The sequence below is a fragment of the Quercus robur genome, chromosome 10 (genome assembly GCF_932294415.1).
Source record: "Quercus robur chromosome 10, dhQueRobu3.1, whole genome shotgun sequence".
Taxonomy (NCBI): domain Eukaryota; kingdom Viridiplantae; phylum Streptophyta; class Magnoliopsida; order Fagales; family Fagaceae; genus Quercus; species Quercus robur.
This window is the reverse complement of record NC_065543.1, coordinates 37,987,670-38,047,340: the sequence shown is the minus strand read 5'-3', so window position 1 is coordinate 38,047,340 and position 59,671 is coordinate 37,987,670. Positions and strand designations below refer to the sequence as shown.

The window sequence follows — 59,671 nt, the reverse complement described above, 5'->3', positions numbered from 1 at the left end:
GCTCAATTGGTAAAGTCTCTGATAGTTGAATAAGAGATCTAGAGTTCAATCCCAACCTACACTAAAAACTGATTGGTGTCTTAGTTTGATAATAAAGAATTATCAACAAGAGCGAATGATAGAGGTTGAAACTCTCTCAAAAAAAGAAAAAAACCCATAAGTAATTATTTAAATGCTCAATTTGGAAGTATTTATTCAATGATTAGAATTTTATGCTCCTCCCAATTAGCTCTAACAAAAGTGGGGTTTTTATGTATTATAATTTACAAGCATGTAACTCATGCAAACGCATGGATGCATTTAAAATTAAACATATTTTTTATTATAAAAATATAAATAATTAGTGAAATTATAAATAAAAAAAAATAGCATGTAACACATTATGGATACATTTAAAATTAAACACAAATTTTATCATAAAAATATGAATAAGTAGTCAAATTATTTATAAAAAAAAAATGTAAACGTAATTAATCACATATCAAAATTCTTACCTAAATTTAATACATTATGATCATTTTTTTTTCTAATATTTAATAAGATAAAACGTGTGATGATCTTTGTTATGTGATGATTTTTATTGAGTATATGTGATTGGTTTTTTTTTTTTTTTTTTTTTTTATATTTTTTTAATATTAGATTCTTGGTATTTTGCACTTATTGACTCACTTGGCACAAAAATTAAAAAAATTAAGTGGACATATGGCACAAACTTAAGTGGATAATTATGGCGTGTCCCCATATAAATTTAGACACATGGCGCAAAATTGGATTCTAATTTCAAATTCTAATTGAACTTTCTCTGAATTATGCCTATTAATATATATATATATATATGTGTGTGTGTGTGTGTGTAGGGATAAGGGGTCCAAGAATATATGTTAGGCCTTGGGCCTTGTCTGAAGACATTTAGTGGTTCGAGGACAGATAAACAATAATGAAGATGTGAGACTCAAAACTCCATGAGCAAGCTACGAATGAGAAGGCTGGGGAAGGTCAGACGAGGAGGAGTATCTCCTTAGCTAAGCGAAGTAGAGATCAAAAAGTGTGTTCTGTCATCCAGAGTGACATTCTAGGAAATTCTATTGATAAGGATATGCATTATGAACGTACATGATAATGAGAGCTGAGAAATATCTGAGAGAAAGTTGCTACCACCGCATTGAATGCTCTGTAGCTAACTCTCTGGCTGCATTAATGAGGAAGTGATATTTGAACAATACTTTTCAGCCTTACAGCTACTCCCAAAAACTTCAGGAAGGAGCTAATGGGACAAGGATCAACACTAGCAATCTAATGTACACGTGGAAGGTGGAGATGAAAGAAGGGGGAGAATATAAAACAAAGGGAAAATCCTAAGAAGGGGGGATCGGAGAATTGAGTGAGAAATACTGTAGCAATAAGAACTGTACTTGTAATCAATTTCAAGAACTATATACAAGAACTGATCTCCTCAAACTGTGCCAAGGACAATTTTCTTTAGATAATACCAGTCTATTTTTACTTTATTGTGTATTGGGCTTTTTGGGCCTAGATCTTTTTAACTTTTGGGCTTACGACTCAAATTACGTCCATACAATATATATATATATATATATATATATATATATATATATTTATTTATATATTAGTAAAATTAATGCCTTTTCAATCTAATAATGGTTTAACCAAATTCACTGCTCATACCAAAAAAAAAAAAAAAAAAAATCCAAATTCACTAGGATATTATGGAATCGGGAAATATAATTAGAGTTTTGTAAGTTCAATTTAGTGAAATGATGGTATATTTGAGAGTAATCAAAGAATTGAAATCATTTAGATTAGGACTTAAGACCAAATTTAGGGTTTTTGATGATCTAAGTCCTTTGAACTAAGAGGTTCCTATATGAAATTAAGGTACACAATTTCAGCTTTAAATCTTTTATTTGGCTAGATGGACAAATGATTATGTTTAGGTTTTTTTTTTTTTTTACAAGATAGAAATTCTACTCTATCCTAATCTAAGTGTATATATATGTGTCAAGCTCCCTCTTGGAGACTTGAACCTCAACCCTTACCCCCCACACCCCACAAGCACTTATACTTGTGAAGTAACCATCACACTAAGGATGTGCGGTGGTATGTTTAGTTTTATTATCAAAGGCATTTCTTTTAATTATGGATATTTATGGTCTGTTTGGTAAGAGGATTTAAATATAGTTTTTTGTTTTGCAAACCATAAAATTGTGGGTCTCACACTTATATATTGTTTGATTGATGTTCTCTAAAATCTAAATACAGTTTTCAAAAAATCGTATCTTATTTTTCTTGTTCAAACCTAGATTTTGAAAACAGCTAAGAGGATGTTTTCGAGATACAGAAAACATTTTTAATGGTATAGTTGTAAATAAAATGAAAACAGTGGACCCCATAGTTATGTTAGAACCCCTTTCCCTCTCCCTTGTGTGTGTATGTGTGTTTGTTTCTCAAAAAAAGAATGGGTAATTGTCCCACATTACTTAAGAGAGTGTGTTGTGTGTAGTATAACTTGCCCCACCCTCCCTTAAAAGTTACCATGGCTTTTGAATGAAGTTGTGGTGTGCCTTTGTGTTAGAACCCCTTTCCCTCTCCCTTGTGTGTGTGTGTGTTTGTTTCTCAAAAAAAAAAAAGGGTAATTATCCCACATTGCTTAAGAGAGTGTGTTGTGTGTAGTATAACTTATCCCACCCTCCCTTAAAAGTTACCATGGTTTTTGAATGGAGTTGTAGTGTGCCTTTGTGTTAAAACCCCTTTCCCTCTCCCTTGTGTGTGTGTGTGTGTGTGTTTGTTTCTCAAAAAAAAAAAAAATCTTTATCGTTAAAAAAAATAAAAAATAAATCTCATGCTTCAAATTTGAAACTTATCATTATCCAAAAATAAAAAAAATAAATAAATGAGCTCTATCCTTATCATTATCAACAAATATATATATATATATATATAGATATATATCAAAAATAGAAATGGTCTTCCAAACATCATTTTTTTGTTTTTAGTATTTTGAAAATTGTTTTTAAAAGTGGGCACCAAATAAATATAATCTAAAAATAATTATCTAAAAACTATTTTCAATTTCAATTTTTTGAAAATTTTTTTTATATTGTTTTGAAAACAAAAACAAGAATAGTCCTATCAAACAGGCCTAAAGTTTTAAATTTAAGAACTTACCATTTACTAATAAATGGGGGATTTTGGAGAAAGAGGTATTTTCGTGTGAAGTGATAGACTTAAGTGTAAGATTAAACCTTTTTTTTTTTTTTTTTTTTTTTTGAGAGTAAACGGCAGCAGTGTAAGATTAAACTTATTCTTATTAAGATGCTAGTTATGAATGGCTTTGATGAAAATTGGTTGGTTGTGTGCTCAAGGTAGGTAAGACTTTGCACATATCATGCTTTCCGTTTTGAAATATCACATTTTAATAAATTCTCTATAAACTTGTGGTCCTATTACTTGTTACTTCCCAGTTGTTGGTTTCCCAATATTTGTGAATGCCTTAATAAGATGTTTCCTATAGTTCACGTCATTGAAATCTACAACGTAACACTTATCCTTATTCCTGATACTTTCATATTCGAACAATTGTTATAGGACCTATGTAATATTCTTATATCTTGTGAAAAATAAATATTATATATAAAAAATTATTGTGGTTCTTCTTAAGTACATTCAATCCTATACGACAGAGAACAAACAGAATGAAAAAAGGAGTGAGAGTGAAAGTGGAAAATGTATATAAACACAGGAAATAACTACGATTCTAGGCCCAGTCACAAAAATTAGCCGTGAATAATATCTCTATTGTTATATTCCTCCACCGCTGAGGCATGCAGCCCAAATCAATCATCTTGATTGGGTTCGATTAGGTCAAGATTGTGTTTGTGTTTGTGTCTTGCGTTGATTTTCAATTTATTTTCACACTTTTTTTTTTTTATTGATTCATAGTTATAGGATCATTTGTGTCTTGATTGGATTGTGTGTGAAGGAGCAAATGGGGGTTAGGTGCGAATAGCAAATGGGTCTAGGTGAGAGAGAGAGAGAGAGGAGTAATTGAATATTTTGATTCAGTAAGTCAATATTTCAGTCTAAAAAATTCCTCTACAGGGAACAAACAAACAAACAAACATCCCAATAGAGAGTCTATTCCAGTTTTATGAGCGCTTTCCAAAACTTGGAAAATTTCGGTTGAAGAGTCTGATGGGAATGCTCAAATTCAGTTTATTCAGATTGTACCTGATGACATTTTACAGGTGATATGATCCCCGCTCCGATAACCGTTGCATTTTCTCGGTGCTGCTTATACAACTCAAACACTTACACCATTTCTCAGCCAAAAAAAAAAAAAAAAAACCATTTTCACTGCAACATTTAAGAGAGTAATATAATTTGACAGCGCAAACTTCAAGATAACTGAAAAATTCCATGATATGGATGCTGAAATCATATATTTGAACTGAGATTTCCATGGGTGAACATGACTAACAGATATAAATAGTACGCCACAAGGAGGAGCAGGAAAAAGTGTTAGAATAGACATAATTTTCGGAAATTAGAGAACTTTTTCTTCATTTCTCAAAATACGTTTCCACATCAAAACTTTTTTGCTAATTATTATATAATTGAAAATGAAAGATATTTACTGAGAAATAATTTTATGGATGGGATCATTTACAGAGGGTGTAGAACATTGAATAGACAACAGATGAAGAGAAAACACAATAATTGTATTCCAAGAAACGAAATACATACACCTTTTGCAGCCGCCTCAGGACTCTACTGAGGTTGGAATCCTAATAACCTCTGTCATTAAGTTCATGTCTCCAAAAGCTGCAATGTTTTCCTTGCACTAGCAATGGCAAACTTCACAAAGTACTGACCTAAAAGATGCCAGCAGAAAACTCCCCATCTAAACCCTGGAACTCTTAACAAAACTATCATAATGCTGCGTTGCAAGTCTAACCAAGATCTTCTACCATAGCAAGCTGGAATCACGGCTCACATGAACTTCTACACCTTGACATACTTATCAACATAGCCCTGCAAGACATGTTTAGAGATTCGTTGATAAGTATGAAATTTTTGATTGAAGTATCATAGAAGCACATAATTATACATCAATGCTTTTTGATAATTATACATAAATCAATATTTCAATCAGAACAAAAAAGTAGAGAATAAAATTCATTTTCTACATAGAACCTTCAATTTTATAGATACAATCATCAAAGCCTACCTTCTTGGCCCCCAAAAAAAGATGTGTGTGTTTGTGTGTGTGTGAGAGAGAGAGAGAGAGAGAGAGAGCACATGCGCATAACTTGGAGCTCCATAAGCACCTCGCTTGAGTGCACTCATGAGTGGAACCTAACAAGTCCTTGTTCTAAATAAAGGTAATGCCATGCCACACTTCATAATATCTAAGAACATAAGAATTCAGTTAAAGTTCATAAAGACTCTATTTTCTGAGTCTATTTTCTGTTTCACAACACATACTTCATACATCTATAGGGCAAGAATGCAGATGAAAATAAAAGTTTGGATGGGCATGAATATATCTATCAGAATCTAAGTCTACAAATAGAAGCCAGAAAAGAGGAATTACCATCACAAGTTTCGTCAGTTTCCTCTGTGATGAGTCAATATATTGATCTATCTTTGTCTGAGACTTGGGTATCTGGTGGCTCTTCATGGCTCCAGAAACCTTATCAACAGTCTTCTTCACAATGGTCTTAAATGCCTCCTTGCTCATATTACCTTGTCGCCATGACGGCTTAAGAACCTCTTTTACGAAATCTGCAACGGCAATCTTGAAAAGTTTCATTGATCTGGAATCCTTGCTCTTCTTGCTCTTCCCCGAGGACTTAATTTGGTCAATCTCAATTTCACCCTGAGTCATGTTTGGTAAATTAAGAGGATCACTTGGGCTATCATTTTCAACAGCACCCACTTCTGCATCTGCTGTCTCACCATATTCATCATTATCGAGGGATGTAGTTGAAGCAACAGCCCCAACCTCTTTGTGCTTCTCTTCCACATCCAGTGGCTTGCGGGTACCACTGAGCCTTAATATGGTGTCAGAGTCACCAGTAAGTTCCTGCTTTTGACCATGATCATATTTCCTCTGAGATTTTGATGATGGCTCAATGCTGTCAAAAAGTGGATCATACTGGTCACCACCTGACCTAGGCAAAATCTGCCTAACTGCTTTGGTGGAACTTGGGGAGGAAGTTGTCTGTCTTGATGTGACACTGCCTAAACCTACCCCATCAACTGGCAGATGGCTCAAATTTAATGAACTATCATATTTACTAGAATAGGGTGTGTCCTTTTCTTGCTTAAATACATCAGAACTGAATTTGGTGCTCAGTGGCTGCTCAAAAGTAGATGCATAGGGATTATAATGAGCAGAAATTCTTGAACCACCAAAATCAGGAAGTTGAGATGACTTCCCATCCGCAAGATCTGGGGTGTATCTGGACGCAGAACCAGTCGTTCCAGGCACACCCAAAATGCTATCAGTTGCGGGGTATTGCAAACCATATGGTGGCTGTTGCTGCTGTGAATAAGGATGAATCTGGGAAGATGACTTCATATGTTCACCAGGAAGCAAATTGTCACCAGAAAAAGGTTGCATTTGGTTTGTAAATAATTTATGTGAGGAGGGCATAGGTTGAGAGTGCATATTGCCAGGAGCAAAGGAGCTTGAAGAAATTAAATCCGGGTTGCCCATAGGTGGTGGGTTTGATCTAAAATCTTCCGCATACAAGAGAGGTCGCTGAGGCTCCTGCCCTGGAGGATGGGTTTGATAAGGAAATTCGCCAACCTGCACATAATAGGGCATATTGCTAGGGTAGTGCCTTACTGAAGTCTGAGAACCAAAGGCGAGCACATGACTCTCCTGAAATTGTGAAGAAACACCCGTTGTGGCAGTTCCTGCATTAGAAGTTGAATCATACATTGGTCGTGGAGGCGGTGGTGGCAAGGAAGTCCAAGAAGACATTGGCGGTACAGAATATTGAGAATGTTGGCTGGGTAATGGAGCTTGATAAGGATGAAAACTTTCCCCAGGAGCAGATTGAAATGGAAAGGGTGCACTCTGTGGTATCAAATAGTTCGGCGGCTGTGGCATATGCACAGAATTTACACCTTGTGAGACTGGAGGAGGATGTGACTCAGAAGGATGATGTGGTAAACCCATAGCAGAAATACTAGGAGACGACTCTTTAGGGGCCAGCGGTTGCGATGGGAACTGTTCAGATGAAAGCGGTAGGCTGATAGAACTTGTCTCAGGGCCTGGCTGAGTTGATGTTTTCATATTCGGAAAAGGTTCCCTGGTTGAAAACTTATTAGAGGAAGTCATGGATGTAAGATCTGGTGGTGAATCAGATAACGAAGAGTCATCCATCAATTGTGATGGGCAATCAGCATTTTGAAGCCCTGGAACAGAAAGATTGAATTGAGATTGCTGAGTCACTAAATTTTCCATAGATGAATGTACATAATGAGAGGTATTACCTTGTGACTTCAGGGCTTCAGCATCGCTTACAGACTGAGAGGGAAAACCATCTACTGACAATGGTTGACAAGAGTCCACTGCTCCCTGATGATTCTCACCATCAGGAATGTCAGTTGTAGGCTGCTCGGGCTTTTCTTGAACAAAATGCATTTCCTGCACCTTAGCAGAGACCTCTGCAGAACTCTCAGAGTTAATGGCATCAGAATTGAATATTCGGCCATCATTATCCAAAATACCAGATTGCTTAGCACCCCTAATAGTTTCTTCACAGGGCTGCATCTCCTGGCTCTTGAATGCTTCATGCTCAGGATTAGATACTTCTACTGAGATAATATTGTTATCTTCTCGAAACTTAGAATTCTTTGCACTAGGAGGACCATCCGGATACTGTTGTTTGCTTTTTTGGTGCCTTGATCCACTGGTCCTCTCAGATTCATTGTGCATAAATCGACAGGAGGCTCCACGATAACACCTTCCTCGGCGGAAGTCAAAGCATTCTGGAATCTGACCCTTGCCTCGTCTAAGATTTTCAGCACTGTTCTCACCTGCACGCCTAGATAGGGGAGACCTGCTCCTACTTCTTCGCTTCCTAGGAGACCAGCTGAAATACAGCCAAAAGTAAAATCAAAATTTCCACAGTTCATGGCCTGTAGAAGATTATGACATAATTACAAATTAAGAGCCAACAAGCAAAGTAAATATCCTATAGCCTAATATTCTAAACCACAAACAGTAAGTATTCAGCCAATTGCTTTAATCATTATGCACACAAAATGCACCAAATACCTGCGAGATCGGCTTCGCCTCTCCCTTCTCCTACGTGGACTCCTCCTCCTCCTCCTATCTACAGGAGATTGGCTCCGGCTCCGGCTCCGGCTCCTGCTTCTACCTCTCTTATTATGCCTCCGAGTGTAGCGGGAATCCTCATTGTCACTGTCAGTACCACCTTCCTTGATCAATCTCCCAAATTCATCTACTTTTAAAGGAGCAGATTCAAGCTTTTCTTTTTTCTCTTTATTTTTCTTTTTAGACATAGCACCCTTAGAAACATCATTACCAGCACTGCCTGGGTCATCTTTTTCCCGGACAGCCTCAAGAGAAACAGCATGGCTAATAGACACTTTATTTTTATGGTTATAGTCAACATGTTCATCAGTTGTCCCACTTGAGATAGATGCTGCACCAGTATCCTTAACCTCTTTTTGCAAATATGGTAATATTTCAGGAGCCTTGTAGGGCATGTTGGATTTAGAAAGCAATCCAGAACCCTTTTTAATTCTGGAGGAACTCTTGGACTCATCTGTCCCCAGATTACAACCAGCATCTCTATGGGAATTTGCAGCACCATCTGTAACTGATGATGAGAGCATCAAAGGACTACCAACTTCACGCCGGGGCTCACCATCATTTTCTGAGCTGTCATCAGAAGCATAGTCTTGTAGAAGTCTGAATGGGCTACCACCTTTGATTACTTCACTAGAACACTTGTCAGAATTTATAGCTACGGCAGCTGCAGAAGCCTTGGATGACCTCATATCATCTAAAGACCCAGAGCGAGTCACCTTTACAGAAGAGGCATCCGTCATTGGGCTGCCTTCGGCTATACTATGTAGCACATGTAATTGCTCTTTCACATCAAGCTTCTTGTGGATCAGATCATACTCATTGTTCAATCCTTCAATTGAGTGATTAACTCCCTGGTCTTTGTCAGCCTGGGTGAAATCATCTTAAACCACCCATAAAAAGATTACCAAAAGAATCAGCTGGTACTGCTCACGGATCCTCAATCACAGACTCAATAGACTCAAAAAAATTAAGTAACAAGTTTGACAGACTATTGTTTTCTCCTAATCAACAAAATTTTTAACCCAAATGCCGTCATCAAAAGCAACACAATTATCAATTCAAATAAAAACATAATATGGAGATCGGAGAGTCAGAACCCGATCAATATGGAACAGCCAAAAAGAACACAATCCATTGAGATAAAACAACTTAAGTATTATGAGTATAACTAATTTGAAAAGGATAAAGCTGAAGAAAATAAAAAACCAAACAAACAAAAAATGCTAAACATTAGATAGGTATGATAACCTATGTCTTATTACAAGAAAGCCAGAATCCAGACAAGGATCCTTGGTCTAAACTCTTCTGGAAAAGAACCTTACAACAACCATGTGCCTACAAGCAAACCTGTATATTAAAGGCCTTTACAAATGATACTTTTCCAATAAGTGAACCAAATACCCAATATAGAAAGAGGTGCAGAATTGAGTTACAGTTCATCCAACCCATTCATCAAATGGAGGACATACTTCTCATTAAGTATTACTATCTTCTGGTTTGTTGGGATAATTGATCACTGGTCTCTTTGGAGGTGAGTACCAAAAAGTTTCTTATAATGATTTCAAGCAGCTAAGATTTCTATGTCGATGTGCAGGTTTTCTACAATGGCATAATTCTATTCTATTTTTTTCTTTTTCTTTTTTAATAATTCAATAGTTGGGGGTGGGGGGGATTTGAACCCTAGATGTCTCGTTTAGAAACACCAGGAGGTGCCACCAGGAGCTACAAGGACCTTGACATAATTCTATTCTTATATTTCAGTATGAGTGCACTCCTGTATATCATATGTCCATTTTACACAACCAAAATCTAGAAACTTGAAAATTATGTTAATGAAATTAATTATCAGAAATAATGTATTGCAGAAGCCCAGCCAGCCCACTGCACAAAATTTGATGCATCACACATTCACACTGCAGAATAAAATGCATATTGTAAACAATTCAGTTATAGTTTTTTTTTTTTTTTAAACAGTGTTGGGAAACTGAAAGAAACTTTCATATCCAATGTCTAAAAAGATTGGGAGACTCCGAGATAGAAAATGAATGAGAATAAAATAGACATTTAACTCAGATGAAGAGGCAAAAACTTATTCCTATTTATTCAATGTCATCTCCCATTCAATCACCCAATTCACTTAAGAAGTTGCTTTCCTTGTGGGAGGAGGAAGTGCCACTAGAGCCAAAGCCCATTGGCTGAAGACAATGACCAGTACTTTTGGCATTAAGATCCTCTAGAGTTCTTAGCATAGAGTTTCTGAAATCATATCCATCCATTTTAAAATGAGTGGATTGGATTTTGCCACACCATCAACATTTAAATGAAAATTTACTATCATCATTTGGGTATCTATTTAAATTATTGAGGATGTGGCCAAATCCAATCCACTCATTTCAAAATTGATGGATAGGATTTTAGGAAATTCCCGGTGGAGTTGCCCTAAAAACTCTTGAAGATCTTAATCCACATTTATGACACATGACACGATAGACAATCATGTCAAACGTTAAAGTTAAGCAAGGGGAGTTATGATGCATATAATACACACATCATGCAATCACATGCTAATAGACATACAAATCTTGTAATAATACTGGGAAGCAGAATCATGATCAGTCACACCTACCTTCCATCTCCATGTCAGAATCAGAAGGTGAATCACATCCAGCACCAACCTTCAGATGTTCAGATTGCATTGAAGACTCGATTTTTAAAGTACTCGATGATGAGACACCTTGCCCTTCAGGAATTTTATATTCCAAGACGCATTTCTTCTTCATCCACAGGAAATACTCGTGAGCGATTGCAGCTTCACTTCCTGACTCACCACCAAATAAAAATGCAAACTCTGGATTCCTAGCTTCTTTATGACGGGTCAAATCTTCAATACCATTACCATTTTTAGCAATAAGCTGGCACAAACCTTCAATATTTTGAACAACTTTTTCTTCTGTTGGCTTAGGCGGAGGTGAAGGAAGATCCAATATGGCACTTCCAGTTGATGACACACCATCTCTTGCTAGAAGGCCCACCTCACATCCACTTCCACCTTCATGATTTCGATAGCCATCCTGGGCAGATGTATCATGTCTAACCTTATTGGGAATAGAAGATGAAGTAAGGGAAGAGGTTAGCGGTGGTGGAGAAGGTGGAATAGGTGGTGGAGAAGATGGTGGGGGTGGGGGAACCATGGAAGATGCATAACTGGAAAAACCAGAAGTAGAAGGAGGAGGTGGAGGTGACGACATTTGCTGAAGACCCTGCACAGCACTAGGCTGCCGTGGTGGTGGATGAAGAGGAGCTCTATACAATGTCTGTCCATGTGGAGGAGGAGGAGGAGGAGGAGGAGGTAATACTCTAGGAGGAGGCGGGGCCTGTAAGATTTCTGAGCGAGGAGGACCAGGAGGAGGAGGGGGAGGGGGAGGAGGTACTGTTGGTGGAGCATGATGCACATTCTGTGTCCCTAAATGCAATTGATGTTGTGAAGTCTGTTGAGTACTTGAGTATGTAACAGGCAATGGGGCGCTTCCTTGAATTTGTAAATAAGGTTGACCTGTGTTCAGCATCCCACCAGGTGGACCTTGATGCATTGCGGAAAGTGGGGCAGGAGGACCATGCTGATGATATATATGGGGGCCTGGGTTACCTACATGAGGTCGGACGGTAGGAGGAGCTTGTTGATTTATAGGAGGGGGTGGAGCAGGCGGCCCTTGTTGGAAATGGGGGGGAGGTGGAGGCGGAGCCAATGGGCGCTGTGAGTATGCAGGTGGCATGGGTGTGTTAGGACCTTGCCCAAACTGAGGACCATAATTCCCTTGTCCATACATCTCATATATCACAACTTAAAAATGACAATCCAAGGAGCACTTAGATTACTGAGACTTTCTCAGACAAAAACCCAATTTTTGCCCAGGTCAAATCCTCAACCCATCCATTTGCACAATATCCTGTAGAACAATATAAAAAAAAAAAAACTCAATAAAATCATATTGAGAACCAATCAGTACCTACTACAATGCTAGCATATAATAATGCAAACTACACTCACAAACTTATTCAAATTGTAATTAAAATCCAATGCATCAATTTACAAAAGCAATATAACTTTTTAAAAACCATATATCAAAATTTAAAAAAAAAAAATTCCCATCTTTCACTCTCAGCTCTCAAACATCCTTGAATAACCAAACTCCAATCAAACAAAAATTCATTTCTCGAGTCGAAATTATCCTAAATGAAAACCCCATTACTCAAAATGTATCATTCCTATAATAAACTAATACAAAACATTCAAATAAATAAATAAAAACAATGAATAACTCCTAATGCTCAGTTTCAATTATTACTCCATAAAAAAGCGTCAAACTGTGTTAATTCCAATACAAAAAATTGAAGTACCAATTGGCATAAACCATAGTTAAAAAAATACATTCAGTAAATTTCAAAATTCTCACTTTCCCACTTCTTCCTAAACTTTTCCCATCAACCAAACAGAATAACAAGCAAAAAAGAAAAAAAAAATCATTGAAAATTTGTTTCAAAAAAATCTTACCTTAAAAGGAACAAAAAAAAAAATCAAAATTAGGCAAGAACTAGGTTGTGCGGTAATAAGAAAGAGATGAATTTGAGAAAGACGTCGCTTAGCGAAGCTTGGAGGGCCTGAGAGTAAACCCTAGAATTTGGGAAATTGAAAATCTCTGTGTGGGGTTTGGTTTTTTTTTCTGAGAGTCAAGAGTGAGAGTGAGGATGAGGCCTTCTTATTTTATAAACCCTAAAAAACAAAGTTTTTTTTTTTTTTTTTGTTTGTGTGTGTTTGTGAGAACGTTTGTATTATTTTGATTCCGAGGTTTCTAAACTCTGCGTAAGAATAAAGAAAACTGAACATAACTAAAAAAGAACTTTCTCAACCAAAAAAAAAAATTAAAAATAAAAAGATAATTAGATATAATTTTTTTTTTTTTTTTTTTACTTTTTACTTTTTGGAATCCAAAAATACAACACAAATGAATTTTACAAATATTTTTCGACTTCGCCAATAATTGTATGTAGGACATACGTCACTTCAATTAGTTGGATGAGTGGTCTTGTGCAATTGCTCAATTTTCTATCATTAAAATTTTACCATCTTCATTTTATAACTTTTTTTTTTTTTTTTTTATCCAATGGTTGGGATTGAAAGTTTATTTTTTCAACTATTAATTTCAGTTATTGAGAGCAATTGCACCAAGTGCACATGATCTTGGTGATGGTTTTATTACCTTGTAAATTGACATGGAATGAATGATTTCCTACACGATGATGATAATGTCATTGATTTTTCTTCTCTGGACAGAGCTAGTTCTACAAACTAAGATCTTGGTGATGGTTTTGTTACCTTAAACACACTATTCAAAGTTGTTAGTGTAGGTGTGTGTTCAAAACACTTTGTTCATTGTTGAGAGTCCCACTTTGGTTAGGAGTGAGCATTGTTTTGTGTTTTCGGACAATTTTTAACTTGAAAGATATCTTAAGATAGTGGACCTAGTATTGGACTTGAGCTTATTCATATCACACGTGTTTGTAAGGTCCATTAGTTTGCCTGTTGGGTTTAGCTTACTTATTAAGCTAACCCATTATTCTAGTAATTTCAGTTGGCTTATTTAACACACCTCATAGCATATTTTATTACTCTCATGTTCTATTATGCTCTTTCCTTCTTCTCTCAACATTTTTTTTTTGTGTGATCTACACTCTTGGGTCTGGGCAATCTTTAATTGCAAGTAAGGAAAGACATATTAGGTGTTGTTCTTAAATCTTCATGATTGGAAGTGCGTCCATCTCGAAAAATGATGCTATAGTTTAATTTTGAGGGGTTGTTTGGCCGAGAGTCATTCATACCGAGTTCTACTTCAAGTGGCACAGATCAATTTTTAAGAACAATGCTTTCACGTGATTCTATAGTTTTGTAAGATATTTTTAAACTCTATTTTAAACTATATTATTGCTATATTTAGGGGTTCCATTATTGAATCAAAATTTGTTTTCTCTATAACATTTCCAACAAAAGTTTCATTATTATTATTATCTCATTGCCCTTAGAATATAAAAGATAAAATAATGCAAAACATGAAAGCTACATATTTTTATTTATTTATTTGATAGCTAACGAAATTTTATTGATCAAAAAAAAGAGGAAGCACTCATATTATACATTGGGGGTGTACTTGGGGAGCAATATAATCAAACTTTTAAATTACAATACCAAAAATATCTAATAAATTAGGATAGGAAGGAGGTTTAAAAGTAATACTCCAATATAGTAAAGAATGAAAAAAAAATAAATAGAGATTTAATCTCAATAATAGACCGTTTGCATCCTTAAAAGTATCTTGCATTTCATTTCCACCAAGACATCACATAATACAATGCGGCACAACTCTCCCAAAAAACTATATTATGGTGCCTACCAAAGGTATCTTAATAAGCTGCTAACAAGTCAAGGACCCTCTATGGCATAACCCAAAGAAGACCAAACAAACTCCAAGTCATTGTCCATAACTCATACGCTAAGGGACAATGAAGAAGAAGATGGGATACTAACTCCCCACTCCATATAAACATATAATACCAATCTACAACAATAACAACCATCTTCCGTAGATTATTAGAAGACAAAAACCTCCATAAGGCTCTATGAAAAGAAAGCTATTCTAGGAGGAACCTTCGATCACATCAAATTTCAGGGAAATGGTGTGTCAATAGTCAAGGAAAGGGCAATATATTATTCACACACCTCAAAATGCTCTTGGCTGGCCTTCAATAGAATTTATCAAGACCCCCCCCCCCCCCCCCTCATTGAGATTAAAGGTACTGATATTAAAGAAATCTGTTATTATTATTATTATGAGATGGATTCCTACCAAAAATTGTAAAATATGAAATATGAGTTCCTACCAAAAATATAAGTACCAAGTGCTACAAACTTGTATTTAACAAAAAAGCCTAGGGAGACAATATTTTTCATTTTTTTTTACAACTATCAACATGATCCGTTAAGATTTTATTTTAATTAAGAGATAAGAAATAAAAAAATTGTCAATAAGGTAGAAAGGGACAAAGACATATCTTCAAGCTAAACAACATTATCAACACATTTTCTTTCTCTAGCATATTTTGCTAAAGCAGCACCTATTTTAATTAAGAGATTTATAAAAATAAAAATAAAAATAAAAATTAAAAAAAATAAAAATAAAAACCCTTTCGTGCTTGACTTATAAGTGAAGTTCATCAATTGTCAATAAGGTAGAAAGGGACAAAGGCATATCTTCAAGCTAAACAACATTATCAACACCTTTTCTTTCTCTAGCATATTTTGCTAAAGCAGCACCGACTTGATTCCCTTTTGAACAAAGGACCATTAGTATAAAAAGCTATATAAAATCTTTAAGAGTTGATCAAGCAAATGTCCATCTTTAAAATTTTTATAAAAATGAAAAAGAAAAAGAAGCCAAACCGCCACTAAAACCAATCCTATGGACAATGATGGTGTGAGATCTTTCTCATTCTATGAAGTAAGGAGATCTCAAAAGGTGATCTATTGAGATTGATATATAATAAAAAAAATTAGTTTAATAATTAGAAAAATATTAATTTCAGTATTATTATTTTTAACAAATTGACAATAAAAAATCACAATAATTAAATCATTGTAAGGGGGTGGGCTGTGCTAGTGGTGTTGGGCTGCCTCCTGCTGCACTAAGCCTAAGTTTTCTGGATAAGAGAGTTGGGACCGGCCCAGTTTCAGCTAAAGTTGGTCCGGCTTGTGCGCAAACTAGGCCAAGTCTGCCAGGGATGTGTTCACGGTAGGCGAAACTGTTTCAGACAAATCGTGGCAGGCAAACTTAATAACAATAAAATAAACAGAAAATATCTAGCCACTTAATGGGGGAATTGACCAAACAGCCCTTAAAATCAATTACAACAGCAATACCAATTGTTTTCTTTTTTGCATAAGAGAAAAAGAAATAACAGAGGATATCAAATGTTAATACGCATGGGTTAGTTGGAATATTAGAGAAAATCGACTAGAAATCCAATCCACAGGAGCAAAGCCACAAAGGGAAGAACGTTCCTCCTCAAAGCAGTCAATTTCTCAAGAAAGAGTCCTGTCGTAGAGGTTAACCGCCCTGAGGGAAACAGGTCTAAGTGGTTTTTCTGCGTAGATACTCTCGAGTTCTTTACAGAGGGTCGGATTTCATGAGGGAGAGAAATGATCAATCTATCAGTGCATGCCTACCATTCTAATTCTCACTGTTTCTTTCTTTCACTTGTTTTCTTTGCTATTTCTTTTAAGTTTTCTATTTCTTAGTCAAAGTTTTCGTTGTTCCTCCTCCTCCTCTGTTCACGGCAAGACCCCCCTTTTATAGTGCCTACCATGACCAGATTTTACTATTTTAGCCCTTAACTCCCTTTGTCTGGTTTGGGTGTACTAGCCGACCATCACTGTTCCGTCTGTGTGTCGCCCTTCCATCGCTAGACAAGGAAGAGTATTTTGTTTGCTAGTCTACCGTGACACCCTTTCCTGCTACAGTCTGGGTTATTTCTCTCTTCCTATCCCTCATGGCATGCACCTAATGGTTCCAACTCAGCTTGCCTCTTTTGGGTAGTAAGCCATCCCAGCAGGACACCTCCCCAAAAGAGCCTGAGTTGGAACCTTTAAAATAGATTTTTCCCCTCTCCCTACCACCAAACCATGCCCTCTGATTCTCTGACTCCCCGACCTCACCATGCTCTGTATTGGCTGGGTACAGGCTGGTGGTGCTTGGGCCTTGCGCGTGCCTTCATTTCATATGTGTCCAAAACTTGCTTGCTGCCCATTCGTCTGCCGTGGTCTAGAGGCTCGTCGTCCGTGTTTTTTGACCTCTTATGTGGGCTGCTTTTTGTTTTCTCGCTCCTCTTAGGAGCTGGGTTTTATTTGATGATGGGTCTTACATTTCTTTGGCTCATTCCTTGGTTTCCCTTATTTCTTGCAATGTCGTTCTATTATTCCTGCTGTAATAACTTAATCTTGCTAGGCCTCTTTTAGGCCAGCTGTTTATTCCTTCTCTCAGTGGCTTGGCATGGCCACTGGTTTGCTTTTATTTATGGGCTTCTATGTCCTTTTTGGCTTTCCCTTGGGCATCCTTGGCCCGTTTGCTTTCTTTGGGCTTCCTCGGCCCTTTTGCTAATTTTACATTCCCATGGGCTTTTTACTAACTTCATTGGGCTTCCCTAACCCAATAACCTTATTCTCATCCTTGGGGTTTATGGGCCTGCCATAAACCCCCTTACTTTCTTAGTTTGCATTACTTTGGGCTTGCGACGGCCTTTTCTCGCTTTTCTACCTCATACACTGCCCATGGGATGCTATTTCTCTCTTTCCAGGCTTCTTCGAGCTCACTTGCCTCTTCAAGACCCATTTGTTTATTTCTTGGGCCTGTGATCCATTTTTCATGCCGCTTGGGTCTAATGGTTTTGCTGTCTGCTTTGTCAATTCTTTGTTGCCCTTGTTATTGGGCTTTCTTTCTTTCCACCTAGATTCTCATGAATGGCCCTCAACAATCATATCATACACTATATTGTAATATATATATTTTTTTTTGGATAGAAACCACTATATTATAAAAGTTGAGTTTTTAAGTGGTGGTTGTGTAAATTACAACAATTTTTTAGATAAATACATTGTTGAGGGCCATTTGTGAGAATCCAGGTGGAAAGAAAAAAAGCCCAATAACAAGGGCAACAAAGAATTGACAAAGTAAACCGCAAAACCATTAGGCCCAAGCTGCAGGAATAATGGATCACAGGTCCAAGAAATAAACAAATGGGTCTTGAAGAGGCAAGTGGGCTCAAAGAAGCCCGAAAAGAGAGAAATAGCATCCCATGGGCAGTATATGAGGTAGAAAAGCGAGAAAGGGCTGCCGCAGGCCCAAGGTAATGCAAACTAAGAAAGTAGGGGGTTTATGGCAAGCCTATAAACCCCAAGGATGAGAATAAGGTTATTGGACCAAGGAAACCCAATGAAGTTAGTAAAAAGCCCATGAGAATGTAGAATTAGCAAAAGGGCTGAGGAAGCCCAAAGAAAGCAAATGGGATGAAGATGCCCAAAGGAAAGTCAAAAGGGACATAGGAGCCCATAAATAAAAGCAAATCAGTGGCCATGCCAAGCCACTGAGAGAAGGAATAAACAGCTGGCCTAAAAGAGGCCTAGTAGGTTTAAGTTATTACGGCAGGAATAACAGAACGACATTGCAAGAAACAAAGGAAACCAAGGAGTGGGTCAAAGAAATGTAAGACCCATCATCAAATAAAGCCCAGCTCCTAAGTGGAGTGAGAAGACAAAGAACAGCCACATAAGAGGTCAAAAAACACGGATGGCGAGCCTCCAGACCACGGCAGACGAATGGGCAGCAGGCAAGTTTTGGACACATATGGAATGAAGGCACGCACAAGGCCCAGGCACCACCAGCCTGTACCCAGCCAATACAGAGCATGGTGAGGTCGGGGGGTCAGAGGATCAAAGGGCATAGTTTGGTGGTGGGGAGAGGGGAAGATCTATTTTTATGGTTCCGGCTCAGGCTCTTTTAGGGAGGTGCCCTGCTGGGATGGCTTACTACCCAAAAAAGGCAAGCTGAGTTGGAACCATTAGGTGCATGCCATGAGGGATAGAAAGAGAGAAATAACCTAGACCGTAGCAAGAAAAGGTGTCACGGCAAACTAGCAAACAAAATACACTTCCTTGTCTGGCGATGGGAGGACGACACATAGATAGAACAGTGATGGTCGGCCAGTACACTTAGACCAGATAAAGAGAGTTAAGGGTTAAAACAGTAAAATCGGGTCACGGCAGACACTATAAAAGAAGGGTCTTGCCATGAACAGAGAGGGGGAGGAACAACGGAACTTTGACTAAGAAATAGCAAAGAAAACGAAGTGAGAAGAAAGAAAGAAATAGTGAGAATTAGAAAGGTGGGCATGCACTGATAGATCAGTCCCTTCTCTCCCTCATGAAATCCAGCCCTCTGTAAGAAAAACACGAAAGTACCTACGCAGAAAACCATTCAGACCCATTTCCCTCAGGGCGGCTAACCTCTACGGCAGGTCTCTTTCCTGAGAGGTTGGCTGCTTTAAGGAGGGACGTTCTTCCCTTTGTGGTTCTGTTCCTGCGAATTGAATTTCTGATCGATTTCCTCTAATATTCCGGCTAATCCATGCTTATAAACATTTGATGTCCTCTGCTATGTTTTTTTTTTTTTTTTTTTTTTTTTTTTTTTCTGTAAGAAAGAAAACAAATAGTATTGTTATTGTAATTGATTTTAAGGGCTATTTGGTCAATTCCCCATTAAAGTGGCTAGATATTTTCTGTCTATTTTATTTTTATTATGTCTGCCTGCCATGATTTGTCTGAAATAGTTTCGCCTGCCGTGAACACGTCCTTGACAGATTTGGCCTAGTTTGCGCACAAGCCGAACCAACTTAAGCTGAAGCTGGGTCGGTCCCGACTCTCTTATCCAGAAAACTTGGTCTTAGTGCAGTAGGAGGCAGCCCAACACCACTAGCACAGCCCACCCCCTTACATACATTAGTTTAATTGTTTTTATCAACTTTTTCCTACTACTTTTTATCAATTATTTGAATAAACACAAAAGCTTAATAGTTTATATCAAAATTTTTTTTTAAATTCTTACCACAATTTTGTTCCTAATACACGTTGCTTCTTACATTTGTTATGTTTTTGTTTACGTTTTGTTGCCACTTTGAAATATGTTTTAAAAAATAACAAAACAGAAAACTATTTGTTCGTATTAACTTAATTGCTACAATAATCCTACATGATCTTAATTTTCCAAGTGTATAAATTCTAGATGATCTTAATCTATTTTTTTCTTGATAATATTAATCTTCTAAGAGCATCCACTGAAATCTTGCAAAATTCGAAAAACTCTTCATTTTACACATTTTGACCAAAAAACACCCACATCAGTGGGTGTAAAATTGTGCATAAATGCACAATTGCTACAGTAACCGTGCATATATGCGGTTATTGTAGCATTTGCATTTAATATTTTATTATTTTTTTCTCTGTCATTCTATTCACTCCCTCACTCTTTCTAAACACTCTTTCTGAACTCTCTCTTTGTTTCTCAGTCTCTAACTCAAGCTTCACCGCTAGTTTCACTGTTCGCTTTAATCTGCGTGTTGGGTCATCGTTGTCGCTCATTGCCGCTTGTTGCATGTTGGGTCATCGTCGTCCCTTACTCTCTCTGACCTTTACCACTGATGGTTTTCCTTTGTTTCTAGTGGGTTTTGGGATTTTGATAAATGGGTTTTTGGATCTTTGGATATGGGTAGGTTGATAATGGTGGCTTGATGATGGTGATTGGATCTTTGGATTTTTGTTGTGTGGCTTGATGATGGTGATTGGGTAGGTTGATGATGGATCTTTGGATTTGGGCTTTTGGAGGTTGGTTGATGGTGGCTTGGTTGAATGGTTATGTGAATTTCATTGATGGTAGCTTGGTTTAATGGGATGGTGGCTAGGTTGTTGTGTGGCTTGATGATGGTGGTTGGGTGGTTGGATGATAGTGGTTGTGTGGGTTGTGTGTGGGTCTCTGAGAGAGATGACAGTGGGAAAAAATGAATATTTTATTGAATAAATGTGTATAATAGAGAAACTGACGTGAGAGTTTTGAAAAAATAGGTGTGCAAAATAGAAAAAAGCAAGTTTTTTTGCAAAATTGACAAATTTTTTGCATCAACTGATACAGATGCTTTAAGTGTGTAAACTTAGCCTCATGTGTCAAACAACTGGTTTTTCCTTAAAGTAATTGTTTTGTTTAGTTTATTTATTCTTAAGATCTATTTTACTAAATTTTTGTGTGTCTAAACCATGTTTAATTTTGGCCAACACATGTTATTTTTTTATTTTTTTTTACGAGAAGATTGTAACTTATTAAAAATAAGATAAATTTAGTACAGTATAATTTGGAGAGGATATTGGAGAAAAATTATTGAATGAGAGGGTTAGTTAGTGTACTTTGGACTTTTTGGAGAGCATGTTGGAAAAAAATCATTAAATGAGATTGAGGGAAAAGATAGAGCTTCCCTTTTTTACAATTACAAGCATAGCATCGACGACTTTATAGTAGTACTAGCACCTATCCGGTAAACAAAAACCATCACATGAATTTGTTTTCAACTATTTATTTATTTTTTTGATAAGAATTTGTTTTCAATTATGAATCTCTCTTTGTGTCTATATTTAGTCTTAAAACAATTTATCCAAAAAAAAAAAAAAAAAGGTCTTAAAACAATGATATTCAGCTAAATTGGGGGAAGTAGTATTCATGTACTAGACCCACCAAAGAAAGTATCTTTTGCACACCAAAATGTTAAGGAAATTTATACTTTATATTGCTCACAATATGAGCTTCACTATTATGCTCCTTTATCTATATTATTTACCCACACTTTATTTATGATATATCTTACAAAAATTCATGGGTTGTGCCTTTTAAAATAATTCTAAGTACGATGATTTGTTTACTAACAGTTATGCCATCATTAAACCTTGATCAAGACAAACAAAAAAAATCACAATTTTTTTTTTTTGCAGGAAAAAAAAATCACAATTTTTCTCTTTTTACAAGGTAATGCATTAATTTTTTTACCCCTATTAAGATAATATGATCTACTTTAAATTCAATCACATCGTTATGATTACCCAAACTAATCTATATATAAAATAATAGGTGAAGTAGAGAGAGTGTGAAATTGAATTCCAAATTAGAACTCTAATTTTGTGCCATGTGTCTAGAATCTGAAATTGAAGTTGAATTTTGCATCATGTGGCTAAATGTATGTGGGCTCATTCTCATTAAAACCACTTCTATGTATCGGGTCAAGTGAGTTACTGTGCTAATTAAGTTTTTTCTTGATTTTGTAGTCAAACGTGAAAACCAAAGAGATTAATCTCGGTGATAAGAACTTGGTTTGGGTACATTGCATAATTTCCAAAAAGATAGCAAAGCTAGAGTTTGCATCTTTGTTATAAATTGCTTACAAAGTTTACATCTTTACATTTGCACTGAGTTTCGGATTAAAGTGCTTTCTTCTTGGTTCTGACACTGAGTTTTGTTTATTATTCACTTATAAAGTTTGCATCTTTACATTTGTTATAAATTGCTAATATGTGATTAGATGCACATTATGCCTAAATTTCACTATTCTTATATTTGACTTTTTGTTCAGGTTTGGCACCTATAACAATGAAGAAAGTACTGCCGTGGACTGATGGATGATACTTTTTGCAGGCTGCAAAGGAACTTAGTGGTCAATGGAATCTCACGCGAATTGGAGAGGACCCGGCTGTAGATGTCTGAATGGCAGATGTGAGTCACTATGTTTTTAAAATGTTGAATAAAGGTAAAGGTTATGAACAATGTAAATTTTCCGAAAAGAGATTTATTATTCTATATTTATGCAAGTTTGGTCGCCTTCTTGGAGTGGATCACTCCACCTTGTCTTTCTATTGGAATTTTTTATTCAGATTGTTACAATTTAATTCGAAATTTTATTTGAATTTTCCTATTGTTGTTACTATCATATATTATCATTCCAATTGTTCAATTAGAATCTGAAATTGGAGTCCAATTTTACTATTCACGTGTACAATCTAATTATTTTTAATTTTGCTGTCATGTGCAAAAGCCAATGAGATGAAATTAATAACACATTAAACACTCATGCTTTGGGAATCAGTAGTACCAATCTAAATCCATTGGACCTGTTTTGTGATAATACATCTATGAAGGATGTATAAAAACACGCACAAACCCCTCTCTCTATAAAAAGAGATTGGAAAGAATTTCTTTTATCAGCCATGGAACTTCAAAAGTTTTTTCTTCACACAAATGCCCATCATGTTACAAAATGACCCATCGTAAAACTACAAAATGAGTACAACTCTGAGGGTTTTTTTTTTTTTTTTTTTTTAATTTAAAATTTTTTAAGCTGCGAAAATTTCAATCACCAATAGAGATTGAAGATTCAAAAGCATGAATGGATCTTTTGGATAAACATTGTCACCAAGGTTCATCTTTCTGTGTAAAATATATATACTGCTAAATTTTGTTAATGAAATTTTTTGGTTAATAATATGAATTTAGATTTAACTGAACCTTTTAAACATGAATAAACTCATAATTAATAATATATCCATTCTCGTACAGTAGCACGGGGCTACATACTAGTGTGTGTATATAATGTCAAGAACATAAAAATTGAAACATAGTGAGGAAAATTACAAATATACCCGCGCATGGTGCATGTAGAGCTTTGCACTCTTCTTTATTTTTTTTTATTATTATTTTTTATTTTAAATATTAGATTTAAACTTATGAAATAAAAATCTCTAGGAGTGTTTTACTTACAATTCAACGGCAAAACACTTTGTTACGAGAAGTTACTCAATACGTTACATAAAGATGAGGATGAGGGTTATTTTTTTTTTTTTTTTTTTTTTTTTTTAAGAAATGTAAGCTAACAGTTATTTGAATTCAAAAGGAATATGTGGGGTTGTTTTGAAGGAGACGCTGATAATTGGAGGTTAAAAATTTTGGGTTTTATTTGATGTATTTGTTATTATTAGTTGAAAACTTGTGAATGAGTAGAATGTTAGGATATTTTGGACATCCAAAAAGTGAATTCTAAATAGATAAAACCTCTTAAATAGTAATATAGAGTATAGAAGCATATATAAAATTTATAGAAATAGATATAAAATCAGAGATATAAATATAAATAAAGATTATATAAGTTTATGAGCAAAATCGCTAAGGATTTCAAATTAATATAATTACAAAAAGGGTCACATTAACGGGTGTCTTTAAATCATTTTAAAAAAGATTTTTCCCCGTTTTCAAAGTCAAATAATTTTTTTTTTATAATAATTTTTTTTAAATATCTTATAAATCAATGCAATTAGAGTATCCATTAACTTTTCCCTTATAACCTATGATCCACAAAATGAGTTATGGTTGAATAAATCGAATTTTTATGCTATCAAAAAAAAATCGAATTTTTATATTCTCTCAAAAAAAATCGAATTTTTATATTAAAACCAGTTTCTAAATTCCCTCTCTTGCAAAAAAAAAAAAAAAAAAAAAAAAATTTACAGATAATAATTTAATTTAATTTATTTTAAAAAAGAGAGGCAAAATTATTCAAAAACCTTATGTTGGGTCCCACTCCGTTTATATGTCATTTTGAATTTATTAAATACAATTATTATATAAATAAGTTGTTACCTTTACCTGTGCTTTCTGCTCACTCTTTCTCAGATCTGATCCAAACACCACGTTCAAGGTGAGACAGACAAACCTCTTCTCTTCTCTGCACCATTTTCATTTTCCGTTTGTTTCCCGAGAAACCCATTAAAAAAAATTGTTTTTTTTTTCTTCTTCATGTTCCATAGTTCTAAGCGCTTTTAATATCTTAAAAAGAAAATGTGATTTCCTTCTGGGTTTTTAAATTTTTTTCTCACCAGCCAAACAGAGTTCTGGTGTTGAAAGATTTCTGTGGATCTTGTTTGTTACATTTACTCTGATTTTCTTTTCATCACTTTCTAAGTGGATCTATAATGGTGTTTATATATTTATTTGTTCTTTTTGCTTGAAGATTTTTGTTGCTAGAAATTCTATTATGATTTGTGTAATAATGGCTTTACCATGAATTAGAATCACATGCGTTAGGACCTGAAAAAAAGTTTACTGTAATGTGGGTTTGATTTGATTCAAGAGGTGGATTAGTTTGCTTTTGTTATGTCTAATTAGAAATTTAACATGACCACCCACAATTGCCAGTGACTTGTAGTGTTGGGTTAAGCTACAAACCTTAACACAATGGATCTAAGCTTTTCATTGCTGTTTTAAAGCTAATTTCTGCACTTTGATTGTAATTGGAGTGAATTGTAACATGGGTTTCTCTTTAAAATTGCTTATTTTTATGATTATGATGCAACACCTTAAGAAATGCTTTCATAAGAGTTACTTTTTGGATACATTGGAGGTGGTATTAAGTCCTTAGTTTCTATTTGTTTTTTCACCTCTGTGTCTAACATTTATATAAGTCCTTAGGTTTACATAATTGCACTATTTTCCTTTTTATAAGGAAATTCTCCCTATAAGAGTGTTTAGGTCCTGGCCACAAAATGTGGCACTGAATCACAATGTGCATAGGAAATAGTCTCTAAGCTGCCATTTCAAGGTTCATGTGTGATGGGATGTTTATGCTTCTCCTTTGTAATGCATAAATTCCGGGTTTTGTGTGTGTGTGTGTGTGTGGAAATGCTCTCAATTTTGGCATATAGGTTGATATTAGTGTCTACTGTGGTCGCTGATTTTCTATTTCTTATATAGGAGTTAAAATCAGAGGTCATGGGTCGTGGAGTCAGTGCCGGTGGGGGACAGAGTTCTTTGGGCTACTTGTTTGGAAGCGATGAGGCTCCAAAACCCTCCACAAACAAAAACAATGCCGAAGCTCCTGTGAATCAAGGACAGGTTACAAATAATTCACCTGCTCAGAACTCCACTCCTGCTGCACCACCTGAAGAGGCTGGTAAGCAGATTCCAGCAGGCATTCAGGGCAACACCCAAAACAACTATTTCCGAGCTGATGGTCAGAACTGCGGCAACTTCATCACGGTATGATCTTTTTCACAGTTTTCATTTTTGCTTCGAGTTAAAAATGTTTAACATTAAATTTTTGTAAGATCAGATATTATTTTAGTGAAAATTATTGCACAAGATTCTTGATTGGAGACTTTTCCCTTTAGTTTGTTAAATTTTGCTCGTCATTCATTTGAGTCTAGGTGGATTTATTCTCGAACAACATGGACAGTGCAAGTGCATATCAATGCTGCTATTAAAAAGAAATTGAGAAAAAGGGGGGGGGGGGTAACCTTGTTCTAAGGATGGATTTGTTTTTTATGGACTTAAAAAAGATTTGATATGATTTTAATTATTTTCACCATTTAAAGAGATGCTTCATTAAAAGGGTGTATGGAGATAACTAGAGGTACTATGGTTCTTGACGTTGAAAAGTTTTTGATGGGCTAGAAACATTGCTCATGATGTCTTGGAGTTCCCGGTAACATTATTGGTATAAAACTCTATAAAGAGATATCATCATGGACCATCTACTCTGGTTTGAAGTGATACCATTGAACGTTGTGAGATGTATAGGGAACCTTTAGGTATCTGCTGCAGAAGTTGTGGAGGTCGTACATATCTAAGATACCCCAGCTGAACTGAGTGGAACTTCATTTTCTGCATTGTAAATCTGTTGGTGTGAATCGAAATGTTTTTTTTTTTTTTTTTTGGTTATTATCCTTGCTGTGTTGTTAAATGTGGAACTTGTTAGTGGTGAAAACTGACAAGTCTAGTTGGAATTTGAAATGGAAATGAGAAATTGGAAAATTTTGCCTCTTATATGCAACTATATTATTTTATCTTGGATCGAACATCCTTCACCATGTGAAGGTTGAGTTACTGGGCAAACAAACACTTTAGATTACTGAAACTCATATTTTTATTACCTTGGTTCATTCTGAAGAAGGGCAAAGCCTATTTCTCTTTATATTAAAGAGGTCATACTTACAAAATGTATGATGAAATCATGTTTACACAGTTGCATAGTCGTTGTAGATTTTTGTTATATTTTTTGCTGTATAAAGTCGCATGGACAAAGTTTTCCTTAATTTCTAGAAATTTTTTCTGGACAGGATCGGCCTTCAACAAAGGTCCATGCAGCTCCTGGTGGTGGATCTTCCCTGGGTTACTTGTTTGGAGATGGTGGCAAATAAGGCCTCATGTCTTCAACAATGGAAGCATTACTTGCTGTTGTTCTAGAGCTAATTGTAATTGGACAAACAATATGTCTCTATCTCTTAGGCAATGGATGCGTTTTACTTCTGTCTGATGTATTGCATAGTATCTTGCATGTTGTTTTCTGTTCGGATTGGGCTTTCTTAGGATACTCCTGATATGCTTAAGTTGGTGAAAACATCGTCAGTACCCAACTTAATGCCTGCTTACTGTGAAGTAAACAATGTGCTGTAATCCTTTTATTTTATATGAGTTGCTTTCATTGCCGTCTTCTATTTTATTTTTTGTGATTATGGCTTAGAGTAACATAACGATATTGTTAATTTGATACTGTCGACGCAATTGAAAAATGTTAAATGTTTCCTAAGGTTTCCATTTGTGTGTGTGAGAGAGAGAGAGAGAGAGAGAGAGATCATTTTTATGATTTATGTTTACCTCAGCTTGACCCTCTTTGGGGGGTAGCATAAGCCTGCTCAAAAAAGTTGGGATGAGTAGTATTTACACCTTCATTTAATGGTTAAATGCCGGAATTCAGTGTATTGAACAAGTACCATGCTTTGAAGCTTCTCTTAAGATTTCACATCAGTTTCTGACTTTCAGTGCTTTGCTACTTAACTCAATCAGTAAATCCAAAAACATTCAAGTAAAAAAGTTGTCCCAATAATGAGATATATAAAGCCAATTTATCTTTATGTGTAGGATGTGTCAAGTCAAGAACCTTGTAATAAAGAAAAAGGATTCGAATCCTCCTCTCCTCTATTATTGTAACTAACAAATCGTTTTCCCTTCCCCACATAAAAAAATAAAAAACAAAACAAAAAAAACAGAAAAGAAGTATTGTCTCATGTCTAGATTGCATATGAACTGAGTTTTTAATAAAAGCTTGACTTGATTTTAATAGAACAATAAGATTTGAAACCTATGGTTATTCTTTACATTATAATTACTCTTTTTCGTAAACATGAGTGTTCAATTTTACGCTTGCTAGTTAAAGGATTAATAATGAATCATATATAACAAAAATAAACTCATCATTTTAGATAGAACTTCGGCCCTTTAAATCTATATTGGCTTGCACATGTTCGAGGAGACGGAAGGACTACATATGCTCAAGAGAATAGTCAGATACTCGAAGAGATCTGGATACTCTTATTAAAAAAAAAAAAACTATATTGGCTGAATTTGTAACAAAATATATTCAAAAGGTTAAAATTCTTACCAGAGTTACAAAGTAAAAAAAAAAATAATTAAATGCTTTTATTCTATATTAGACTTATCACACGTGCTTTTTTGGGTGTGCAATTAGACTCAAGGTAAAATAAAAAATTGATCAAAATAGGCTCAACATTACAAAACATTACAAAGGAATCAAATACATACCTCAATAGAAATTAAGACCGGGCTTGTAGTCAACAATCTCTGTCTCTCTCGCCAAGCTCTTTGTCAACAACAAACACTTTTAAATACATACCTCAATAAAAATTCTTTTCTCCATATAAATTAGACATAATGTACCTTAAAATATTGAAATTCAATGGATTTCAAAGGTTACTGCATTTGATTCAGTCATGAAACTGGTGGGTTTGTTAAATTAGAATGAACCTATGAAGTAGGAAGGTGGAAGACGTGCTATACTTGATAGTGGCTAAAGGGAGTTGAGATAGTAGTGGGTAGATGCAATTTTAACGTGTTCAAATGAGGGCAATTTTGTACCGTAAAAAGTTGAAATCCAATAGGACATTTGAATTTACTGATTGGGATAAAAATTGTAATAAGTAAAAAAATTTGAGATTTGAACAAAAGAAAGATGATTTACATTACTATAGATGAATAGTGATTTATGATATCTGTATAGAATTTGAATAACAAAAATTTTGGAATGTTTTAAAGAATTTAAAAAAAAAAAAATTGGAATAAGAATGAGTGGTTTTTACTGATTTTACTTGAAGTAGTGGGTTTTTTTTTTTTTTTTTTTTGAAGAAGTAATTTTGTATTTTTTTTAATAAATATAATTGAAGTATTTGAATTCAAATAAATAAAAAATATAAACAGAAATCAGACATTTGAATACAAATGGGTGGTGAGAATATATATATATATATATATATATATTTTTCTCTCCTTTTGTATGTGAGAGGTAGTGGTTTTTTTTTTTTTTTTTTGAAAAAGTAATTAAAAAATAAAATATAATTGAAGTATTTGAATTCAAATAGGTAACAAATACAAATAGAAATCATATATTTGAATACAAATAGATGGAGATAAACTTTTTTTTTCCCCTTGTGTATGAACATAATTGAATTTTTCTTTTTTAAAACATAATCGAAGTATTTGAATTCAAATAGATAACAAATATAGATAGAAATTAAATATTTGATTTTTTTTTTCTCTTGTACGTGAGATAGTATTACCTTTTTAACCTTTTTTGTAGGAAATAAAATTAAACTGAAGAATATATTATTTCGGAATTTATATGAGCATATTTTGGTATGCCAAAAGTTAAAGACGAAACAAGCTAATCATTTTATCAGTAGTATAGATAGATATATACACTGTTATCTACCAATAAAAAATTTAAGGGAAAAACTAAATCATATAACTACCTCATTGTATGAGGATATTTTGGTATGCCAAAAGTTAAAGACGAAACAAGCTAATCATTTTATTAGTAGTATAGATAGATATATACACTGTTATCTACCAATAAAAAATTCAAGGGAAAAACTAAATCATATAACTACCTCGTTCGACCCAACTTTAGAATATGCCTATATCTACTTGGGACAGATCCGATCTATAAATAATCTTAGATAAATGAAGAGGTTATATTCCATCCAAATTGCTGAGCTTAACAGGTCATAATAATTCAACCATATATGATATATATCAGCAACTGATTCAGTAAAATTCTTTAAAAGATCTAAATCCAATTTGTTATTAACCATTTTCAGATCACACAATCTAAATTGTATGGTACTACCACAGCACCACAGGTTCACAACTGCTGCACTACCATATGGTGACACCCTATAAACCCAATCTGTCCAGTAATGGAAGAGATATCATACATACCCTAATCCAGCATATGTTAATTTGCTCCCGCCACAATTTGAATAAAAGAATTTAGCCAAACTCAACAAGCAACACACCCTGGCTGTCAATCTTTGAATCTATTACTGTGATTTTATATTTAAGATACTAAAGCCAATAGAAACCATGGAATTACTCATATGGCATGAACACGTTTTTGGGGAAATAAATCAGGCATATAAATAAGTTCTTTCCTGTGAAACTCACAGAAAAGACAACTTTCCAAAGATTAAATTGTGATACATACAAAATGAAATGAAGCCTTCAAACACCAATTTCTTCTCCAGAAAAACAGATCTCGTAGACCGGAAGAAAATATTTAGTGGCTGAAGGCATTTCGACATCTCATGGAAAAATGGAGCCAGCAGGAGTATGTGCATTGCTGCAAACCATTGATTCCTCCGCTACAAAGAAAGATAAAGCTACTCGTAACAGTTAACAACTTTTGATAAGCACTCTTCTCCCCCTCCAAACAATGCTTTAATTTGAAGCAGAAAGTAATTAAGAATTCACCCTTTTAAGACAAGAACTTCTCCTACATACTACCATTAATCATGATCTTAGAACAAAAAACATTTCATTTAAAATCCCTTGTTAATAGGTGGCAGATCACCAGTTAGCGATTTCTGTATATCACCTGTCATATCAATCTATGATCACCTTCCAATGATGAATGTACAAAATGGCCGGTTTGTGTTTTAGGTTATGTTAAGATGTCAACCCTTGACCATGATTTCAAATTTATGTTGTTGCATCGCTGGTAGTAGCTGTCCTGTCGTCTGCCATCACAAAATGGAATTGTTATCAGTTCATCACAACAACTTGATTTATTATATCCAAGCACGCACTAGAGATATTATGGATACTGGTTCCATCCCTAAATAACATTTGTTTTATGTCCCAAACTTGTCAATAAAAATAGTCCAAAAGTAAGTTGTTTGCTCTTGCACTAGCTTTATTATGGTGCTTACTACATATAAGAGAATCATTGCTTTTAAATGACAAGTACAAGTTTAGAAATGGAAGAATAAATGACAGATAAAGAGTGATATTACATTCAATGCCCTTTCCAAAAAAACTGTGCTCATTCCAATGTGGTCTATAGTTTTGGGATGGTGGAGCAGTAAGATATATTAAATCAAGACTACATTAAGCCACATGAAGTTCAAACATTTACTTCACTGGCTTTCAAGATACATCATTTCACCATCCATAAAATTTGGTATAAAACTGTTTATTTCCTGAACATTTATTCATGATAACGTCAACATTTGGTCTTCTAAACCTAAGGCCATGTGAATCACACTTAAGAAATTTTAATTTCTGTATGGTTTCAAATTACTGATAATGTGACTGTAAAAATCAAATCATTTAATGGGCTCATTATTAAATTGAATATAAAAGATTGCAACATCATTTGGGGAACTTCTTAATTAATACAATGGCAATGCACAAACCATAAGATTAGAACCATCAGTGGTGCAATCTTGGGAGTGCCATGACCATACACAAGAAGCTGATTAGTTTCAACTCCAAGCTAGGTAGATTAATAAATGCAATGTAAATAATTCTCTCTGTATGATATGCGAACAAGAAATCATACAGTAACAGGTGAAAGAAGACAGGAACAAGATCCTCTCCATTTCATGGTCAAGATTTTATTTCCTGGATTTGACTAAAATTTAAATGATGTAATACTGGATACACCTTTAGATTTGTAATAATTTATTTGAACCATGAAATGAATCCATTTCAAATGGAGAAGATCCTAAGATGTGGAAAGCAATTGCTCCTTATATGCATACCTTGGCTTGGGACAGTGTCCTTGGCTGTGGCAGCTGTGTTCTCCTTTGGAACTTCAGTACTGCAGTCTGGAGCATCATTTGTCCTATCCTCTATTGGAACTTCTTTGTTGGAGCTAGGTGCATCATTTGTCTGATAATCCTCCAGATTGGGCATTGACTGTTCTGGGATTACATTGACCTGCATAAAGTCAGAAGTTATAATGTAATTTCACACAGGATCTCCCACAACATCCCACATTAGACCAATCCTAGTGTGCATGGCAAAATGCAAGGCTAACCAGTCATCTTGTACAGCATAGCGGACATGAAACTAAGTATGATGCATGTGTTGTCATGCATGTACCACTTCCTTTTAATTTTCTTTTTCCCCTTCAAAGACAGATAGCCTCACCACTAAAAGCAGGCAGCAATGTTTTTCCTTAAAAACAGAAAGGCACTTTGGCCAAAATAGAACTTTGATGAAGTTAGGTATATGTGTGAAAAAAGAGAATTGCAGAGGACTTGCTTTGGTGGGGAAACCATTTTAAAGGCCCCAAAAGTTTCTCGAATATATTGATGAACAGAAGCAGAACAGAGAAAATTGGACCTTTCAATAGCATGAGCAACATACATTCAGTTGACAGAATGAATTATAGCCGATTTGTGGCTATATTTCTGTCAGCCGCTGTTTACAAAAATCTCCAACTTATAAAGTTGTAGTATGTAATGCCCCACTTCAATCAGTCACAAAGTTTAACTGGTTCATGGTGTTTGTAAACTTGTTCAAAACAATTTTATTGGTTCTGCAAAGAGTAGCTTCTAAGAGCCTTTGTCCAACATAAGGGAAAGAAGATTACACCTTAGGGGGCTGAGATGTATCAGAAGATACTGGATTCTTTAAAACAGGAATAGCAGCTTCTGTCTTGGACTCATGTACTGTGGGCTCCTTTCCATGAACTCCATCTACTAATCTATGATCAATTGCATCCTGCTTGGGTATTCTAGAACCTTTTGATTTGTTGTTGTAATCTCCATTTGACATAACATTACCAGCTTCTGCAGCAGTCCTCTTCCTGATTTGAGAATTGCAGTATTAGAACATAATACCTAAATAAATATATCATTGAAAAATGTGGTCATTGCTAGCAATCCCAAGTTACCAAAATGAAGTGAAATAAAAATAACAATATCCTCACCTACTGAAATTATGATTAGCTGCATGGTAAGAGTTTGGCTTGTTGGAAAACAATATTCCCCGAAGAGGCTTCCCATCAATGACAGTTTCAATAGTATATCCAACTGGGATGTTTTCTGTAACCTTGGCTTGAAATGTCTTCTTTCCTTGAGGAGATTGGGTTTGATTCAATGGGAAATTTTGTCTGCCTGCAATTAAAGCACCAAAATATTAGGTAATATCCTGTGTCAAGTACAAGTTTTACAAATATTACTTATATTCTTTTAACCATTAAACAAGAATTTCCAAATCAAACTATTATGTAAGTCAACAACATCAATTTTTTTTTTTAATATGCCCATTTGATTTCTTGAATATTCACACAAGTTTGATTAAGAATACCATGACTTTAAATGCATTTATACTTCATAACGTTGGCAAAAGTCACTTCATGCATGAACATGCATTGAGTAAACCACATACAATTAAAGTCTTTTAGGAATTTTCTACTGGACATTTCTTTGTCAAAATACTTCTCACTATACTAGATTCATGGATAATTTTGGACAAAAAAGTAGAGAATAATTCCATATTGTAATTGGTGAATGGAAAGAGATTACAGATTTTAAAGCCAGCTCTCCCTTCCCCCTTTATATTTCTTCAAATCCAAGTTACCATCAATATATATCTTTATTCATTGCTAGTCAAAACTAAAAAATTCAAGCCAAGAATCTTGTAATTCAAGCCAACAGAAACATCTTGAGTTCAATAATTTGTATCATATTTTTCAGTAATTTATCCTAAATATTAAGTAAAAAACAAAACCAAGTTATGGTGACTTGGATTACCATGAAACTTCCACAAAACTTGTATGTAATTAGTTCTTTTCTTTTTTGAAAATTTTAAAGTGGCCGTTTAGATTAACTTTTAACTTTCAACTTACTTGTTTATATAACTTGTTAAAACCTCAAAATTTTCAGGTGCAATTGTACTTTTGCTTACTTTCAACAAATTAGCAAAAAGTTAATCCAAATGTTCATTAAATGCGTTATTGTGGTTTTAAAAACCTGACTGAGGAATGAGGGAAAAAAAAAAAAAAAAGGTAGACCCAAGATAAAGGTGAAACCTGAAAGGCCCCAGAAGCTCACAAAAAGAAGCCACTGAATGAACTTAGATACATATTTTTTAGGAAGTAATTTAATCAACCTATATACATTGTGGCAAAAAAAAAATTTTATTTTCTTATTTATCACATCTTAATTCACTAAGGAAATTTATAAAAAGAACTTAAATTCTATGCAGAAACATTATGCAAATTTTTCATAAGAAAAAATATGTTCATACCAGGTTGGCCAAAGGTAGGTGCAATCATAGGTTGGTACGTATCAGCACCCATTCCAACCCTAACAAGAGCTTTGTCATGAGGAGGAGTGAGATTTTGCTCTTGACACTTTAGCTTTAGTTGCTTCCTTAGAGATAACTTATCTAGCCTCCATTCTTTTTCTCTGACGAGTCCTAAAAATTATAAATTATATTAGATTAGTAACAGATTCAAGATTCCATATTAAATCAAGGTGTTAATCAATTCCCAAAACCAAATGTTACAAGAAGTAGGATCAAAAGTATAATTATGAGGTAAGTGTAAAGAACATGCAAAACCTGTGTACAAGTAATACATGTCATCCAGAGCCTCAAGACTCTTGTTGCATCCACCTAAGAATACAAGGACACCACCCTTCACTGGATCTAAACAGTCACCAGCCACCGAAAATCTGGCAGAAGGCCCATCACTTGTAGTGATGACCTTTGTCCATACACCAGTATCTGCACCAATTATGGAATATGGTAGATGATACAGAGGAAATATATAAAAACATAGCATATGGATAATATTATCAGCTCATTTCCTAAACAAGCCACTGAGAAGAAAAATAAGTCATACAGCTATGAATATCAAGATCCAAAATTAGATGACAAACTATATATTTGGTTTCAGTTACTTTTTTTTTTTGTTGGCTTTTTCTGATATGTTTACCAAACTTGTAAATGTCAATTAGAATGTGGTACAGGGCAGTTCATAGCCATTCACTGGAACAACCCTGAACCAAGAGAACTCAAAATTCCATTGTATGTTTGTCCACCCAATAATCACCATGGGCTTCTACAACAAAGATTCTTGCAGCACAATATCATGAAGGAAAAAATAAAAAAGCCATATAAACATGTAAACATTATAACATTCATACATACCAACATCAAGCGCATAAAGGTCATTGTATAAATTTTGAGCATCAGTAAATCCCCCAAAAACAAACAAGCTTTTGCCAAAAGCAACAGTTGCATGACCAGCTCGGGGAGGCAACAGATGGCCTGAAGTGTTCAGCTCCTTCCAAATTAGCGTATCTAATAAAATAAATGCCAAGAATATAATTATTAATTAGTACATACAATGTATAAATGACTGTCCTGGAACTAGGCACAACCAAGTTTTGCAAGAAGGAACAATTTTTCTCATTGGCAACTAGACTTGGGATTATAGAATATATATGACCTGTATCAAGAACATGGACGTCAGACAAATAATAGTCATGTGCATCTTCACCACCAATCACAATGAATTTGTTCTTCCAAGATGAGCAAGTATGACTATCGCGTGGAGATGGTGGAGTTCCTGATGTTGTAGCGCGTTTCCATACAAATGTCTCTACAAGTATACAGTCAGAGAAAAAGGATGAACATCTTCCTTTATCCACAAGAATATAATAAGTGTACAAGCCAATTGAGTACCATCAAAATCCCACCCCCCCCCCCCCCCCTGCCCCAAACAAAAAGAAAAAGCAGAAGAAAAAACCTAGGTCTTTGAAAAAGAATCCTAGAGGCTTTACAAACAAATCAGCTAGCACAAACACATCTTTATTAGTAACCAACTATGTAGAAAATTTACCTGTATTCAATATATAAAGATCGTTGTAGTATATTTCGTCATTATTATTAGCAGACTTCCCGCAGCCACCAAATATAATTAGACGTTTACCAACAAGGGCTGCACTATGACCCTCCCTTGCCTCTGGTCCATCACCCCGTAAACTTGGTGATATCCACGTGTGTGAAGCTATGGATATGTTAAACACATTAGCAACTATGACACTAGTTGAATTCGTAATAAGAGATAAAGACATAAACAAGACTTTCTAGCTTCTTGTCCTAAGCACAACAATGCAAAATGAAACTACAATAGTTGACAGAAATATGTAATTCAACAAAACTTGGGCATCAGATTAGCTGCAACCTCTCGTGTGAAGAGGCCATTAATTAAAAGATATAACTTACAAGTATCTAATATATGCAAATCCTTGAGAGGATTCATCCCATCTGTTCCCCCAAATACAAAAAGATTATCACCAACAGTGGTGCAGCTGTGGCTATCCCTTGGAGTGGGCGGTGTGCCTTTTATTGCAGGCTGGCTCCATGTCTGATTAGCTGCAAATCAGCTACTAGAAATGAGAAAATGAATAATACTTAAAAATGAACATGCAAGTGCAGTAAAGGAAATGCTATGAGTAAAATAAATCAGGGAAGAAAAAACAATTGAAAAAAATCCAAATTCTAAGACAAACCCATTAACAAACCCCCCAAACACACACAATCCATAAAGAATCTAGTAAGATAATAAAGAAAAATTGTAAGTACAACAAAAAATTTTCATGAAACCCATCAAAGCCATGTGCATAATAGGACATCTATTGATTCTAAACAACAACAAAAATCCACCAAAATCGGAACTTTACCAATAAAAAAGTCAATAGCAAACACACGGAAGCATTAAAGCCAAAAAACTAATGCCATACAAGAACCCATCACAACATTAATGTCCAACAACAAGCCCCCCCACAACAGTAGACAAAAGAATAAACTCAATCAAAACCATAAAAACAAGTCCAACGCTATCCCCCACAAAGCTTAATAACCCCAGTGCATAGAAAAGATTCAAACTTTATCACCAAAAAAAAACACAAACAACAATGTCAATAACTCAATATTTGCACAAATCCTAGAACAGAGAGAGAAAAAAAAACTAATAAAGTGTGGAACTTTGTAAATAGAAGAAGACCCACCAGTGTCAAAGACATGTACTTGGTTGGTCTGGCAGTTGTCCCTGCCATAACCCCCAAAAACATAGAGAAATCTGCCACCTTTAATGGCGTTGCAGGTGTGACCCCACCTCTTCCCTGGCCCAAATATGTCACCAACTCCATGCTGTTGCTGTTGCTGTTGTTGAGCTCCTTCTGAGTTTTGTTTGTGATGGGGTTGGACCCTTTCCCACCTCATTTCTCAGGGATTTTCAATGGCAAAAATAGAGAGAGACCCAGTTGAGGATAAAGTAAGAGAAAGTGAAATTTTTGTTTCTCTTTTCAGAAAGGGAGATAGAGAGAGAGAAACAGAGAGATGGGTTGTTTGGGGATTGAGTGGATTTTGCGGTGTGTTTTTGAGTTCATGCAATTGTTATGAAGAGAAAAAATGAAAACCCCAAAATAAATAAATGCACACAAAACTGCCAAAACAAGTGTCATATAGTAGTACTAATTGCTAATTGGTAATTACTCATATGGGAAAAGAGAAAAATATTTTTGGTGGAGGGGAGTTAGCATTTATTAATTTATTATCCAATCCCTTCTAAAAAAATTTTATTATCTAATTAATAAAATTATGGCTATTATTATTTAATTAGTATTAAATTTTTTTTTATGGGGCTATTAATATTATTGTTTAAAGTGGAATAAATAAGAGAGTGAAGTGTCAGAGGGGGGAGAGAGAGTTTGAAATATAAGGGGTCAGAGGGGAATTCAAAATGTGCTGACACGTGGCACTTGGAGAATGGTGAAAAGGTAGGGTCTAATCTTTAGATGGGGTCATTACACTGGACCCAGCATATCTTGACACGTGGCACATGAAAAATGGCTCCATCCTAGCTAGCCAAGCCATAGCCCATTGGCCAATTCCCAACTATTTTGAGTGTATTTAGAATCGTTAGATTCATTTTGGTGTTTTCAACAAAGGCTTTCAAAAATTATTAGATCTTGTTAGATGGTATGTGTTGAGTATAGGCAATTACATGAGAAATGTACTATGGCTTTTAGTTTAGCCATTCTTTATTTCTTGTTAGATGGTATGTGTTGAGTATAGGCAATTACATGAGAAATGTACTATGGCTTTTAGTTTAGCCATTCTTTATTTCTCATTTCATTTGATTGTGACATTTGCTTTGGAAAAATCTATATTACTCCACGTCTAGATTTTAGAGAATGTGATGTATGGTTAATTAAATTAGAATTATAATATATGAAAATAGGAGATGTTTATATTTGATTTATTTCTAGAAATCCTATAAGAATTATGGGTAAATTATAAAGTTAGTCCTTATTTTTTCATCATATTTCAATTTAATTTCTAATCTTTTAATTTGGTCCTTAACATTTTCAATGGAGTGTCAATTTAATCTCTATTATTATTCCTTTAATGGAAAAGGTTGATGTATCAAACGGATCAGTAAAAAAATTATTTTTCATGCCACATCAACTGCTAAATGTATCACCACATTAGATATATATATATATATATATTTTTTTTTAAACCAAATTAAAAATGACACATGAGATTCTACCAACCAAACTCCTCTCTCTCTCTCTCTCTCTCTCTCTCTCTCTCATTAGTTACCACCAACCAAAATCACTAATCATGGATCCACAAGTCAAAAACTGCTTTGGGTGAAATGTTAAAAAAGTGTGGGTCGAGAAAAATTTGTTTAGAATGGCAAGAAGCTATCGCAACATTGTTTGTTCAATTGGACCATGGAAAGCTTCCATGGTTACACCACAAATCAAAACTAGCAGGTGCTACTCTATACTCATATTCTCTAGGACCTAAGATTTGTTCTTGTAACTTGCTTATGAATTGGGTTCTCCATTTGGTGGTTCGCTGTACCAGGGCGACAGAGCCATTATTAATAGAGAACCCAAGGCACTTTGCTCATTGGGAAACTTCAAAATACTAGGATATTTATGTGATCATGTGAATAAGCTTTGTAGTATACAACATCTGCCAAGCTCTTTTGATTGCCGAAAAATGAAAATCATTCAATAATACCTTATGACAACTATTGGAAAAAGAAGAGTTTGATCTGCCTGGGTTATAGACAAGTCTAATAAAAGCAATATTAGAGCTTGTTTGGAAACCCACAAAACTGAGTGATATCATCCTGTTTTCATAACTCATGATCCAAAACTGGTGGGGCCCACGAAAGAGCAATTGTTTGGATTTTGTGACTCATATTCTATGTCTCAGTTTTCATGATTCTGTGACTCAAAAAAATGAGTGATAGTGAGGGAAAGTGAAAACTCATTTCAACTGTTTTCAAAACTCATATTCCGTTACTCAGTGGCAAGTTTGTAAATATTGTTGAGATTGTGGGCCCCAAAAGCCAGGCATTGTCACATCCCATCGATCACACTTTTTTTTTTTTCTCTACTTTTCTTTCTTTCTCTCTTCTTCTTTCTCTGTTCTTCTTTGTGTTCTTCTTCAGATCAAAAAGCTCATACTCACCGACCACTCACACCAATCACTCACACTAGTCACTCACACGCCAACCATTCACATGCCGACCCAAGCCGAGAGATCATCGGCGACGATCTTCGATCACACACCGAAAAGCTCCACCACGCGCTCATTCTCCTCATCGCTGCTATCGTACTCATTCTTCGATCTGGCCGGAGTGTTGAAATCAGCATCCACAGCAACAACGGATCTTCGTTGGAAACGATTCAATCTAGAAGCTCGTTCTTCGATTTGGAAGCTCTGTTGTCGGCGCTGGGAACAGCTCTGTTGGAAGCTCGTTTTTTATCTAGAAGCTCTTTTTTTTTTTTTTTGTGGTGTATCATAAATAAGTATGAATGCAGTTTTGAATTTGGGGTGATGAGCTGCATTAGGTGGTGTTAAATTGTTGAGAGTTTTTGTTGTTTGTACTTTGGTTAAACTATGAATGGAGTTTTTGTGTTAAACTGTGACTGTGGTGGTGGCAAAATAAAATGTGCAGTGAAGAAAATGGTGGGAGATAAGAGTTTGGCGGGTAGGCTAATAGCAATCTCTGACCATTGCTCAGGTATGAGTCCCACAAAAAGTACAAAAATTTGAGTGATGAAAAGTTGAAAATATGTGCCAAATGGGTGGAATTAGGAAATTGGAGTATTTTAAATGATGAGTGATGAGTGATGAAAATTGAGTGACCATTTTTTTTAACCAAACAAGCCCTTAGTATTTGTAGTAGTGATTATTCTAATGACTATCATAGAGTTAGCAACCATAGTAGGTTTTTGATGGGCCTAATTAAGCTATGAAAAATGGAGGTGATGCAAAAAAGAAATAAAAGATAATTTTTGGTTGGTGGGATCTCACATGTCTCCATTTTAATTTAGGTTTTTTTTTTTTTTTTAATTTTAAATTTATAAATTCGACATGGTAGTACAATTGACAACTAATATGGTATGGAAAATAATTTTTTATTATTCTGTTTGACATATTAGCTTTTTCCATCTAAGGGATAATGGTAGGGATTAAATTGACACAATACTAAAAATGTTAGAGATCAAATTGACTCAATTGAAAGATTATGGGCCAAATTGAAATATAGTATTAGTGATAGAGACCAATTTTGTAATTTGCCCAAGAATTATTTATTTTTTCCTAAAATATTCTTTGATTTGTATGAAGTCTCTTTTTTTTCCTCCTACAATAAAATTATGTACAACATTTTCTAAATAACATGTATAATGCAAAAAAAAAAAAAAAAAAAATTATTTGAATTTTCAATTTATAATTATAATTCTTTTATTTTATTTTTATTTCTATTAGTTTTTTTTTTTTGAGAACTTATTTCTATTAGTTAAAGGGTAGAATGAAATGAGTAAAATTGTCATTGTATAAAAAAAATGTAACTTTTTTCCAAGATGGGAATGTGGATATCCTTATTTTTAAATAGGAACTCGCATTCCTACAAAAAGGGGATTGAGTGTGAATCCATATTCCCTAGGCATCTAATTCTCTTATGTGATTTACAACCAAATATGTGAATGTTTCAACTTTCCCTCAAAATCCTAAAAGGAAAACTATCTATAAATGGCAAAAAAATAGGGTAAACTATGTATTTGGTCCCTATTCTTAACATCATATTTCAATTTGATCTCTAACCTTTCAATTGTGTCAATTTGATCTCTAATCTTTCAGTGTCGTATTAATTTAGTCAATGTCGTTATCTCTTGAATGAAAATTACTACTGTGGCTAATGACCAAAATAAAAAATTAGTTTCTATTTATATGGCAATGAACTAGTTTTTTAGTTTAGCTATTAGCGATTTTAGTAATTTTCATTTAACGCTCTGTTTGTTTCGCTGGAAAACCTTCTGTAAAGATAGTTTTCCACATTTTCCAGTGTTTGGTAGCACAAAAAAAACCTGGTCAATGGAAGACTATCTTTGGTCAACGGAAAACTCTAATAAAAATAAGGCTTATTTTCTATAAGCTGTTTTCCAAAAAAAAAAAATTGGAAAACAATCTCTCTCTCATGTGTTGCATCTCCTATAAATATTATTTTCGTCTATAGCCGTGGGAAACATAATTTTTTGGTGCCTTCTCTCTCTCATGGTAAGTTTTCTCACTTTTTCTCTCTTCCCTTTGCTTTTTCTCTCCTCACACCCTCATCGTCACTAACTCTGGTCTCTCCTCTTCCCATAGATCTCTCTCTTTAACTGTCTCTCTTCTCTCTTTTCTTCATGTTTCTCTTCCCCTTTGTTACACTATTCTCTGATTAGATTTTTCTTTACTTCACTGATCGATCAATAGTTCCGACTTGCAAAGGAGAACAAATTTGCAGCGGTAATTATTTCATTCCTCTCTACTAAAATCCCAATTCTTTGCTTTGAATTTCAAGCTTGATTTTCTTTTTTCTCTAAGAAATTTTCGATTTGATGGATTCTAGGCAGAAGTTACTTCTATTTCGTACATAAAGTGCAAAAAATAAAAATAAATAAAAAATAACAATAGAAGAAGAAGAAGAAAGAATAAAAGAAGTAAAAGATGAAAATTTTAAACTTAGTACCTATATTACTCTAAATTGCTTTTACATGGGACAATCTTTACCGTGGACTAATTATATTGTTATATAATGAATGATAATTGTTTAGGAGAATTGCAATTGTTGGCAAATACATTTTTTGTTGGCAGATACTATGTAGTGATGATATATTATGCAATACATTATGTAAATACTTAATTTAGAGTAATATTGAAGACTTGTGGTTGACCATAGTAGACAAATGGTTGATATGTGTGTGTGTGTGTGTGTGTGTGTGTGTGTGTGTGTACGTACATTACTGTCTATATATATGAGCAAGATGAATAGTAGAGATCATGAAAATTTGACAACTAATTAATTTTGATTGTATATATTGTCAAAATTTTAGATTAATTAGTATGAAAACCAAATTCATTCTTAGTTTTTTATTTATAATGATTACATTAGTTAGTTTACATAATATACATGTTTTAAATTATACAAGAAATATTTTTAAAAAATTGCATACCAAACACCAGAAAACATTCTCAAGCACATTTTCAAGGTCGTTATCAAACACTGGAAAATAAGACAGTTTTCTAAAAAATGCTCTTTGGAAAATGAACCATTTTCGAGAAAACATTAATGCTGAAACAAACAGAGCGTAAGAGAAAACGAAATGGACTAAATTGATACAACATTGAAAGGTTAGAAACCAAATAGACACAATTGAAAAATTATGGATCAAATTGAAATGTGGGGTAAATGATAGGGACCAAATATATAGTTTACCCAAAATTTAAGTATACATGGCAATTAAAACTTCACTTTTTGGAGTTTAATTATCCATTTTAACCAATTTATAGTAAATAAGTTTTCAAAAAAAATTATAAAAGGGTCCTAAACTTCAACCCATAAATGACAATTAAAATTTTACTTTTTTGTAAAGTGGGTAAATACTAGTATATACTGCTTATTGCACATAAACATACACTCTTTTTGCATTGAAAAAGTCACGACCTCAACTCAAGAGCTTATGGCTAAGTGCACATTTAGTGAACTTGTGGACCCGTAAATTTATACAAAACACATCCTTCTGGAAGTTTGCTTGGATTCCTGAGGACATATTGCTCTTTCAATAATTTAGTTAAGTTTTTACTTTTTATTTTTGTTAAATTCTTTCTTTAGATTTTTATCAGATGTAATAGAGTTGTCTTAGTTTTCGCTAGTAGTTTTAAAGAAAATGAGGAGGCTGTTGTTTTTTTAATTTTTTTAAAACGGTCAATCTTTATTTAAGAAGAGAAAAATGAGGAGCAGACTACCTTACAGATAGCTACAAGAGCTTCAGGGAGACTGAGATTATTAAAGCAAAAAGACTCTAGGGAAACGAGAGACAATTTAGCAACAACGTGTGTGTTGAATTACGATATCTTTTGACCCAACTAGAACTACAGCTAAGTAAACTATCCTTAAAACATAAAATGTTACTAATGACTTGGAAGTTTGCTTGGATTCCTGAGGACATATTGCTCTTTTACTAATTTAGTCAAGTTTTTTTTTTTTTTTTTTTTTTTTTTTTTGATGTAATAGAGTAATAGAGTTGTCTTAGCTTTTGATAGTGCTTTTAAAGAGAATGAAGAAAGCTATTATTTTTATTTATTTATAAACAGTCAATCTTTATTTAAGTAGAAAAAAAAGGAGGAGCAGTCTATCTTACAATAACTACAAGAGCTTCAAGGAGACTAAGTTTAATAAAGCAAAAAGACTCTAGAGAAGCAAGAGATAATTTAGCAACAACATGTGCTGCTGAATTACAATCTCTTTTGACCCAACTAGAACTACAGCTATGTAAACTATCCTTAAAACATAAAATGTTACTAATTACAATGTTAATAGACCAGTCAAATGGTAAACTTGGATTGGTGAGTGAATCAAAGAGCTTTTTGCATCTCCCTCTATTATCACATGGTCCCATCTCTCTAAAATCGCAAGTTGCACAGCCTAAAGGATAACTGTAACTTCCACTTGTATTGGTGAGTAAAGGAGATTATTGTTTAGCTTGAAGAATGCCTCTTCTTTCTCTTTTTCATTATAAATCGAGATATTGAATAAATATATACACTATTGTCTTTCGCTCAAAATAAAAAAATAAAAAAATCATTTTTTTTTTCAAGTACAACCATACTTTAACCGGTTGAAAAAAAAATCATACTTTAACAAAGTTTTAGTAGACAAGTTTTCAACAAAAACTAAGTCCAAACTTTTTACCATAATATAGAAGTTTAAATTTCAAAAATTAGAAGCCAGGTTTGGGGAGACATGAAAAAGCTATGAAAGTGTTCTCTTTCTTTCCCAGTTCTGGCCTTATATGAGTAATTTATATTCAGATTTTTTTTTTTATAAATTTTTTTAAGTAGGGAGTCATTTGAGAATAAATTATTTGAACCAACGGAAAGAGTAAATGATCATCTTCATCTCCAAGTTCATACCATTTTGATATATACTTGTTCAAGACTATAATTGAATACTTGACTTCACCATGAGATTGGATAGATTAGAAGTTAATCTTGTATTCAGATACTTGGCTGCTGAGATAAAATAAACCAATATTGAGGAACTTGGCTCTTTTCCTCTTACAATTAAAGCTACTTGAATTTAGGACTAATAATTAACAAAAATCTTACTCAACATCACCAAAATATTTTGACTGAGTTTGAACCCATCTCATTTACGACCCTACACTCTTCAACAAGAATTTTATTGAAAGTTACTAGTGCTCAGTCCGGTCCTTATATGATCACTTGGATTAGGATAGAACCCAAGTTACTATCAATATATATCTTTATTCATTGCTAGTCAAAACTAAAAAAATCAAGACAAGAATCTTGTAATTCAAGCCAACAGAAACATCCCAAGTTCAATAATTTGTATCATATTTTTCAGTAATTTATCTTAAATATTAAGTAAAAAACAAAACCAGGTTATGGTGACTTGGATTACCATGAAACTTCCACAAAACTCGTATATAAGAGCATTTACAATGGAAAATGCTATCCTATTCTATTTTACCATCCCAAAAAGTTATTTTATTAATTATACCATACTATTTTACAATACACCCAATATCTCATTTCTTATTTACATCATCTATTCATTAAAATATTAATTTCACAACCACTTTCTCTCTCTTCCTCTCCTCTCTCAATCTTTTCCCTTAGTCTCTCTTCCTCTTCATTTTTCCGGGTCTAAAAGATCACCACCACTGTAAAATATATTTTAAAAATCCAGCCACCACCAAGAAGAAAAAAAACTAACAACCACTGTCACTCACATCCCAGCAAACCCACCACGCCACTAGCTAGCAACCACCACCACAACCACAATAGCCACCACCACCCCACGGCCATGCCAACCACCAAAAGCCATTAAAAAAACCACCAAACCCACCGGCCACCACCAACAACAACCACCACAAGAAACAGCCATCACAAAAACCACCAAGAGAAAAAAAAACACAAAGAAACCAACAAGAATCACAACCAACAACCACAAGAAACGGCCGCTACAAGAACCACCAAGGAAAAAAAAAAAAAAAAAAAACACAAAGAAACCACCAACAACCACCACTGCTGATCTTGTCAACAACAACCATAATGCCGAACCCAAAAACCCACCACACCGATCTCCAACTCAACCAACCACGCCACCACGCTGATCTCCACTGGTGGAATTGCAAAACAAATCTGGTTCTATGTGGCAAAGATGGTGGCTATTCTCTACAATTCTTGTGGGTATTAGCGACTGTTGAGAACATCACCACTTTAGCAACGGTATGGTGGATTTGTGGACTGGAGTTTTGATATGGGTTTAAGACTAGGCTGATGATCACGATGGAGCTCCGTTGATTGTAGAGTGAATCTAGAGTTTGGACTATGGCAGTGGTATGAGGGAGAAACAGAGAGATGATAGAGAAGAGGGAGATAAAGTGGAAAGTGAGTGAGAGACAGAGAAAGACAAAGAGAGAGAGAGAGAGAGAGAGAGAGAGATGAGAAACCATGTGAATGAGAGAAAAAAACCTGATATTTAAGAATAAAATATTAATATAATCTTTTGGCATTGTGCTACGGTACCATCATATATTTATGATGATACTGTAGAACAATGCTAAAAAAATTTACAATTTTACAAGTTTAGCAAGCCCGCTGTTGAGTACTTTTGAGACTTGATGCTAAACATTGCTAACATATGACATTTACAATTCCCATTGTGAATGCTCTAATTAGTTCTTTTCTTTTTTGAAAAGTTTAAAGTGGCTTTTGGATTAACTTTTAACTTTCAACTTTCAACTTACTTGTTTATATAACTTGTTAAAATCTCAAAATTTTCAGGTGCAATTGTACTTTTGCTTACTTTCAACAAATTAGCAAAAAGTCAATCAAAATGTTCAATAAATGCTTTATTATTGTTTTAAAAACTGGACCAGGGAAAGATTTGCCTCAGGTTCCCAGTTTAACCCAGTTTTGACCGGTTATTGGAGTTTTTGGGACTGGACTGGTGGCTGGTTTCCGGTTCAACCGGTCAGACTGGCTGGTCCGGTCAGGTTTTTAAAACCATGCGTTAAGACTAGAGACAGTCCAACTGAAATTAAGGGAAGGAAACAAATAGCTGCTGGGCCAGGTGAAGAAGTCTCAGATAGTTTGCATGTATCTCAGGAATTATTTACCAAAAAAAAAAAAAAAAAGAATCTCAGGAATTCAAACTATGAAGCTGCACTGTCATACAATGCGTGCCTTGATTATAACTGGTCTGACTCATATGGATTTCCCAAAGACCCTCTTGTTTTAGGTCCATTAGTTTAAACTGAATGAATCATTTGTTCAGGTAGCAACAACCTTGATATCAAGATGATTTAAGCACACTAGATACCAGTAAACATATCCAAACCAGAATGTGATCTCTTTTTGGTGCAGCAAATCACAAGTGAACCAAGGATGAAAAACTTGTCATGTGATCCTCAAGTTTGACCTGCATAATTTGTGGGAAAAATCATATCAACATCTGATGACCAGTTTTGCAAAAATGACAGTCTCTCTGAACTTTGTGATAAGCATAACAAATAAGATGAATCCCTATTTTGATCTTGAGTAATTTTATTTTTGTGGACTAACATACCATTGTTTAAGTGATAGCAAACATAATTAGCCCTTGACTTATTGATGAAATCCCATATTTTGCCCTTGAGTAACCTGATTCACCCAAAAAAAAAAAAGAAAAAAAAAGAGAGATTAATTGGGTGATTTAAGGGCAATATAGGGAGTTCATCATGTCTGGAAGGACTATCATTTCTACAAAACTTTGGTGAAATTTTCTCAATTAAAAACGATATCCTCTAATTGTGATGACCAAAAACAAAGGGTTAAGGTTCATTATTACCCATCAAAAAAGAATCCACTAACGTTCCACAACCTATGTACTCAATGTCTAACAGTGACAATCCCAAACAGTCCAACCAAGGAATCATACCACAAATAATTAAGTCCAATGAGCAAAACTCAATCACTTGTAATTAAAGCTGGGAGAGAAAAAAAAAAAAGAAAAAAGAAGAAGAAGAAGAAGAAAGAACTGAAAATCAGTGACGCTACTTAAAATTTTATTCTTTGAACCATAAAAGGAAAAAATGAATAAAATTTCCTAATACCAATACTGAACGTCACTAGCTTAAGAAGCAGTCCCATTTTCAGCAGTTCTAACCTACCACATTACAATTGAGTGTTGGGAGTTCAACCCAAAAGAAAGAAGACATGGATATAACTTTGGATCGGTTGATGAGTAGGAATTCAGCACAAGAAAGAGGAAAACCAACTAGAACGGCAATTAATACACATACCGGAATCAGAAGTTTGTAGTCTAGTAGAATCACTGAAAGATTTAGAACCTTCCTTTTCGAATTCGTGCCCAGGCTATGGCAGCAACTGCAGCACCCCCCAAATGTGCGGATCCTGAGATATGACTATCTCCCTGCAATAAAAAATAATAGAAATTAACCAATTGACAGAACTGTTGGTTTGATGTGCTGCAATAGGGGCTGTCATATATTTGATCAAGTGAGGTATAAATCGCTTACATAGATAAAAAAGGTGCTCAACCAGCTAATTTGGTCCAGGTCATAATGTGATTCCAGACGGGGGTTGGGTATCTCATTTGGGGAAAGCAAAATTTATTAAGAAAAGGGTATAGAAAAGTAACAATAGAAAACATCAAGTGCTGTCCATTGAGTGATGATTATTACATCCCTTGTGTATATTGAATGGCATATCCTGAGATTTTCTTAGAACCCCCCCTACCCCGTGAAAAATAAAAAATAAAAGCAGGTCACACAGTATATAAATCCTGAACTTAAGTCACTTTGTATGTCATTCAGAAAATGTGCTGATTATTTTACTGTCAGTACTCCCATACAATCATGACTATACACTTAACCTGCTTCCAATCAAAAGAATCTCCTAAAGATTTAGTAGTGTCAAGAACGGTAGATGAAAAGAAGTAACAGACCAAAGGAAGAAATCCAACGTACCTCTAATATTCTCAACACATCTTTTCCAATTAGAAAGATCCCCTAAATGGAAATTAATCAAAAGCCTTTTGTAAGGATTTTCAGAATAAGCCTCATACAATCATATTGAAAAACCTGAAAGAGCTTACCAGTAAGAAGGCAGGGACTGGTATGATGAAGTCAAAGTACAGGGTAGCTTTTGGAAAGAGGAATATATTAAGCAGCATGATAGCATTCACAGCCCCACTTGCCCCCTAAACAACACAAGCAGACTCAATGGTCATATGAATGTCATGTTTCAAGTTTCAACAAATGCACCAACATGAAATTTAGAAACTATCCTACATTCCTTCAGCATTTTCTAGAAAATCAGACCACTGAGACATTTTCTCACAAGGCAATACATGCAAACAATCAACATAATGAAGTGCAGCTATTGGTCCGTGTAAAGAGATCCTTTTCACCGATACATTTACGAATGAATTCCACACATTATTGACATTTCAATAAGAAAACAGTAGAACTTTTTCTTTGATTGGGAATGGTACACCCTATGGGTCTTGAACCCATAATTGTCAAAACGTGAATCGTATCATGAATCATTTTTTCATTTTTATGTATTGTGTATTGTAAGATACAAAAACACTGTTTAACCTTTTATAGATAATTTTTGGAAAAATTCTAAATATACATATATATATTTAATATAAAATTAGAACATATGCAACTAATGACTACTTTACTTATCACTTATGCTATAAATGTTTTCATAACACTTTTATAGGAAATATAAAAAACTATAAAAAAAAAAAAAAAAAAAACCTAGTTGCTTCTTTCCTTTTCCATAAAAAGTTTCTAAAAGTATTTCCTAAACAAATACCCCTAGGGCATCCGGTAACACAATCCTACATAAATACACAAGTCAAAAAAAAAAAAAAATCCTCATCATTGCGTAATCAAATTCATCTCCATGGTTCAAGTCACTGTTATTATTGTCTTCATCATCTTCAAAAATCATCCCATCATTGATATTATCTCAGGGGAGTTGGAGGGCCAAGGACAAGAAAGCCTTAAAAGTGGGAAAAAAATAACTCAAGTGAGGTTTCTGTATTGGGTTAAAGTAGTAGTAGCACAATAATTTTATTTAAAAACAAGTAGAACAACATTTGGGCCAAAGTCAAAGACCAAAATTATAGTAAAAAACCCAATTTAAACCATATGTCCAAATATTGTCCAATACATACAATCTGATTCATATGACCTATGTATCATATGATTCATGAACACTTCTGAAACGCCCTTTCAATACAGAAATTTTTGTACATAATATGATATGTATCACGTACCATATACTACTGACAACTATACTTAAACCCACAAGAAAATAGTCAAACTAATGAAACAAGTTGTTCTCAAAGAAAAGTAAACTCCTATATTTGGGAGTAATAGAGAAGTGATTTTATTGTCCTGAATATAAATAAGGTATTAGACTTTTTTGCCCTAAAAAACCTATTGAGAGAGAACTATTGAGAGTTCAGCAAAAAAAATAAAAAACTAATTGAGAGGGAAAACTAGACTACTACAAAATATTTAAGGAAAATGTATAAACCAAATGGAAGTAAGATCAATCCATTGTTTCATACACAAGAAGCAAAGGAAACACAAGTGTTATAGAAAATACTGCAAAAAGTTTAATATAGCTATGTAAAACAACATGGAACATTTGTAGGGATGAGACATCAGCAGACGTTATTTCTCACAAAATGCATTCAGATATAGTTGGCTAATCATACCCAGTCATATGCATTCATTTAGTGGCCAATTTTGACTAGAAAAGTTAAAGATTGCAGTTGAAAAAAAAGGTTGCCAAAAGCATACCAATCCTGGTGTCTTTGATGGGTCCCTGTACCACAGTTGCTGGCCCTGCAGCAGCATTTACAATTTTTTCAAAGAATTTCCATATTTAAAGAAATTTTGTCTATGCTCAATATTTAATTTCCAATAAAAAATGACACACTTTCCATTGGTAGAGCAACCATGTATTATAATCAATCTAAACTCCTTAGAACAAATATGTTTTTTCTTTCCTTCTTCTTCTTATTCCCCCAGCCCCCCTCTTTTTCTCCTGATAAACAATTGAATTTATTTAAGCAGCACAATATAAAACAGCCCATAGTCCTAAAGAAACGCTGGAAAAGAATCCAGTGTGCAGATCATATGCATAATTTACTTTTAAGTTAAAATACATTTGCATAAGAGCAAAAGATTCATCAAATAAAAGCTTAGACATTAATTAATAATATTTAATATAGTGGTGCTCAGTGAGAATTATTTTTATTTAGGTCATTTTATAGCACCTCCATCACTTCTTAAATCACTTTCTCCTGTTAAAAATTCTGTACATTACCACTGTACCTTGGATGATGAGGCCAAAAACGCTTTGTGCATCAAGTAAAAAATTGAACCACCAAGTGCCCCAGCTATATACAACTTAAGCAAAAATTCAGGTCCGAAAGTTCTTCCAATCTGCCAATGCGAAAAATTAGCAAAGCAGAATTGAAGTATATGGCAAAATGAATTATTTGATGGAGTTATGCTATTGAAATTTTATAAGAGGAAAAAGGTCATTTCATTTTTATGATTAAAATAGTGTCTTATCTCCAAACCAACTCCAACTATCATATTAAGAAAGAAAGCATTCTTGAAAGTGATTTTTTAAGGATATTTTCGTTGAATAATAATACTCTTGAAAGTGAGATAAAACCTATAAACTATCAACATATCATATAGTAGTAATCATCTGGTTAGGTTTCTACATTGCCTACAGGGAAACTTAGGACATTCCAAGAAAATCAAGTCAGTTTAGTGGGTTTTACATGACAATTCAACCAAAAAGTTGGTAGCTCATATCATTCATTGAAATCTTAAAATCCCCTCCCTCAACAAGCACATAAATTTATTTCAATGCTAGTAGAAACACGAAGAACTCAATTTCCATTGAATGACCAATTGCCCTCAATTTCCCTTCTGGATTTAAAATTTGTGTTTAGTTTTTGAATTTTTGTATTCTTATATGAGGCTTCAAGGCTTTGTCTACCTCCTATGTTCTATGAGTTTTTTAATGTCTTTGATAAAATTTGCTTTGATCATCAGAAACAAATGCTAAGCTAAAAATATGCTGAATGAAATCTGACACTACTGTCAAAGCCGTCAAACTCTTTGACAAAGGTTAGAATATTTTTTTTATATTTTAAATCAATTTGATGACTAGATTCTTTCATAAACTACAAGTTTTTCCTCATAAAGAAAGGCAAAAACCATAAAATTTTTAATACACTGTAGAATATATTCTGGATTGCGTCATATTTAATAAACATGAATGACATTGATAAGGTTAAAACCTACATTTGGTACTGAGGGCTTGACACATCATCCTGGATTATCTATTAAATATGTCCATCTTTTGTTAAGGAATGAATTTTTAGTAGATCACATACACACACACAACTAAATTTGGTAACAAGAAGCTTGTCACATCATCCTGGATTATCTATTAAAGAGCCACCAAAATGCATGGAGTATAGGAATCTGGCACACTTACCCAAAAAAGATAAGATGCGAATATAGGTAATCACATTTTATTAAAGCAAAAACTATTTCTAGTGTGTGAGATTCCCATGCATCCCCAAATACAAAGCTGCAAATAAATGGTATATTTTGTTTCTATCATATTAATAAATTAAAACCTGTTAGTAAAATGAACACCACATGAAATTAAGAAAAAAGTAATGCTAATCAAACAAAAGATACTAAGGCAAGTAACCTTACACTCATCCCAAAGAAGTATAGTCCGATCATGTTAGAACCAATATGCTCAAGATCTCTATGACTGAATGCAGAAGTTATCAATGTGTGCAATCGACCACTTTTAAAATTGTCCAATGATATCTGCTCAGAGAATCAATAAGTCATGAGCTTAGGAAGCTATCGAATTAAATTGAACAATTGTTAGATTGAAAGATAGGTCATTTTCAAGGGTCCTCCAACAGCATGCCACCTGGATCCTTTGTTCCGAAGTCTTTATCAACGGTGCTTAGCCAGTAGAACTATACTAGGAAATCCCTGATATTTGTTTCTAGCACCAACCAGTTCTGAGACAAACATGCCGCTCCAAGCAAGAGTATGGCAAACAAAATCTAAGTAGGCATCATCTAGTAGCATATAGTTTAAAATCTGACTCACCATAAAGTTATCCCTCATAAAGTTACCATCTGCAACCTGCCATAACATATAAACAGCAACATTGGCTATAATCAAGCCATAAACCATCCCATCAGCCGTTAGTCCTTGGAACCATGATCTCCTGCCAACAGGAGAAGATAAATTATAAACTTATTGACATACAAGACTTACAAAATAGTTAAGTTACTAGTTATATTAGAGCAGAGGTATGGCTCTCTCAGTCAGTCAGTCCCCATATCTTTGGTTAGAGGCCTAGTAATATAGCAAATCATTGTTCCATCTGTTGTATATGGCCCAAACATGTTTGAATGAAAAGAAGTATTTTATATTTAAAGCTAGAAAACTACTTAAAAAAAAACAATTCCCAAACAGGGCCTAACGGGTCCATACTATATATCCCATTTTCATGTTCTGAACTCAATAGTTGATACTTTGATCAAAGCAAATCTTGTAATCTTCATGAAGCAAAAAGGACTTCCTGAACATAAAAAATATTTTCTAAAAGAAAGAATAGATACACTCCCACAATAATTTCATGTTATGCATTACCATGATTAAATTAAGCAGTCATTAAAGTATTTAGGCTTCCCAAGGAAGTTGCTGCTAATTGCTCAAGAAATTACCAATGTTAATGTTTTATGTAATGTATCACCCTACACAATGAAAAATACTTCTATAACAAAATATTTAAAACTTCCAGGAGAGCAAGATCAAGTTGAGGAGAAAGAGGATTCTTTTCAAAATCAAGTGGTTTGTGATAAAATCCAGAAAACATGTCAACTAATCAACTTTCATCCATACTGAAACAAACAAGTCATTGCAGCATTGAATCCCTAAAGACTGAGAGTACTTTCAATGATCTACAGTCTTTTCATGTCAAATAGTAACAATACGTCCACTGGAAGAACACATTAACATTATGTCAAGAACAAGAACATTAAAACAATCAAAAAATTATTTTGAGATAAAGACTGAAAGAGGTGTATTCTCCATAACAATATTGATTGAGTAGTTTTACTATGATTCTGTCATTGTTCTCTTAACACAATATTCCCTGTAGCTGCCCAGTGCTTCTTGTTTTTTATAGGATTTGTGTGTAAAACAATTTCATTCTCCTAACCCAAGACTTATTAGTAACTCTTTTAAGATATTTACAGTCATTTTATTAATGTAGTTCTGGGGGTTGAAGGCGAGTGGGTTTCTTACAAAATTTTCCCTAACACACCAAAAATTAGTGACAAGATATCAGCATAAATGGTGCTAGTTAATCTCAGGAACAAAAGGATAATGGCAAATGAAAATATATAGATACAACACAATAAACAATGTGCACTGTTACACTTTTTGTATTGAGGTTCACAAATTAGCAAATGAATAATATATTTACATTTGAAATTAATTCATCCAATAAAAATATTACTTTGTAAATTCAAATTGGTAAAAAATACAGATTCTTTTTTTCCGAATAGAAACAGCAATGGAGTGTATACCCAATATAGAAATTCTGTACAGCCATTTACATCAATCAACATATGACACGTATACACAAGTACACATCTTTACTCTCACAAGTCAAATCAACCATATAAGCAGAAGCAATTCCAACACACTTTAGGCCTTTCAGCACATGAAATTATTCTGAGAAGAAATTCCAAGTCTTTTTCATTTTCCCATTTCTTTACAATGTTAAAAAGCAATAAAAAAAACAGACCCTTTAGACTATAACACAAAGCAAACACATTACCAGCCACGCCTATGGGAATCAAAACTTGGATTGAACCTAAAGCTCTGCCTTTGAAATTGAGCTCTGAGAAATGAGACTCTGCAATCTACAAGACTCTTGCTTGTTGAGACCCTCAAGAGGGTATTTGGGGAACTCAACAAGAACTGCTTTGCAATCAAAGGATTTGAGAAAAACCCATGAATTGTTTTCGCAGAAAAACTGTGCCATGATGAATGAGAGTGGACCTGGTGGTGAAGTGGGTGAGAGAGAAAAGAGCTGAGAGACTGGTTTTGGGGTTTGGTGAGAGAAGAGAAGGGTTTGGAATCGTAAGAGTGGTGAGAGTGAAGGAGTGAAGAGGAAGTGGAGGTGTTTGAGAGTTTCTTTGGAAGGTTTGAGGAAGCACGTTTGAGAGACAATAGCCTCTGCATTTTCTTTTTTTGAGTTTGAAAAATTGCTTTTGATTTGGTGTTTTTGCTTTTGTTTTAACAGTTCTTTCCTTGTAGACTTGGCAAAGAAATAAAAGAATGGTATTTTTTTTTTTTTGGAACTTGGAAGTAATGGGTAAAGCAGTGGTTTTTCATTTTTGTACTTGTGGTAAGGAGTAGAGGGTGATTTTTTTTTTTTTTTTTTTAAGTCAAGTACCAAGCAGTGATTTTTGTTATTTTGTACATCTACCAATAGGCCCAAAACAAAGTAACTTGTATTTGTCCCCAAAGTGGCATATTTTTTCTTTTCTTTTCATGTGCACTCACCAACACAAGTTTTGGGATAGAGTGATTATTTATGCGTTCCCACTACTTTCTATTGGGATATACGTATTATTTTATTATAGTAAATATATTATTTTATTGTAATTTTTATATTATTTAATTATGTTGAAAGTTAAAATAGATCAACTGATATTAGATGTTTTGTAAAGTGAGTAGGTGAAATAGATAAAATAACTTTTTGTAATGCTAAATAGCTAAAAAAATAGCTCCACCAATGTGAATGCTTTAAGGGGCGATTTTTTTTTTTAATTAAAAAAAAGGTAAGTATTAAGGATTTGTTTGGGATCCGCTTATTTTGTTGAAACTGAAAATTTTTTGTTGAAAGTGTTGTAGATAAAGGTAAAGTTAGCTAAAATAGTATAGTAATACACATGAATAATATCAAAAAGTGCAATAGGACTCATAAATAAAAAACAAAAATAAATTAAATAGTAAAATAAGCTGGTTGTTTAATTTGAAGCCAAACACTCAATAAGTAGTGATTTTTGTTATTTTGTACATCTACCCAGAGGCCCAAAACAAAAGTAACTTGTATTTGTCCCCAAAGTGGCATTTTTTTTTTCTTTTCTTTTCATGTGCACACACCAACACAAGTTTTGTGATAGGTGGAGTAGTTGGGAAGGAGGAAACAAAAAAATTTCTGGGAAAAATTATATATTTCTCACATGTCACTTTTAAGTTATTTGTATTTTCTTCTTAAAAAAAAGGTTATTTGTATTTTATTTAGTTGTAATTTAGAAAAAATATCATTTTATTGATCCAATGTTACTTTCGGTATCTTTAACTCAGGTTAAACTTGTGAAATAAATTTATTTATTTTTGTATAGTCTATAAATAAATTATTTATTTTAAACACATCACACACCTCACATATTAACTATTTAGCTAGTTTCAATATTTCAAAAACAAACTTGTCTTCATAGTAATTTCATATATATATAAAAAGATAGAATCTCAAATTTCTATTATTATTTGTTTTTTATTTGTTTAATCATGTAAATGGGCACATAGGCACCTTGTTATTAAAATTATTTCATTTAAATGTTTTTCAATTGTCATGTCACATTTTACTTTATTGACATAAACATAAAAGTATAAAGACTAAAATAGAACATTTTAAAGAATAGTGAAATAGACCATTTTGAAATATAAGGTAAATATTGAGAATTAAACGTATAGTTTAGCCAAGGAAAAAAATTCTTACCCCTATACTACATATCATAGTTAGTAAAAAATGAATGCTATACTGTACATTACACGTATGTATGTATCTTTTTTAAGAAAATGCATCTATCTTATAAAAAAAAACTTTTGAAAATACATAGTTTTTATAATTTTTTTTTTTTGATGACTCCATAGCTTTTATAATTATATTAACATATAAAACACATATTAAACTTTTCTGTATTTTGCTTATAAAAAAATATTTCAACTTGATTTATTTTCAATACATTTACTGATAGTATCTATTATAATTAAGAGAATTGAAAATGTTAGTTACGTATTTTATGAACTCTTTAAAAACTCTCACTATTTGTCTAATATAATTCCAAACCCAAAATTAAACAAGGATATAAAAGTAATTCAACAAGAATTCTATATAAAAGCTATATAGAAAAAAAAATTAAAATGCCCAAAAATAACTCTTCCTTTCTCTTTTAATTTTTTTCACTCACACATGCTAAATAATTTTTATATCCTAATTTTCCTCTTTATTTGGAATAATATTAGATAAATATTAACTCTGTTTTAGAGAGTGTAAAATAGTTTTTTTTCTATTCTCTTAATAAAAGGGGGAGTAAAATTTTTCATTTTATTCTCTTAATAAATTTTTGTAGTTTTATTTCATTATTTTACAATTTTTAAATAATTTTGAAATGTATAAATAAATAGTTAGAGTTTAGCTCCAAATTGGTTTAGAGCAATATTTTCCAACCTACTATGTAGCGATTGAAGATATCATCTATGTATAGTTTTTGTCACTTGACACTTTAAATAAATTGTGTGACTTGATTAAATAATATATATGGATAGTTTTATGAACCACTACATAGTAGCTTGGTAGCTAAGATGAAAAAAATGACTTGCCCCTGCATGACTCACACTTGCCCCACTTGAGCGAGGATGGGTTTTGCTCACCCCACCCATCTTGTCTTATCCTGTCTTGTCCAAAATGTTTATATATATATATATATATATATATATATATATATATATATATATATTCAAGTATTATCTTCAAAACACTTGTGTCTACTTCTCTCTTAGTGCTCTCATGGTCGTCATTTTTATTTTCATATTTGGACAAGATTTCTCTCCAAATTAATTTGGAGGAAAATCCTTAAAACTTCTCATATATCTTTTTATTTGATGTAAATTTTGAAAATCAAACAATTGGATTGTAAGTTCTCTATGTTCTTAACATACACATCAAATTTAATTCAAATCGAATGTTATTTACTATTTGATCAATAAACTCATTTTTTATGCATATTTTTATATTACAAAACATGAAATGTAAACAATTGATTGATAACATAACTATTGATATATATATATATATATATATTTTTTTTTTTTTTTTGAAATTTTGTAAGTATAGAGGATATAATAGGAACATGCAATTCAACGGTTAGATTTTCAAAATTCACATCTAATAAAAATATATAAAAAGAGTTTGAAGGATTTCTCTCTAAAATAGTTTGAAGAGAAACCTTTTCCTTTGTCTTTATCTCAATAATGTCAAAGCAATCTCATTAGTATTAGTAAAACATCTCCAACCAGTCCTGAATCCAACATGACCCACTACTAGGACACATGAGTTTTCCCCACCCCCAAAGAGGAGACTAAGTAAGGGTAGGTCACACATGATCTGACCTCGCCTGCCCATTACCATCCCTAGTTGGAAGAAGATAAGTCTGAACTAGTTTTGACTTTTGAGTTAAAAATTTTCCTTTTAAAAAAAGGAGAGCTTGTTGTTCCAACACAAATAGCCTAGACAACGTCGTTAACTTTAAGCAGTTGTGAACTGCATTCTTTAGCCTCATCGATTATCCCCTTGGGCCTCAACCCCTCTACTTGACTGCTTGGCACCAATGGCCCTGAAGGGTCAAGTTCGAGTTCTAACTAGAGCCACCCTTTATCACAAGCTGACATATCACATTACCAAGTCCACAAAATACAGCCAATTACAAAGCACCACGTATTGCTGCTAGGTTTTGCTATCACTATTCAAAAACCAACAGAAATTTGCCAAGTGTCATGCAAAAACCAATCACACATCGCGCGTGTAAGCGATGACACAAGCAGTCCAGCACGTGTAAGCGATGACACAAGCAGTCCAGCACGTGTAAGCGATGACACAAGCAATCCAACACGTGTAAGCGATGACATAAGCAGACCAATCAGGTTGTGACATGTGTCACCAATCAGACTTCGCCACGTGTCACTCACCCACCCTCAAACTCCTATAAATAGAAGCCTTCCTAAGACATTTAAAGGGACCAAGATTCAGAAGTGAAAAAGCTCTGCAAGAATCAAGCCTCAAAGCTTTCAAGAACTTCAATCCCAAAATCGGAGAACATTCGAAGCAGAATCATCCAAACCATTTGCCTAAATCCTAAAGTTTGCGGGAATCAAGCTCAAAGGTCCGAAAACATCAACAAATCACAAATCAGTGAAGCTCTACGGATTCAAGCCTCCAAAGCTCCGAAGAACTTCCACCACAAACCCTCAAATATGAAGAACATTCGAAGAGGAATCATCCAAATCATCTTCTTAGATCTCAAAGTTCACTGGAATCTAGCTCAAAAGCCTCCAGAAACCTCAAGAAATCACAATCAGTGAAGCTCAACGGATTCAAGCCCCGAAGAACTTTCACTACAAACCTTCAAAGATGAAGAACAAAGGATTTCTAACAAGCTCATAGCCAGAGATTCATTGTAATTCCGTTTCAA

General features: G+C 34.1%; 4 protein-coding genes across 5 annotated transcripts; 1 reads left to right on the top strand and 3 right to left on the bottom strand.

Moving 5' to 3' along the window:
* Positions 1-4,650: 4,650 nt before the first annotated feature.
* LOC126702983 (uncharacterized) lies at positions 4,651-13,206 on the bottom strand. The gene is made up of 6 exons (XM_050401865.1): positions 12,927-13,206; positions 11,001-12,321; positions 8,315-9,254; positions 7,528-8,129; positions 5,615-7,449; positions 4,651-5,052 (listed from the first exon to the last, which is right to left on the bottom strand). The coding sequence occupies exons 2-6, from the start codon at positions 12,199-12,201 to the stop codon at positions 5,023-5,025; spliced, it is 4,608 nt and encodes a 1,535-aa protein (XP_050257822.1). The 5' UTR covers positions 12,202-12,321; positions 12,927-13,206; the 3' UTR covers positions 4,651-5,022.
* Positions 13,207-24,673: 11,467 nt separating this feature from the next.
* Positions 24,674-27,551, top strand: LOC126702175 (protein SPIRAL1-like 1). Its single transcript, XM_050400830.1, has 3 exons — positions 24,674-24,757; positions 25,810-26,094; positions 27,174-27,551. Exons 2-3 carry the CDS (start codon positions 25,828-25,830, stop codon positions 27,252-27,254), a joined length of 348 nt encoding a protein of 115 aa, XP_050256787.1. The 5' UTR covers positions 24,674-24,757; positions 25,810-25,827; the 3' UTR covers positions 27,255-27,551.
* A 2,880-nt stretch (positions 27,552-30,431) lies between these two features.
* LOC126701982 (uncharacterized) lies at positions 30,432-37,865 on the bottom strand. Its single transcript, XM_050400512.1, has 11 exons — positions 37,440-37,865; positions 36,655-36,804; positions 36,269-36,436; positions 35,876-36,028; positions 35,575-35,727; positions 34,984-35,148; positions 34,669-34,839; positions 33,347-33,533; positions 33,010-33,223; positions 32,172-32,349; positions 30,432-31,145 (listed from the first exon to the last, which is right to left on the bottom strand). The coding sequence occupies exons 1-11, from the start codon at positions 37,651-37,653 to the stop codon at positions 31,108-31,110; spliced, it is 1,791 nt and encodes a 596-aa protein (XP_050256469.1). The 5' UTR covers positions 37,654-37,865; the 3' UTR covers positions 30,432-31,107.
* A 9,308-nt stretch (positions 37,866-47,173) lies between these two features.
* LOC126702492 (RHOMBOID-like protein 12, mitochondrial) lies at positions 47,174-55,443 on the bottom strand. Of its 2 annotated transcripts, XR_007647764.1 has the most exons (10): positions 54,967-55,443; positions 53,223-53,343; positions 52,809-52,928; positions 51,396-51,506; positions 50,859-50,903; positions 49,130-49,234; positions 49,002-49,043; positions 48,315-48,445; positions 47,600-47,673; positions 47,174-47,452 (listed from the first exon to the last, which is right to left on the bottom strand). XR_007647764.1 is itself a non-coding variant. In XM_050401195.1 (9 exons), exons 1-8 carry the CDS (start codon positions 55,371-55,373, stop codon positions 48,356-48,358), a joined length of 1,041 nt encoding a protein of 346 aa, XP_050257152.1. In that variant the 5' UTR covers positions 55,374-55,442; the 3' UTR covers positions 47,174-47,452; positions 48,315-48,355. The 2 variants fall into 2 exon arrangements, 1 of the variants encoding a protein (XP_050257152.1); XM_050401195.1 differs by lacking the exon at positions 47,600-47,673 and having other exon boundaries at positions 54,967-55,442.
* Between the last annotated feature and the right edge of the window lie 4,228 nt (positions 55,444-59,671).

Excerpts from the sequence above, each read along its gene's own strand:
- LOC126702983 (XM_050401865.1), bottom strand. The coding sequence starts at position 12,201 with ATGTATGGACAAGGGAATTATGGTCCTCAGTTTGGGCAAGGTCCTAAC. Across the intron at positions 7,450-7,527 it reads TGAAGCCCTGAAGTCACAAG|GGCTTCAAAATGCTGATTGC; the intron begins GTAATACCTCTC and ends TTTCTGTTCCAG. Across the intron at positions 5,053-5,614 it reads AACTGACGAAACTTGTGATG|GGCTATGTTGATAAGTATGT; the intron begins GTAATTCCTCTT and ends CATGTCTTGCAG.
- LOC126702175 (XM_050400830.1), top strand. The coding sequence starts at position 25,828 with ATGGGTCGTGGAGTCAGTGCCGGTGGGGGACAGAGTTCTTTGGGCTAC. Across the intron at positions 26,095-27,173 it reads ACTGCGGCAACTTCATCACG|GATCGGCCTTCAACAAAGGT; the intron begins GTATGATCTTTT and ends TTTTCTGGACAG.
- LOC126701982 (XM_050400512.1), bottom strand. The coding sequence starts at position 37,653 with ATGAGGTGGGAAAGGGTCCAACCCCATCACAAACAAAACTCAGAAGGA. Across the intron at positions 32,350-33,009 it reads ATACATCTCAGCCCCCTAAG|GTCAATGTAATCCCAGAACA; the intron begins GTGTAATCTTCT and ends GACTTTATGCAG. Across the intron at positions 31,146-32,171 it reads GGACACTGTCCCAAGCCAAG|ACGACAGGACAGCTACTACC; the intron begins GTATGCATATAA and ends TTGTGATGGCAG.
- LOC126702492 (XM_050401195.1), bottom strand. The coding sequence starts at position 55,373 with ATGCAGAGGCTATTGTCTCTCAAACGTGCTTCCTCAAACCTTCCAAAG. Across the intron at positions 52,929-53,222 it reads TTATGAGGGATAACTTTATG|ATATCATTGGACAATTTTAA; the intron begins GTGAGTCAGATT and ends TTCTCTGAGCAG. Across the intron at positions 48,446-49,001 it reads ATGTGTTGAGAATATTAGAG|GGAGATAGTCATATCTCAGG; the intron begins GTACGTTGGATT and ends TTTTTATTGCAG.